The 72089-nt window shown below is 38.7% G+C and overlaps 1 protein-coding gene across 1 annotated transcript; it reads right to left on the bottom strand.

The window, feature by feature from the left end:
• Positions 1 to 28870: 28870 nt before the first annotated feature.
• ATERDJ2A (DnaJ / Sec63 Brl domains-containing protein) lies at positions 28871 to 57777 on the bottom strand. Its single transcript, XM_087694172.1, has 11 exons — positions 57532 to 57777; positions 56756 to 56950; positions 56585 to 56680; positions 36204 to 36324; positions 36014 to 36120; positions 35620 to 35840; positions 33724 to 33901; positions 31216 to 31335; positions 31047 to 31133; positions 30814 to 30933; positions 28871 to 30365 (listed from the first exon to the last, which is right to left on the bottom strand). Exons 2-11 carry the CDS (start codon positions 56939 to 56941, stop codon positions 29556 to 29558), a joined length of 2046 nt encoding a protein of 681 aa, XP_087550298.1. The 5' UTR covers positions 56942 to 56950; positions 57532 to 57777; the 3' UTR covers positions 28871 to 29555.
• Positions 57778 to 72089: the final 14312 nt, after the last annotated feature.

Raw genomic sequence — 72089 nt, 5'->3', positions numbered from 1 at the left:
AACGTAGTCATGTTCATGTACGAGAATATTATCACCCGTTTTGGCAATCCCCTCGAGTTGGTAAGTGACAAAGGTACTCATTTCCTTAACACAATCATGGAACAGTTGATGGAATTGTATAAGATCTACCATCTCAAGTCCACTCCTTACTATCCCAAAGCCAACGGCCAAGTTGAAGTCACCAACTGCATCCTCTGCTCGATCGTGATAAGAACGATTGCCACACATTGTCGCGACTGAGACGATTGACTTACAAAGGCCCTCTGGGTGTACAGAACATCCCATAAGGCAACTACCCCTTTCCAGCTAGTGTATGGTATAGAAGTCATCTTCCCTGTTGAACTGGAATTGCCCTCTTTGTGAGTGGCAGTTAAAGAACAGTTGGGAGATGATGAGTCACTACAACACCGCCTCTTGCACTTGGAATGTTTAGACGAGATTCCGGCAGATGGCCCTATAGTGCATGGAAACCACTCAAGCCCGACGTAAGGCTTACCATGAGAGCTTCATCAAGCACAAGGAGTTCAAAGAAGGTGACCTTGTCTTGGTTTATGCTTCCCGATTTGGCAACTTTTCAGGCCAGCTTCAACAACGCTGGATGGGTCCTTACAAGATACTTGTTGTCAACCCAAATAACTCTATCCAAGTGCAAGCTGTTGATGCTTCTCAAGACCCCTTTCTGATCAATGGCTATCGTCTGAAGAAGTACTTTCCTCTCTGGGAATCTTGAAAATCACAGTCGACCCACCCTTTCCCTTTTGGGCATTGCACTATCCTTCTCTTTGTGCTCCTAATAGCCCTGATGATCTTCCTCATGAGGTGGTCTCGTTCTGCTAGCCCCTCACAAATACCTCTCAACCCTATCTTGTTCTCTTCTCGTCTGATCCAGCAACGGTGGCGAGGTTGGTCCTGACACATGGTACTTCTACCATTCTCTTTATTAACAAAAAAATAGAAAAAGAAAAAATAAATAAAACAAAACAAACAAATTGTTATGGGAGAAAAGGAAGAAATTTCCTGTCATAGCAAGCCTCATTCCAAGAAAAGGTGGAAACACCCTTGGGTGGGAAGCTGACTGTGGAAAAGGTGATAATATCCCGCAGTTCAGGATAGTTGATTCATCAGCATAACCTTTCCAGAAGCAATTTGAAGCCACCTCCCTTGGTGCGTTGTCTGTGCAATATCAATCAGTCTTCCCTCCTTAACAAACAACCTTTCATACAAATCGATGAAGCACCAAACTTGTTGGCTGCCTCCCTAGGTACGCCTCGTCTTCAACATCTTGATAACAACAGACAAAGCGATCTTCATCACCAACCCCCTGAGTGATGCAAGCTTTCATCCTAACAAGATGGGGATGTGAGTGTGGGCTACCCTCTGTATCTATTAAAAGAGTGTGAGACAGCGGATGGGGTGAGTGACCAGTCTTTCCCTTCAAAACAAATGAGAGGCGAGATGTGTGAATGGAGTGTTGCATGCACAGGTTGGGCCTCTCAATGCACAACACACGATTTAGTCATGTGCACTGCACCATAAGTCTCCCTGGACTTCCTTCTTGCATTGTATGCCAGCATAGGGCGAGATGCACTGTTGCACCATCAAATGCGCATAAGGCATACAACCTCTGCACAAGTGAATGTGAGGATTACATCAATGGTTTTCAAGAATGGGCTTCCCTTTGTATCTTTCAATAGAGTGTGAGACAGAGGGTGGGCTAAGTGTGGCTGGTGTTTCTTCTCAATCAATTTCGAGAGGTGAGATTGAGGGACATTATGACAATTGGAGTCAAGTACGTTTTCGTTTCCCTATGGACACACAGGACGGGTCTCTGCCATCAAAACAGGACATGTCACCTATTCTGTGCACTGCATTACAAGGCCCCCTGGCCTTCCTCCTTGCATCTATACCAGATAGGTGGAACGTAGGAATGCACCATCAATTGTGCACACTGGCATACTCCCTCCAAATCAGTTTTCCCTTGTTCATTTCTAAACCGGGCATGAGTTATGGGATTTCATGCTTATTCATTGAGCAATGTGCGTCATGGGGTGAGCGACTATTCTATCATCCTCTTGAGTGCCCGTGAGCTGAGAGTTCTATTCTTTGTCATCGGCACTTGAATCTACAGACTTTATCGACAACACTACCTCCCTGGGTGTTGTTGCATGGTCCCTGCCGTGCTGGACGTGTTTTGTGGCACACCTTGGTCCCTCTTGCTGCCCAACAATGGCTTCAATCTTTCTGCATCAACACCGTCGGTTCCCTTCAACCATCTATGAAATGGGCCAAGTGTTCCTAGCCCTACTTTTCTATTTGCAAGTGTATGTTATGTCTTAAGTGTGGGGACACGTGCCTATGCATTTGATATGCATACCCCTTTCCTATGTCATTACCCAATTATGTGTGTCTACCCCATACTAATTCTGCCCTGATGGGGTCCTTTTCTCACCCACCCACCCTCGTATCCCCTGTTGTCGAGGCTGTTTCCCTTGTGGTTGCTTTTATTGTGCCATTTTTTCCCTTTTCTATGTGACCATCCCCTACGTTTACCAAATTCCTCCAACCTTATAGCCCTATTGATCCCTTCGAATCCCCCCACTTTTTCTTTTTACATCCCCTTGTTCTAGTTTACCATTTTTGCATTATTAATTTTTGAAGATTTTCTTGCCCAATTGGATGTATTTCCATGCGAACGTGCCCTTATCACTTTGAAACAGTGATCTAACGTACCATTCCTCTGTTGCACCTTTCCCTGGGCATTTTTCCTTTTAGCCACCTGTCATTTTGACATATGGTTTCTCCATCATTAATTTTTGTGGGGTTTTGTGCCTTTTTCGTGTACATTTTTGTCATTTTTCCATGTGAACCTACCCTATTCTCCTCAAAATTCAATTCTGACTGGCTTGCCTTATTCAGCCACCTTTTTTGCACAATTCTCCTTTTTCCTCCACCCTATTTTGACCTCTTAATTTTTTTGTTATTAATTTTATTGGTGTTATCGAGCTCCATTTTATTGTTTTCTTCATTGAACGCCTCCTAACCCCATCCAAACTGTGATTTGATGTGACAACCCTGAAGATTCTATGTGTCCTGCCATTTTTTCTTTTTTTCGCCTTCCCTTTTGGTGCACAGATCATTTCGTATTAATTTTTAAATTCCGTTTCGAATATGCTTTTTGTTTTTTTCCCCCTGTGAACGAGTCTTATCTTCGTCAGAACTATGTTTTGACATGATAGGCTTGTCCGGTATAACTTTTCTCGCCATTTTCCTTTTTCCTGTGTTTCATTTTGGCGAATGGATTCTTTGCTATTAATTGTAATATGGGTTTTCACGCCTATTTTTTACCTTTTTTCCATGAGAATGCCTTGATTTGATCCCAGACACCTTTTTGTACTTTTTTGCAGTCTCCTCCTCACCTTTTGGCCTCGTTTTTCTTTTTACGACATTGCATTCTAATGTGCGGTTCGAGCATTATTAATTTTTATTTGTTTTGCCATGTTCCCGTGAGATGCACATAGAAACACGCTAGTCACACAATCCATTGAAAGGAGTATGTATGTATGTTGAACACGTCGCAAGACTGACTTGGTTTCAAAACACAGGTGCATGTTTGTTGCATATCATGAAGCTTTCGGTCGCATATGTGTAGGGGTCATGCCAAATTTTTTCTAGGATGTGGATTGTTTAGGGTGGTCAGTCAGTTAGTCACGTCTGTGTGTATTTATTCTTATCGATTTCTTTTTTATAGATATTCTATTTTTTTGTAGGCATTCATTGTGATTGTCTGTGTGCGTGGTGTGTGTGTGTATTCCATCTGAATGGCGCCTCAAGCTCCTCCTCCTGTTTAGTATGTCCCATTGATCAGTAGGGATTCTTCTTCCCTATTGACTTTTGAGCCTATTGCGAAAGCTAGTCTTGCATCTTTTGTGGCTGCTCCGCTCCCTCTGATTCCAGACGATCCAACCCTTTGTGATGAGCTTCTCACGTCATACAGTAAGAAATCGGGCTTGATTTGTGGTACTTCCATGGTCCTAACGCCTAAAGGGTTAGGGAAGGCTTTGTCTCTTTCCTACAAAGGAGAACCCTTCGTCACAGCCAGAGAGTTATTCTCAAATGAAGAGATCCTCAAGCTGTTACAAAGGCAGACTAAAGAGGTCCTCGATGCCAAGAAGGTGATTAACACTTTAGGAGTGTCTTCCTCAATGATCACTGATCCTCTCTAGAAGCTAGTCTGCCAATTTCTCTAGAACATGTTCATGACTACCAAGACACCATCTCACTATTTGTCCAAGGAGCTCTTCACAGCCTCCAATATGGTTTTAAAAGGGGTTTCCATTGATTGGAGTACTTACCTTCTTACAAAGATGGACTAGCATTTTGTCAAGATGACTAGAGGAAATGTTACCAATGTAGCCTATGGTTCATCTTTATATGCTTTCTTGACATATTTAGGTCTTAAGAAGGGTGTTTTACCTCTTCCGCCATCTGATCCAGTCACTCCTCCTCCACCTTCAAAAGATTCAGAACCATTGACATAGAGGATATTGACTCCCCTCCTCCATTGGTCATTCAGCGGAAGTGCTTGAAGCATGTAGCAGATAAATTTCCACCAGTCATTCCTTTAGTGTCAGCTCCTGCTACCTTTAGAAGTGGCCTCCCTACCTACCTCACATGCAACAACTTATTCAGGGCACATCGAGAGGGTTCTTTGGATATATCAGTTCCTTTGCTAAACAACTTAATGACAGGGGATGCCATTCCTTTCCTTTGTAATGACATCCAAAGTTCTATTGAACTCTCAGTGATAGCTTGTGTTCAACAGTTATATGCTTCTTTTTATGAAGAATTGATGCAATCCAAATACTAGATGCATAAGGCAACCACACAGTTAGCCTCTACTAAAGACACTATTTCCGATCTGTTTAAGCAGATGGAGCAACACACACAAAAGATTGAGACCCAGAGAGAAGAAATATCTTCTTTGAAAACTCCATTAGCAGAAGTTTAGTGAGAGGTCACTAGAGTTTCAGAAGAGAAAGAGAAAATGTCCAAAGAAGCTCAAGAGTTTAAGACTCTTCTGGATATGAAACTGTCAGCTTTGCAAACTGCTCACAATACAGTTGAATCCCAAGCTTCCCTCATTAAACAGTTGAAGGACCAATTGGCACAGTCAAGGTCTATCCCTCCAAGTCCCAATGTCCCTATGATTCCTTCTATATCTCAACAGGACTTGGCAATTCTCCCGAGACATACCACATTATGTCTGTTGTTTCAAGATAAAGTGGAAAGATTGCAGTCCAGGATGGATTTATTATGGTCTACATTTGAGCAATTTCAGGAGTATATTCCGCCCGACCATTCCTTTTTTCCCCACTATCAACTAGCAAAAGTTGGCCTTCTATATTAAACTCTCGATGATGGATCTCCCTCTTCCATAGGATGGTTGGAGTGGAGCTTGGTCTTCTGATTTGCTGACAGAAGTTGTATGTATGGTCTTTAAAGATTCTATGACGATGGATACCATGTTGCTATTTTATATGTATCTACGAGGTGATCTGTTAATTTCAGATGATGTAGATCTGGCTTGGTATGTAGGGGATGCGGTTTTACAAGCTGCTTTATATGTCAACCATTTGGAGTTGAGGATAGATGAAATGTTTCAGTGCTATTCTTCTAAAGTGGCTACTTTCCCTCACACTTTATGGCATTCAATGATTGATTCTGTAGTCCTAAATCAATGACAAAATACAACCTCTACTCATGTGCAGAATACTAACCAATTGAGGGTGGATCTTTTAGCTTATCTTTCCAAGAACCATCCATTTGATTCATCCTTCTTTGATGCCTACCATCGACGATCTATTTTAGATCCCTCTATTCCTACCTTATTGTATTATCAACAAACGGCCCATTGCTATGATGCTTATTTTTCCCTTTATCAATCCAACTTAGCAGCCATCTTACCTCTCCTTTTCCAATCTCAAGGTTTTCCTCAAATTCCAATATTTACCTATTGTTCTTTCATTGAAGATCGATTTTTTTTCCCTTCTTCGCCTTGTCCTTCCCCATCTATCCATATATCTTCTGCTTTTCCTGCTTATCACTTAACACCTTTCCTAACTGATTCGCCTAAATTTTCAACTAATCCTTCTTTAGCTTATTCCTCATTTTATGATTTTGTCTACCCATCTCTTCATCCTCTTTTTCTCGTTCCTCTTCCATCTCCTACCACTTCTATTTCTCAACCCCCTCAGTTGGTTAGTAGGTATGAAGGATTTGATCAAGCAGATTCCAAGAAGAAGAGGATGGAGCTCAACTAATTCTCTTACGGGACCATAGATTAATTGGCCATTAATTCCAGGGGACTGGACAACTGCTAGTCAAGCGTACCAAAATTATCTCCATTTTTCCCAACAATATTCATAATCTCTAGATCCTTCAATGAGATTGACAGCCCATTTTTCTTGATACCTAACATATATGCATAGGCATTCCCATAATGATCAAAAGGCCATTGCCAAGCTTTGTATGAATGTCAATGTGAACATTGATTCTCAACAGTTGGATATCCTATATTTTCATGCCCTTTCTTTACCTAGCAGATACCTTGTTTTGCTAGAACGGATGTGTTGCCTTCAATTCTTTTAGAATCCTCCAAAATCTTTTGTAGATGAGTCTTTATCCATGGATCTCTTTCGTAATCATCAAGCTTTCAAGAGGGATCATCTTCACTGATACCCCTAAATGTATCTTCCATGCTTCTTAATGATATATTTTTTGGAGGTGCCATTCAGATGGTTGTTTTGTGTTTGTGATGTATTAATTTTTATGTGATGAGTTCATGTTGGTTGAATAATTTGTTCGAGAACTCTCTTTTCAAATATTGACACTGATGGTGATGGTGGATAGCAAGCCTATGATGCAAAACTGAAGAACCTCTTATATCCTTTACGAATTTGTTATGACTTTCTATTGTTTATAAGATGTGTTACTGAATAACGATGTTTTCCTTTAGTAGTATTCTTTCTTAGATACAGGTGATAAGTTGGGGTCGTGCTTAGGTGATTATTGAAGATACTAAAGAAGATCGAATTGAGCTCTTTCTTGAACTTACATTCTTCTTTTCCTTAGGTCGCGAGGACACTTCCTTTCTAACTGTGGGGATATGTTGAGAGTGGAAAAAGGCTAAATTTTTGACTGATTTTTGTTGTTTTGAGGTCTAAATGGTTGATTTTTGATGGATTTTAAGTGATGATTGGTTGTTTTTGGAAGTTTTTTGAAAGTGTTTTGGATTATATTTATTATTTTTTGGAAGCTCATGATAATTCTTAGTAGAAATATGAAGCTCTGTGATGTTCTGATAGGTTCTATTGAGGTTCTAATTGGTTCTGATACCTTCTCTTTAGCTTCTTTTTTGTTCTAATTTTCTTCTATATGAAGCATGGATCGATGATTGATGAAGGTTGAGATCTTTTGAAATCTTATTGAATAGTTTTTTATAGTTTGTAATGATTTTAGTATGAGTAATGACAATCTATTGTTCTCTGATGACCTTCTATAACCCTCTGTAGACCTTCTGTAGAGTCTCTGTCTCTGCTCTATTCCTGTTCTGTTGTGTTCTGTAGATCTTCTGTAAGTGTTTTGTAGAATGTATGTGTGACTTTGGGAAAGTTTTCTAATTTTTGGAAAGGATGAATCTAAGGTCAAAAGAGCTAAAACAAATGGAAGAAGCAGCTTGCTGAAGACTCAAGAGAAGACTGAAGTGACAGTGACAGTAGTGAGCTATGAAGAGACACTGTAGTGGCTCTAGTGCTCTTTCATATCTCCCATACCTCTTGGGAGGTTCATTCAAGACCTAAGAAGTATTATTAAGTGCCATTATTGAGTATTGTAGTAAGGAGATAATGTACTATTGATAGAGAAAGAGAGAGAGAGTCACAGATAGGTAATTCTATAAAAAACAATGTGTCTATCTATGAGAGATTGAGAGAGAAATCTATGAAGACATTGAAGATGAATACTATGTGATTGATTTCCATTCAAAAGTGGTGTATTTCTTTGTGTTCTTGTTTTTAATGGTGGATTCTATGAGGATGTTGAATATTATGGTTATTTCTATCAAATCCATGGGAGATATCTACTATGATGCTGCATGAAGATTTGTTATTTTCCTTGTTTTGATCATCAAAAGAATGAAACAAAAGCTTGTTGGTGTTACAATATAGATTTTCTTGGAGCAGAATCCATTTTCCTTGGTGTTCCTCTTGGGGCTCCACAATGCAATCTTCACAGATACATAGAGAAGGTTGGTTGCAACTGCAGTGGGTGCACAAAGCTCCTGAGAACTTTTGACGAAAGAAAGAATAGTGGCAGAGTAACCGTCAAGCAAGAAAGCTCACCTAAAAGGATAGAAATTATGCTTAGCCGTGAAATAATGAAGAAGGCTTTAGGGTTGGCTAGCACACAGGGAAAGAGACCGAAGAGGAATGCTTATGGCATGCTAAAAACACAATATTACTGAGCTTGGAAATCTCCCAATTCTCATTTTTTAAATACTAAAAAGCTGGCACCCGGATAACATGCCCATAAGTTTCTCAAAACCATATGACGGGACCTATCATTGGAAAGTGCTTGAAAAATGGAATCTATTCAACTATAGACTGCTTGATTTGGAGTTATAGTGTTCAAGTTATGACATATCCAAATATTTGACCACATGTCCCAAACTTATGGGAAATTTCCATATTCCCCAATATGGTGTTTAAAGATGTTGAAGATAAAAATACACACCAATGATGGGATTAGTCTAGCAGACATCCCTGGCCCTATGTCTAGTTGCAAGTAAAGATGGTGCAAGCCCTATTCTCTAGTTATCGATACAACACCCTCATGGCTTGGATCCCAGTGTTGATGCTTGAAAGTATTGCAACATGGGCCCTAGATGAAACAAATCTGAATGCCTACATTCACAAAATAATTGAATCGTTAGCCAAGGCATTGTCATCAAGCCAAAGACCTACAAGAGGTGAGTCACCGACCACCACGACCAAATCATACTGAAAAATGCCCACATTGAAAGCATCCATGATAGGGTTTGGAGGGGTGTTGATGGCCATTATCCAAGAAGTTGCGGGAGAGATGGAAAGGATAGAAGAAGTAGGGGAGACTCTAGAGAGATATTCTATTTAAGAACAGCACCTCTCCCTGATTGCAAAAAGCATGTCAATGTCTCCAAATGTGAGAAAAATGGAAGACAAAGAAGTGCGCAAGCCAGAGAAAGAGAAGACAAAGAAAGTTGCAAGAAAGAAAGGAGCTCAACTCCAAGCATAGCAACAACAAAAGGATTCAAGTGAGAGGACCGTTAGTGAGCGAGGCAAGGAGGGTTTGACCCCATCAAGCTAAGGGGAGTAAGGGAAAATCATGCTGAAAATCTCATCCAAGAAGAAGAAACCCACAATAGGAGAGGACAAAGCAACCATGCAGAAGATATCCAAGGCTCTAGAGGAAGAATGGAAGAAGAAATAGGAAGAGGAGTAGGAATGCCAATGAAAGGCAAAAGAAGAGTCCCAAATGATGGAGGAAGAACAAAGAAAAAAGAAAAAAGAGGAAGAGGAAAGACTAAGGAGAGAACAGGACAAGTAGATGGCTCTCGCCATCAACCTATCGGCCGAGAAACCCTCTTGCGCCGAAGAGTTTGCCAAGCCAAGAAATGGAATCTTTGATGGAAACCAATGAAATAGGCACTTCATCTATAATGAACCCTTCATAGTTGTTGACCGACAAAGTGGAGATAGCTTAAGAAAGTAGTCACTGTAATAAGTAAGTCGATTTCATACAAACAGTTTTCTCACAAATAAGATTTAGAAAGCACCACGTTGTACTTCATAGATCAAGAGGGTCACATAATAGACCTAGGCATCCTTACTCAATAAAAATGCCAAAATTTGGTTGGATTATGGAATTGGACTCCTAAGGAAATACAAAATTAGCTAAGATTTTCATATATAACCCATTGTGTTTTCTGGATGGACCTCAAGCAAGAAAACAGGAAGGTTACTTTGCTAAGTTATTTTTGAAGAAAATTTAATGAAATGGAAAAAACCTAATTTATTAAGCGACAACCTAGAAGACGCACTTGGAACTAGCTCTACAGTGGCAAAAGTAGCTTGAGGACCCATAATGGAAGGCAAAGGGAAAGCTCCATCAGACCTACTCCTGCCCACCATGGTTCCCACTGCTACCACCACCCAAGAAACCACGAATGCAATAGTGAGACAAAGCGACGTCATGGCTTGGGTACAGTACCTGGTCAACATAGTGTAGCAACTTGGTCCAGCACCAAGTGTGGATGAGCCCCAGTGCTGCTAGGGACGAAGAGGCCTACCACTTTGGATGACAAAATCAAGAAAAGACCCAAAGAAAGCTAGGGTAGAGGCCCCAACTATGTCCATAGCCTCGGCCACAATACGAGGATTATGTCCAAGAACTCCTGGGCCAATTGGAAATAGTGAAAGAAGAGAGAAGGGTAGTAGTGGCAAACCTCAAAACAGAAAGGGAAACATTATCAGGTTACCAACTCAAAAAAAGCACCAAATAGCCACCCCACATCTCAAGTTTGTCAAACCATTCTTCTAATTCAATAGGGGATGGATTTTCACCCTTGAAATTAGAAATTGTTTTTTTATCCTTGTATTCCCGCTCATATTGATGAGATTGGCCATTATTGTGTTGCTATCCATAAAAGTTTAGACCAAAAGAATTTTGTCTTTGAACATCATTATTCCATGTTCCATGAATATATGGTTGTTGCTGTCCATGAATATTTGCAAACCCATTTGGCTTATTAAATTGTCCTTGCGGCAAAGAGAAAGAGTTGCCAACAACATGAGGTTGTCCATAGACTTGATATCCATACATTGGAGAGTGTATACTTGTTGTGGCATTCATTGGTGGTTGTTGTCCACTCATTTCATGAGGCCCAAATTGATTTGAATGAGAGCCTTGTTTAGAGGGATGATTATATACATGATTATTATTGACATGATGTTGTTGTCCATAAGCCAAAATTAGGTCTATCTACTGCAGCCACGTCAATCCTAGCTAGTCATTGTTTGGAATGACTACAGCCACGTCATTCTAAACATTGTCTAGCTTTTGCTACCGCATTAAGGTTATATTAGAAGCAAAATGTAGTAATAAATGTATCGTTCTAAACATTGTCTAGCTTTTGATGCCGCATGTATTAGAAGCAAAATGTAATAGGTAAGTTAGGCAAGGCAAATCATCTTACATTTTGAATACTGAGTTAATCGATCAAAAGATAAGGACCGGGACCCCAATAGGCCAAAGCCACTGCTTTTGAAAAGACTTCTTATTGTTGTTATAGTCTTATCGTGATATGTTCTTTTTGGAAGCGCTTGAAGTGCTAACCGACAATGGAGTTTTTCAGCTTAACATGAAAAAAAAATTGTCATTTTAATTGATGACTCTGCTTACTGATTGCATGGAATGCAAATTGAAAAATGGGGAATATCACTTTCATTAAGAGAATTCAGCCTCATAGTGGTGATTTACGGTCATCAATGTGATGTGATCGCAGTGTTATGCGAAAACAATCCGAATTGTCCAACCACATCTCTCGGTAATTTCCAATACATATGGCAGAAAAAGGCACTTTTCACACATCGAGGTCAAAATGGCATCGGATGTTTCACATCTTATTAGAGTGCCAGAGATTTCTTAACTTACTTAAAAAACAAAAAAAGACAACTATACTAAACCAAAGGGGTACTGGGGCCATGGTGAGTTCAATTGATGGGTTTAGAGTGATTTTTTTTTTCCAACAAAGATTCCTATGGCGCAACCCGTTTGGATTGGCCAAAAGAATAGTTTCTTATTAATCGATTGTTATTATACAAGAATCCTTGTATCGCTCATGCAAATCTTCCATCTAGCGAAAACCAAAGGATTCATTGCTTTTCCTTTTTTATCGAACTTTTATAAACACAACCCTATTTGCACCTATCAATTACGAACTTGCTATTGTTATGAAAGACAACCTCTAGGCTCAGTCACAGCAACGAGTAGCGAACCTTTGTTCCCATGGCTACAGTACTAGGAGTACTGAGCCAGCCTATTCAAAATAGTACTTCTGTCTAGCAGAAACTATTAGCGACATCCCTAGAACGGTATTCGTATTGTGAACCAATGACCACTTTCTCAGTCGAAGGAAATGCATAATAAATAGTCAAATACTACACTCTTTAGCTACTATAGTCCAGAAACAAAGTAAGGGAAAGCCTCCTACGTCAAGAGCTACACTACTATGAATCAAAGACTATGTCTGCCCGCCATTTTCGACCAGGTGGGTTCAATAGCTTTATACAAATTAGTTGTTTTTGACCCATCCAATCCCTTATGCCAAATTGAAGTAAGAAAATTTGAATGAAGTGAATGAATCTTCCAATTTAATTAGTATGAAAGACATTTGAAAATAACCAATTCACGTGTGGAATGAGCAGCATCCACCTGTTAGGTAGGGGAAGGGCCCTCTCAAGCACTTAATTCTGTTCGAGTTGAGGCAAAAGTTGAATCAAAAGTGGTTTCCAGCCAACCTGGTACGAAACCAACTATCTGAGACTAGAGAGCTATCAACAAATAAAGAAGAAAATCCTAAGGTGCATGATCCTCCTAACCTAAAGTGAAAGGTAAGAAGTAAGGATAAAGTGCTTTTGCATATGACATTATTACTTATGCCTTTAAAAGCGCAAAGATTACCTATGTTGATATCAATCCTTTAAAAGGCTCTTTGGGAGCAACCTGGAAACCTGTACTATTTTTGCTACCTCTAGCAGCTTGTTGCAACTAACTTCATATTCAGGAGGAAGCAAGATAATTATGCCAAGAATGTGGTAAAAATGTAGAGTTTTCTAGCTAGAAAAAAACGAATAAGAGGACTAACCATATGGTGAAAAAGCTAATAAAAGGGGACTAACCGTACTAGAAAAAGCTAATAAAAAAGGGATTAATTGGGTAGGATAAAATGCCTTTGCATATGACATTATTACTTATGCCTCTAAAAGCGCCATTGCTATCAATCCTTTAGGCTGCAAACTATGTACATGTTGCCAGGCAGCTCCCAAACCAAAGAGCCTCCAGCAACCTATTGCAACTAACTTCATATTTAGGATATGAAACAAGAAAATTATGCCAGATAGTAAGGAATTACAAGTTTTCTGCACTAGAAAAAGCTAATAAATGGACTAAAAGACCAAGGGATAAACAAAAGGTTCAATACTAAAACAAAAGATGGAGCTGAATCAAAAGCAGTTTTCAGCCTCTACCTAGTACGAAACCTAAACTATCTGAAACGGCAAAAGCTATCAACAGATAAAAAAGAAGAGCTTAACCTGATGGAAAGCAAGGATAAAGTGCCATTGCATATGACATTATTGCAACAGCCAAACCAAAAGAGATTCAAAGTATTAACTATCAGTAGGTGCTCTCCTTATTAAGCTATTGGTGTGGGTGCAAGGATCTCCTTGGCAATGTTTAAAGCGCCAGAACAACAGAAGGTGCATTTCAGCACCTGAAATTGAGACTTTTGATTCAAAAGGAGATGAAAAAAAGGTTCAACACTCTTTTGATTGCACTATTGATGAACAAGTTCAACATAATCCTCCTTTTGCTAAATCAAAAGATATTGAGGCAGAAGCTGAATCAAAAGTAGGGCCTAACGAATGCTTAAAAGCAACCTCTCTTTAATGAACAAACAGTTATAAACATCATAAACAAGTGAACCTCGTGTCGCAAGTTGCTAGAATGCTTAAGTACTTTTGCTATGATGTCATCTCTGTTGACACGAGTATATTTGATGCAGCCTTGCCAATCTGAGAAAAGAAACTCTACCAAACGATTCCGAGAACCCAGCTATTCGTTTCTATTGCTTTTTGAAATGCCTCAGAACCTTGGTAATTTGGATTTTAAGATGCAGTCATACCCATGATGTAAGGAATAATTGACGTACATCATGACATTTCGGTCTTTTTAACCATTATTATGATTTTTGTATTATGGATGTTGGTTCGCACTTTGTGGTATTTCCATGTTAAGAGAAATCATATTCCTTGGAGAATAATGCATGGAACTACTATAGAGATCATTTGGACCATTCTTTCCGATTTCATTTCGATGTTTATTGCCATACTATTTTTTGCCTTATTTTATGCAATGGACTAAATAATAGATCCAGCCATTACCATTAAAGCTATTGGTTATTAACGGTATCGGAGTGCATCTTTTTAAAAAGATGATAGAACTACAACAAAGGCTAAGCCAAACTAATTGAATAGTCCACAAAACATCTGGCTTACCGGAACAGATGCAATGCTTAAAGTGTTTGGCGTCAAAAGACTCAAGGAACTAGAGTATGCCAGAAACAAACCAAAAAAAACACCATATTGGGAAATATGGAAATTTCCCATAAGTTTGGGACATGTGGTCAAATCTTTGGATTTGTCATAACTTGAACACTATAACTCCAAATCGAGTGCTCTATAGCTCAATAGATTCCATTTTTCAAGCGCTTTCCAATGATAGGTCACATCATATGGTTTTGAGAAACTTATGGGCATGTTATCCAGGTGCCACCTTTCTAGTATTCAAAAAATGGGAATTGGGAGATTCCCAAACTCTCTAATATTGTGTTAAAAAAGAAATGTTACCTTTATTTAGCCTTATAAGATTGAAAATACTCTTTTAGTCTATAGCCAATAAAAAGCCTATGGCTCCTTTCCCAAAGCCATTAAGGGCATATATTCTTGTTTTCGATATAGGCAATATGTGGTAGCTTAAATTATAATATAAATAATAAATGCATTAATACCACAGCTAATGGCATATAGTTTTGAGCATAATGGGTCCAACCTTGTCATCTCTGAAATAGGAAATTTTTGATATATTGACAATAACTATTTGAATTGTTACTAAAGCATAGAAAAAGAAGCTAAGGGTCAACTATGATAACTGTGTCTACCTTGGAAATGGAGATCTCACAATAGGTTTAGGCAAACACAATCACTTCACTAAAGGAGACCAGCGCTTATATTTTACTAGGGTTTTAAAGGCTCACGGCAAGCTAGAAACAGTAAAATCTCATAGCTATAGGTTGCAAAAAAGTGGCCATAGGTTGCTAGACATGTAAATATTGTTTTCGATAAAACATATTGTTGTATGGTTGCTTAAGAAAAAAAAGGTTGCTTCTTTTTGTCAAAAATAAGGCCATGGTTTCATTGGAGGGGAAACAGATTGATGGAAATTTCTGGCCAATAGGCAAAGTTGATATACTAAATTAAGTCGTAACATCTCATCTCTGGCAAGGTGAAATGAGAACCCATCAATTACTAGCTTATTTTTCAAGTATCAATAGGCGTAGAGAATTGTTTGTGGGGAGACTCGCAAGTACATTTTGGAGGGTGGCAAATGAGCATGATGAATGGCTGGCTACCAACCCAACCTTATGAGTATTTGGACTATAACAATTCTGATGAATAGTTATAAACTTTTGACTGTTATATGCTTTCAGAGGATGATTTGTAATTGTGTTGATTATGTTTATCAGAAGTGGACAATTGAGTGGTTGTATCAGCTAAAACTCATTCATGTATGATTATAACTTTAGCTTATGTATTTTATAGTTGGGATGTACCTTTTCTAGGTGTTAAATGTGATATCGTATCTAGTTGTTCGAATAAGACTTTCATTTTTATATAATGAGAGGGAGTTTATTATGGCTAGTGCAGCGAGATCTGTGGAACCAATTATGCGTTCATGCTTATCGTCACGGAAGTGGTTTCTAAGGATGATTATCTAAAATGGATATTTGTCAATAAGCGTGCAGTTGCCTATTACTTGCGCAGGTGTCATCTTTTAAATAATCAAATTGAACATGTCACTGAAATAATAAAAGCAACTCATATGAGGCTTTGGATTTTCTTTTATTAAATGAAGAAACCATGTAAATTACATCTATTAGGCTACGTTAATGTCTAATAATCTAACATTATGTACCAATCTATCCCTTATCACTCCAATTATGTATGTGTGATTATGGTAAATCGATTTTTTAATTATCTCATCAAAAAAATGGTTACATGTTGACTTGCTAAACTGACAACACATAAAAATGAGGGCTTGATAAGCCCTCCCTATTAAAACTGGCTATAAATATCAAAAACCGCAACCGCAATCAAAGAAACCGTCAAAACATCGAGGACAGTGTTTCTTCAACAAGAAAAGAATGAGTTTAGGAATTGACAGTTTAGATGGTATGAGAATTGGTTTAAACTTTAAAACATATATCATGATATATGGAATAAAGATTAAGACAGTACAATGAATAGTATGAGAAACAAGATGTTAGTCATCTGGTAGTTTTATTCAAAAAGATCGATGCAAGAAGGGTTCAACTCCATTTTCTCCAGATGCAAGACTCAAACTTAAATAATAATTTTACGTACTATCGTTGGCTTTCACGCATACTAAGAAAATTTCTCGGTGCTATTGGAATAATCTTTTTTCTACGAGATTGGATGGATCTGTGATAGATTTTATTTGATGGTTAAATCGTCATATAAGCTAGCACACCTCTTGATGGAATTGCTTTGCCTTGGTTCATCACCTTGCTAGATTGTCTAGCCTGGTATGTTAAGGCAAGATGGACGATTCAATTAGATCACCTAGCGCCAATGTTGGGCATGCTAAAGGACATGTTTTTATCCTCATTCATTTCACTTCCTCTCCTCTCCCAGGGCAATAAAACACATGTCTACGAACCATGTTGTCGAGGGTTCGAATCTCTTTTCTTTCAAATTACGTTATTTGGTAAACGTGCCCTTCAGGATAACCATAAAGTGAATAAAGATAAAAGAGGCCAAAATGAACGGCAAACAAAGGTAAAAGATCTTAAAGTCACAACGCATCGATTTCAATTCCTTTTCCCTTTGAAAATAAAACATTTTTATTTCAAAATGATTTTTTTGGGTATTGGATAAATAGAAAGATATATGAAGTAAATTAATATGAAACTAGCTTATTGGATATACGTTGGCCCTGTAAACCCATATTAGTACTTTAAGAGTAGCCAGTTCCTTTAAAAATGTACATGCTTCCCTTAAAAACATTTCAATGTAATGTGTTTTATGGCATTTTCGACAATGTTTAGTTATTGCATGTTATAACTTGAAATATTAAGTTTTTGCCTTTAAAAATAGGATATGGCTCGTCAATACTTTGCCATTCTATGGCTCGTCAGTACCTTGTGTTTTATAACTTTAACCACATTATTCCTTAGGCTAAATTTATTTAGTTTCAAATAGGATATGACATGTCAACACTTCGTCATTAATGTGTTTTATGGCATTTTCACTGATACCTTATTTTCTAAAAAATGTAAGTTCTTTCATTCTATGGCCTTTAGTTTTTGCATTTTATGGCTTTAAATATTAAGTTCTTGCCTAAAGAAATAGGATATGACTTGCGAACACTTTGTCGGCACATGTGAAGTAATTGTTTCAAGGACTTTGATGGCAAAACAATTTATTAGTGTATCCATTACCAATACTTATATGAAACAAATCTATACAAACCTTTCAAAGCAATGCTAGTTTATTTTTTATATATTCTATTCAATTGGTAATGACTGTTTCTTTATGCAAGAAAATGAATGTTGGCTAACGACACTATAAGAAAACCGCTTGCCAAATATCTTTAGCGTATCAATGACAAAACGACACTTAACTAAATAGGATTCAATAATTTATTATATCTTTTGTATCAACCTAAAATCGATTTCTAACAATAAAACATTTTATCATCAACAAGGCCAAAGGCTCACTAAGTAAGGACCAGTTTAATCGTTGATTCTTATAGCAGTGAAGAACTTATTGTTTGAAAAGCGTCATAAAATCCAAAAACATTAGCCATAGAACACAAGAATGACAAGGTGTTTGGAAAGCACCATATCCTAGAACGCAAAAACAACAAGGTGCTTAAAAAGCTAATTATGCTTGCTTTTATCATGCTCGCATCCATTATGCTATTTATTTTATTAACTGTTGAATTGATTTGGTATAAAGTGTGTTTTATCATCCAATTCTCTCAACAAGGTCAATATTGCATTGCTTTAATGTTTACAAAAATATTCTCATAGACTTAAGTAAATTACTATTTTTTAAACATTCTTTAATAATTTGAATATGGATTAGATCTTCTTACTTGTTTGAGATGATAAAATAGAATATCTAATACGGATATAGTTACTAAAGGTACAATAATATATAATAATCAATTCTGTGTTGAATGCTCGTGATATGCTAAATGAGGCCAATTTGGTTCTAAATGGTGTCCTCTACTCAATGCTTAGATTATTTAATAAACTGACAACAATTTCACATATATTGAGAATAGCCAGTAAACAAATAAACACATGCCCAAAAAACATACAAAAGTAAAAAAAGCAAATGCCTTAGCACACTTATTTACTTTTAAATCTTAGAACTATTTAAACATTAGCAACTAACGAATCCTCAACCAAGATTTTGATCATAAAATATAAGGCCAGGTGCCTGCCTATAAGTCCCTTTTGTCTAATGGTTAGGACATCGTCTTTTCATGTCAAAAACACGAGTTCGATTCTCGTAGGGGATACGAAAGGCAAAACATTTTACATGGTTTCATATATGAATTTTTGCCTTTCCTAATATTGGTGGTCTGAACTTGCCAAAATCTACTGTCAATTGCAAATCAATGATTCCAATTAACTCAACAGTCAAGGTGCAAAGAGAGCTAGTGAAAATAGCTTAATGGTAAAGTATAGCCTTGCCAAGGCTGGGGTTGAGGGTTCGAATCCCTTTTTTCACTATAGAAGCCACAAGTGACACATTTGCTTTTGAGGCTTATCAGTTTGTTATTTAAAAGGTCACCTTTACATTTCTGTCTCTCCCCTGCAAACTCGTGTTAGGTTATTCTAGTAAGCTTAAGCTATTACGAATCATTCTTCTTGATCACAAAGATCTCCTTTATTATCCCACAATGCAATGTTATTATTGATGTTTTGTTTTATTGCAAACTTAAAGTAGATTACATTACATGATAACTTAAAACTATTAAGCAATGCAATGCTAAGATTTCGCTAATATTCATTTTATTGCTACTTTAAAAATTACAATAATTTCAATGTATTATGGAAAGCAACAAAAAATGGAGATGACATTAAGTCAGCATGCTTTTGTAGCTCTTTGTAATTTAGACTATAGCCTGCATCAAGACAAAAGATCGTAACCTGGCATGCTGCAATTTGAAATTTTTGCCCTAATTGGAATCAATAATCGCAATCAATTTTGGTCGACCATATGGCCAATCAAAAAGGTCAAGCGGAGCCCGTAATTGTCAAAGCTTTGCTAGAGGTTTGCCAAGCCATTTAGTTACTTGCTAGAAAGGATTCCTATAGTTTAGTTTCCACATAAACCCTTATGTTAGCTGTTGTGTTCAATAAAGCGTAACATAATGATTGTCTTTACACAAGCAAAAAAAGATAATTGAGCTTTAAAAAAAGGAATCTATTAACCAGTGTTATCCAAAATAGATGTGATGAGAAAAAAAAGAAATCAATTAGGCCCCCATCCCAGCTAATATGACCTATTTGTTTGTCTTTTGTGTTGCATGTAATTTACAAAAACCTATGTTGGTTGATTATTGATGGCTCATAATCTTGCCAAAAAATTGATGGATGTCTGAGCGGTTTAAAGAGTCGATCTTGAAAACCGAAGTATTCTTTTGAATACAAGGGGGTTCGAATCCCTCTTCATCCATAAGTATGGTTAGGATTTAGCATTTTTATGTAGTATGTTTTTCATCCCTCTAACTTGATTGGGAAAGCTAGCTTTTTAAGAGCCAAGCCAAATCACTTTGCCACCATTCGACACTACATCCCTTGAAACCACAACTCAAGAGCAATCAAGTAACGATAACAAGCTGCTTGGCAATCAAATTGGTGAAAGGAACATTTTGAGAGGTCCATCAGCATGTGGATCACCATAAACCCAATCCCGGCAACCTGAATACCTTTAGCCATTTGATTACACTACTTTCTGTGACTAAGTGTATACGTAAAAAAACCAATATAAGCGGAGACATACGACCAGAACAGGGACGCCCTCGCGACTCTTTATCTCTAGCAATATTGTAGCACATGTGTCACCTAGAGAAAACGGGGCATGCTGATTTGACGTCATCTCATCTTTCTCTGGCTTATCACCTTTGTAAAAGTCTGTTTTGCCAGGTTCTAAAAATGGCAATGGCAATAGCAACATGGAACTCAACCCAACACCTATAGGCACGAGTTGTCGGCAACATCTATTCAAATCAAAAAGGTATTTTTTCTTGGCCTATCATTAATTGGCTTTTTTCAAAGATAAGCAACGTCTTCAATACAATAAGGTAAGCTTAGCCATCGAAATCAGCTATAAAGGTAGGTAAGCTTAGCCTTTTTGCTTTCAATGGTATTTTGCACTTTTTAAATGGTAAGTTTTAAAGTAAATCATACTTAGAAATTGTCAACCTGTGAGGTGATGAAAATGCAATAACTAAATGGCAAGCTGTTTAGAAATCACTATATCCTACATGAGAATGCAAAGTCTAAACTTTTCAGAATGCAATAATTAGAAATATAATGTTAAGACGTAAGGTATTGGAAAAAACATAATGTTGGAACACAAAAACTTACTTACAATAAGATGCTTATAAAACGTAATATTGAAATGTTTTGAAGGGCCAATCCTTTTGTCATGTCCCTCATTCATTATGCTATTTTTATTGATTTTTTATAGACTTTCTTGCTTGCTTTGCTTTACTTTGTTTTGCTATGCTTTGCAAAGCAAAGCTTTGAGGAGGTTTAGCGTATTGACTAAAAGAAGAGGGGCTTAAGACACTTGACTGAAGGGAAGAGGGAAAGGCAAAGTGCAACAATTTGAATGGCGTTCTACCCCTTATGCGATTGGAAAATTCGAAACATTGGGTCCCTAAAAAGAAAAGTTACCACTTACATAGCCAGTCATCATTCCTTCAGTCCCTATCACCCATTACTCTTTGTAATTGCGGGCGCTAGCCCCACTTACTTGGTCGCATCATATGAATATGGATTGAATAATCCATCACGCGTAAACTCCAAAGTAGATAAGATTGCTTCTTATCCCCCTTTCCACATCGCGCTTCATCACCTAAAGTGCTAGATGAAGTGTTGGTCTAATTTTAGGGGCATGATCATCTCATCTAGGAAGCTATGGATCCCCTCGTCGATAGGATATGTGGGCAACTATGTCAATAACGAACCTTACAAACGAAAAAGTCATCTTTGTTGTGTGATTTTATGGGAATATGGATTGCGGATCGTGGGTCCATCTTTTTTGTCACACCAATGTGGATTACTGAGTGATTCATAATCTAACCTCTCACTTGCAATCTGGTCATTCCATAAGGTGGCAGAATCGATGGAGTGACATAGATTAGGTATTCAAGCTAACTTCTTGACACGCCATTTGCTTGCATCCATTGGTTTGTGATCCGAGGACTGTCCATGTATCAAAGCGGCTCGTTATCCTAATTTATTTTATCTAACATGATCTGGTTCCCGTACTGACCCAAGATATACTTTTCAATATTCATGCATTGACTATTGGGAAGGATTTCTAAAACCTAAGACCGAAAGTCCTTTTGCTTGCAAGTCACAAGTTTTTAGGGCTAAACAACTGAAACGAATTGATTATCACAAGAAACTGTGGCTTCGATGGAATACGGACCCAAGCCCAAAGAATCATGAAGTTTGTTTCGTTTTCTAACATTAAGTGGCTATTTGGATAGCCACTTCCAGCTCCACTGAAAACTAGGAAAGAGAGACAACCATTTAATAACTCATAGGGGTAGAACTCACAGACATGGCACCTCTTAGCAGCGCCAAGAGTAGGCAAGTAGCGGAATCAATTGAACTGCTTCGTCTCAGCAGGCTACCTCGAAACGCTTTACTAGCTAGAGATTGATTTATTTATTTTTGTTAAGTAAGTCAAGAAACCTCTATCTCATATTGGCAAGAATCAAGACAGAGAGATCGGATTCAATGCTAAAAGATACAAAATGAATTAACAATCTTTAGAGATAATGTAATAATAATTGGCAATGATTTCTTAGGTAGCTCAGTTGGTTAGAGAAAAGGACTGAAAATCCTTGGGTCAGTGGTTCAAATCCACTTCTAAACCTAGTGAATTATTAGATTGAAATCTCTGGACAATTATATACTAAATGCAATTAAACCCGCAACTTATGAGTCTTAGTTAAAGCTACAGAGTTCTCTATTTGTTTGATCCTAACATTAATCTTATTTTGATATTATTTGCAAACGATGCCAAAAGTAATCATTTCATTTTATTGCCTAAGTTTCGGACCTTACACTAGGTAGGTCCTTAACCCTTTCACCCCGAATAGAGGCCTTTTATGATGAAATGTTTCGGCTACAAGTCAATGGACATGCAGGAAGAATTGCTCAATATGCATTAGCTCTTGAACATTTATGGCATTGAAGAAGAGAGAAACGCAAATCAAAGAAAAAATGACATTGTTTAAAGCTAGAAAAACAAAATAACCATCCTGGAAAGAAGAATTACCGACTATTATACTAAATTGTCAGTGGATGAGACTGGTTGAGACAGTCAGGGATGGAATTGCACGGGTTTATGGATTGAACAAAACTTAAGCAATGGAAACAGTAGAATTTTCCAGCAGTGTCAAAGGAATGGCTTCAAACTGGGTTCAAATCCTATAAACGAATCATAGTTGTGCTTTGTTTGCTGTTTGGATTCACCTTACCTGCTTATGCTTTTATAGCACAACATTTTACCACCCACTTTATGCCCATCACGAATATATTGCTGGGTCTATCATGGTAGGGGCCATATTCTTCATGACAGATTATGATTCGGAACAAAACAAAGACAATGTATTGTGAAAAATGTTGGAGCATAAAGAAGCAATAATATCCCATTTAAGTTGGGCTAGCTTATTTGTAGGTTTCCACACACTAGGTCTTTACGTAAATAACGATGTCATGCTAGACTTTGGAACTCCAGAAAAATAGATTCTTATTGAGCCCGTTTTTGCACAATGGATACAATCTGCTCACGGCAAAGTCTCATATGGTTTTGACGTACTTCTATCCTTGACCGATAGCCCAGCATTAAAAGCTGGTCATAGCTTATGGTTACGCATAACTTTTTTCATGCATTTGCATTATTGAAAAAGAAATATGGTTACGAATCTTTCTTAACTTTACAAAATACTTTAACCACCTTTTAAGCATCCTAACAGTTTAAAGCAATGACTGAGCCTAGGGGTTGTCTTTCATAACAATTGCAAGTTCGTAACTGATAGGTGCAAATAGGGTTGTGTTTATACAAGTTCGACAAAAAAGGAAAAGCAATGAATCCTTTGGTTTCCAATAGATGGAAGATCTGCATGAGCGATACAAGAATTCTTATATAATAACAATCGATTAATAAGAACCTATTCTTTTGGCCAATCCAAATGGATTCCGCCATAGCAATCTTTGTTGTAAAAAAAAATTGCTCTAAACCCATCAATTGAATTCACCATGGCCCCAATACCTCTTTGCCTTAGTATAGTTGCCTTCTTTTGTTTTTTAAGTAAGTTAAGAAATCTCTAACAATCTAATAAGACATGAAACACCCAATGCAATTTTGACCTCGATGTGTGACAATCGCCTTTTTCTATCATATGTCCTGGAAATTATCGGGAGACGGACTGTTTTCACATAACGTTGCAATCACATCACATTGATGACCGTAAATCACCGTTATGAGGTTGAATTCTCTTAATGAAAGTGATGAGGTTTTTAACTTTGATATCCCATGTTTTTCAATTTGCATTCCATGTAATCGACAAGTAGATTCATCATTTAAAATGACAAAAATATTTTCACGTTAAGCTGAAAAACTCCATTGTTGGCCAACACTTCAAGCACTGCCAAAAAGAACATATCACACTGCCAAAAAGAACATATCACAGTAAGACTATAACTACAATAAGAAGTCCTTTCAAAAGCAGTGGCTTTGGCCTGTTGGGGTCTCGGTCCTTATCTTCTGACCAACTAACTCAGTATCCAGAATGTAAGATGATTCGCCTTGCCTAACTTTCCTATTACATTTTGCTTCTAATACATGCGGTAGCAAAAGCTAGACAATGTTTAGAACGATAAGTTTATTACTACATTTTTATTCTAATATAATGGTAATGCAGCAGCAAAAGCTAGACAATGTTTAGAATGACGTGGCTGCAGTCATTCCAAACAATGACTAGCTAGGATTGACGTGGCTGAGCAAACATACCTAATTTTGGCTAACATATGGATTACGTCTTTAAAAATAAGTTCATTGCTACATTTTGCTTCTAATATAACATTAATGGGGATATCTTTATGGCATTCGTGATCTAACTTAAAAATTACATTGGGAATGGGAAAACATATAGTCTAATCTTGATCAAAAGATAGAGTGGCTTGGAAAGGCCAACCAAGATCGGATATAGCTGGTTTTCCGTGAAATCTATTGCAGTAGAGCGTATAATGTTTATGGTTTGCGATAGAGCACTCAATGGGCTAGGGTGGCCTCAAGCCTAATCAACCTCAAGGAAACTCTGAATACATGCCATAGGTTTGTATAAACAAACTTTGGGTGCTAAGATCCGGTAAAGCAGGGAATTAAGTAAACTTTATGTAAAAAAGGTGGGTGCCTAGTTTACAATTGTTTGAAAGCTTATATAAAGTAGAATTTTTTCTATAAGTCATTTAAATCGGTTATTGTCATCTACTATAAGATTTTTTGCATAATAGGAAATGATAGTTTCTTGAAAAGAAATAACAAAATTTAGTCAAATTGAAGGTTCTAGCAATACTTTCTAACATTAGGTTTAATTGAATAATCAATAAGATGGTTCTACATGGTAGAGTAATTGGCAAACTTGTCGTGCTCATGATCTAAAGACTATTGGTTCAAATCCAACCCCCACACTCTATTAATAAAGAAATAGCTATATAAATTAAGTATCTAATCTAAGATAAGGAACTTACATTAACCAAAAGGTCTTGATAAATGATAATTGAAACATTAAAGAACCTTTAATTAATGGTTACTATACAGTGTTGTAGATGCAACCAATTTGCCAATAAAAACTAAATAAAAATGGCCGAATTTCATACAAAAAAACTACAAACAATAAGGTTAATGAAGGCGTTGATAAAAACTCAATAAAAGAGACTTCACCAGTGGAATTTGATATTTCAGATATTGAGCATGATGATATGTTATCATAACCTATTTTGAAGTGCTTAAACTAAATGGGAATTGTTTGTAAAAGCCATGATCGAATGCTCATGCTATCATAAAAAATAAGATAATATAGGACATCTTGTTTGTTTGTCTGTCAAAGGTCCACCAGGCAAGCAAAGCCCATACCGATCTAGGAGACATGATAATTGCTTTTGGCCTTATCGATTGGCTTATTGCAGGCAAGCTAAAGGTAAAACATAATGTGTTATTTGGAAGAGCACATGAGCTAAGCTAACTTAACTCGTTTAGAAATAAAAATGGAAAAAAGTGTTTTTTGGCAATAACAATACTATAAATAATCTGATGTCAACTAGACAAGATGCATTTGCTTAAGTTAATGCCCAATTTAATTAATAGCAAATCCGTTAGCTAATCAGACCATGCATTATTTTATATATTCAAAGTTATGAACAAAAAGAGGAAGAGATAATGTACTTGGATAGATTCTTTAAGTTTGAAATCTATCAAGATTTCAAAGCAAGATATTCACAATGATCTTACTTTTATGCCGGGTGACAGAGTGGTTATGTAGAGGACTACAAATCTTTGTATGTCAATTCAATTCGGTCCCGACTTCCAATAATATGATGCTGAAAAGCAACATCAAATAAATTTTTCCCTTTAGCCATTAACTTTTTCAATTTTAATGCTGCCTTATATGAATATGAAGAAGAAAATAAAACAACATTAAACATTTCTTAATAAAGTTAATATATAGTTAGGGCAGTTTACTGAAAGGAGGTATTTCATGCCAAAACAAATGATTACCCATAAAGGAATAAATTGAATCTAAACTCCTAAAGTTGCTTTCTTTAATGCTTTTGTTGTTATCATGTAAACATAGTAAATATGAGCAATATCCTTAGCTAAAGCTCTATATTTCATGGCAATTTTGATTTTTGTATTAGCGATAATGATGTGTATTTAATTTGTTTTGGAGCAAGAAAACTTAATTATTTGACTCATAAACCAATGTCTTAAGCCACTTAGCCGTATCTTTAGTAAGTATGGGTTTTTTTCTTTTTATCTCAAAGTACCTACGATTTAGATTTCCTGTCCATCCTTTTTTCTGCACAATCAAAGAAATTTATAGGTATTTTTCATTTTATCCGTACAAATTACTTTTCATTTTCTTTATTGGATTCTTATTTGTGTCTTAAGTAGTTTCATTTATTTCCCTTTTTAAGCACAATATCATTACTAATGATTCTATTCGCGAACATGTAATTTTTGAATGGAAAATCAAGTCCTTGTGAATAGACAAGGCTAGATGCAACGGTTTCGCAAAAAAGTTAATGGAGCACATTATGATCCATTAGCCTAATTAAGTCAACTCGGCTCCCGAAGGGCGTGAAAACCGTAATGCCAACCAAATAAATTTCCTATCTGGGCATGCCAACCCAAGCCTATAGCACTTCGAAATGAAGGCCCGTTTGGAGACATTAGTTTGCTAAATCAACATACAATAGGATTGTATCATAAATGAAAATCCCATTTCTTTCTCTACTTCCATTTACCTAAGAAACACCGAGATGATGATAGGCATAGGATGATCCATTGAAAATCAACACTAACTTAATGTTAGTTTCCTTATGGCCATCTCTTATCTTGCTTGTCAAAAAGTTACTTGCGAATAACGGGAATCGAACCCATATCCTCTGCTTGGAAGGCAGATAATCTATCATTAATCTATATTCGCTTAAGTTTCATTCCCAGATATTCTAAATAAATTGTTTCTATAATACAAATTAACCAAAGTGGCCTTCCATGCGTGCACAAATACCTTGTTTTGCTCAAGCGTCTAGTAAAATGCAAGTAATGGATTATGTATGTTTAATTCGTTTCATATACGATGATTCATGGAACGCCATCGATGAAAACTTTTTGTTCATCTCTCTCTAATGAGTAAGCAAAAATTCCTTTGCGAGTTGCTTAAGAACCGTTAAGGTTGCAAAAAAAGTACTCACACCATTAGAGTTAAGATTAAGGTTAGATCCCGACATGTATATCAGCCCGATCTTTGGGATTCATATCCATTGTAAGCCGAGCCTTAAAACCTAGATTTATGAGAAATAGTATTTTCTTTGTTTTTGCTATCAGAAAGTCTTTGGGCATTGTTAAGATTATAGGCATTTTTCAAATCATATCAAAAAGACCTTTGGCCGACTAAAGGAATGGAAGCAAAAAGAAATGAAATTGTTAAAAGTAAAGTCTCATATGGTTTTAACATACTTAATCCTTGACAGATTGCCCAACATTAAAAGCTAGTCAGAGCTTATGGTTATCCAATTGGTTAGATGCTATTAATAATAGTAACTCATTATTTTTCAGTATTGGACCCAAAGGTTCACCACACTATTGCTTTGGGTTTACACATGTTGATTCTAGTCAAAGGTGCTTTAGATGTGCGTGGTTCCAAACTCATGCCAGTTAAAAAGGAATTTGGTTATAGTTTTCCTTGTGACATAATGGCAAATAAAAGAAAGATAAGAGATGGACTACATAAAACTTTAAAACCTTCCACTACCATTTCCCTTACCTTCATAGTGGTGGAAGGCGCCTCATAAACTGTCATGCTACATAGAAACAACACAATGGAAAGACACAAGATATATCGATTAAAAATCCTTTGTATTCATGATAGAAAGATGCAACATTTAGAAATTGCTACCAAAAACACATGTATAGGTAGTATTAGTAACTCAAACTCTACTCAAGGTTATGCTTCTTCATTTGATTTCCTAGGCATAGTGGTGAACCCTCACATGTGTGGCATCATAAGGATGTAGTCTTGAGATGTACCTCAATGATGTATCTTTCTATTATCAATACAAAGGATTTCTTATCGATATATCTTATGTGCCTTTCCAGTATGTCAATTTATGCCTCATGACATTATTATAACTTAAGTCTCGTGAAGGTCTATTACACACCCCTCTCTCTCTCTCTCTCTCTCTCTCTCTCTCTCTCTCTCTCTCAAAATGGTTGCAATCATCCCTTCCTTATCAACACCAAAATAATTTTTCCCTTCATGGTGTTAAGGAAATGCACACAACATACCTCCTAATATGCTACAATTAATCACGGAGGACATCTTTTCAAGACTACTTCCAAGGTTTGTTGCTATCCAATGTCTTAAAAAGCTCTAAGACTTGTTACAATAGTGGGGACAACAAACTCAAACTTACTAAGACCCTCCTATGTCTACTCCAAGATACACACGTCGCTTCACATGATCCTACCTAGTTGTGCATACGCGAATCTACTTCCACAACCACACACATTTAGATTTACCCTACAGAAACCGATGAACTCTGAATTTTCTTGCTAGATTAAGCTCTATAGAACAGAAGATGTAGTCGATTAAAATGTAACACCTCATTGAGATACCCAAACTACACAAGATCAATCAGATGTGCACACAACTTCCCATAATGTGTTCTTTTGTTATCATCATAAAACATACGAGGCCAATCAGAAGCACATGGGACTTCCCATATCATGTTCCCTTTCCATATCGTGTTCCCTTTTTCCTATCATCATATCTAGAATTCTCAAAACAAAACGGAAGCGCAAAGATCTAGACAGTGTATCACAATTTGGGAAACACAATTTTCTCACAATCATTATGATGATGGAAAGATAGATCTCGGATCAAGCATATAGATTGGAGGACCTTTGTGTGTGTGTTCCATTGAAAAGCAACAAAGAATGATCCAGCTGCAGAGCCCTTGTATATATGCGGAGTACAAAACTATTAACTCCATGAATGAGAAAGTATTCCTCACCAGTTTGAAACGTCTCCACTTTTGAACTTTGATTTGCTCAAAGATGAGGACCAGAAGGAAAAGCAAGAAAGGAAGCTCTTCATCTGACCAGCAAGGCAAAAGGGGATGTCTGATTCTAACCCTGCTTGGGCTAACTTAACAAATCATGTCATAAAACAAAATTGTATGTGAAACCCAGTAAGTCACATAGGTTTTCACAGATTCGCTTCGCATCACAGTCGGTACACCTGATTTGTGCAGGAGCAGCTATGTGAGGATTCAAGGTAAAACATATGAATAGCTGCAGCCCTCACAAGCTCTACAAGGTGCTAATGTTTCCCTAATCATCATCTGAACCATCATCATCTGAGCTTGGCTTTAGCTCAGCTGGGCTTTGCTTTGTATCCTCCTTTTTGGAGTCCTCATCTTCATCACTGTACTCACTTTCATAATCTTCATCATACGCTGTGTCCTCCTCTTCCTCCTCTTCTAGCCCATCCTCAGCTGGGCCTTCTTCATATACCACATTTCGTGTACCAGCACGACTTCTCTTGCCAACTTTCAGCTTAATGCTCACTTTTTTATCACAGCCAATCCAAGTGTCTGACAAACAGAACGCTGTGAGATTGTAGCTCCCCTCAGCAGGTGCTTGGAACTTCACAAGTACCAACCTTGAACCAGACCTAACTTTATTCACAGCCTCTTTCACAGCTCTGCTGACCTCATTCTCACTTGCTCCTGTCCCCTCCATGGACTCTTGCACCAGCTTTGATGCAGCTGAAGCAGATGCAGCCTCATCCAGAAAGGATACCCGTTGAGACACCCATACAAAATTTTTGCTTGTGTCCGCTAACAACAGCCAGTATATCTCATCTTTATGATAAGGGAAATATGGTGCATGAGGGTGCACCACTATTAGCCCATTTCCACGCTTCAGAGACACCCATGCCTTCATGGTCAAAATGTCTCCTTCTTGAATACCTTCTTCACCTTCTGTTTCACATGTTACATCCAATGATATCACAGGCATCATGTCAAGAACTGTCTCAATGTCTAATGCCTCCTGTTCAGTAAACTCTCCTTTTGAGATGAGAAGCTCTTTGCGATCCTCCACACTGAGGTCCCTAAATTCTTGCAGGGTCCTTACTTTCTGCAGAAACAGAACAAGCCTCAGAGAGATAATCCAGCATTCTTAAATTTCCCTAATTAGAGTTAACCCATGCAAGTAGAAGGGCCCAAGCATATAAGCTATTTAGCAGAGAGAATATGTAAACACCTAAAAGCGTATGGCACACATCATCCTATCAGACCAACATCATGCTTTCAAGCATAAAGGCACATGACTATCTTTCAACTAATACCCACCAGGTAAACTCAAAGTCAAAAGCAATCATCAAAGAAGCAATGTACTGAACTTTCTTACTGAGAACAAACTTTCTTTTGTTGATTTACTGGAAAGTTAGGAGAGAAATCTGTGCATTTATAGCTTCTAAAAGCCGTTCTCCATCTTGTCGCTTTGTCCATGCACATGTGTAGTTCACTTTCCTTCAGGAATAGACAATATTAGCATGGCACCATAACTAGGTTGCGAAGCCTACCTTCCGTCCTATCTTCTTCACAGTGTGTTCACTGAAGTGAGGAAGCTGTAAAAATCCAGCTATTCCTTCTCCCCCACTGCTTGCTTTGTCTGAAACTTTACGAGCACTCAAAGGCACAGCCTGCACCAGTTCATTTCACATGAAGATAGATAGAAATACTATGTGCACACACTTTGGAAGGCAAGGACTGTGCTTACACTTAAAAACACGAAAACAGAAACTGATTAGCTAACCTGAATGATATTCTGAGAAAGTTCTATAACCCCAAGGGCTGGGCAGAGCCATCCGAATCCTTCGGCGTTCCTCGGAGCCACTGCCATCTGCAGATATAGTCGTCTTCTGAAATATCTATATGAAAGAGCATGGCAATGACAAAATAAAAGGAATTTCTGATGAATGTACCTTCATTAACTCTTCAAGAAGACGAGGAGCAAGACGCAGTACACGTGCAAAATCAGCCTGAAGACCAAGAGGTACACTGGCAGCCTCCCTGCTCAATTGAGACAGTAGCAGCAGCTCTGTCTGCATGTGAACACACATGAGTGATGCTATTGATAATTATCAGAAATTTGCAACAGAGCTCCAGACTTGAAAATTCAAGCCTCTAAGGTTTCCACATCTATTGATGCAATCAATAAAGCATGTTCCAAACTGCATGTCTTAAAGCCACACATGCAAGAAAAGGAATGCCAAATGCAGTTACTTAATTGAAGGCCAAGTGATACACGTGCAAGACAGCCATGTTTGAATGAAAGCATCAGGAGTCGAATTTTGATTTTAGATTGCACAGAGAAAGTTTCATCGACCAACAACTGCCACCTGTAGGCTGTGATGCCTACTGCAACCTGCTAAAGCCCATCTCTCCTGTGCCACTGACCTGTGCCACATCATCCATGCATATGCAGCCCAACTCTCTCAACCTTCAAATGTTAAGATTGCCTTAATCTTTAATTCATGAGTATTAACCCTTTGATTACAAGAATGCTTCAGAGGCCCATATTGTAACAAAGGCACTTCACACATTTGGGCCCAAGACACCACATTAATCATATAAACTCTAAGGCTTTTTTAAATCCAAGCCTCTTATTGTCAAATGGAGCCTCCATCAACACACTGAAAGTCAACCGGGTCCTTTACCTTCGTCATTGGATGTAAAATGACCCACCAAGTGTCCTATGCTTAGTACTGCCGTCACAAATGAGCAACATCGCCATCAAGGGGAAATTTTTATCCGGTTAAAATTTTAATCACTTGAAATATTTATTTTAAAAATAAATGAATAAAGTGTAATTGGAACTAGACTCTAGGCATGCACACAAATGTGCTAAGACCTTTCCATCGCATACATTAACTAACAATGTGGGGTACTCTATCCAAGTTTCAAATCCAAAATAATTTCTACTTCTTTTTACTATTTTCTTTCTTTAGGATCCCCCAAAGAATTATACCTTTCGAGGGTGTTCTTATGGCCTCTGAATTGAGTCCAAAAGCCATACTTGAGTTTTGAGCCTTTACTCGTGTGCATTGTGCCTCTAAGCCTCTGAGCTTCTTGGCTTTGGATCAGCCCTTGAGCCATGCATATCCACATCTTGGCCTTTGATCAGCCGTTGAGCCATGCGTACACACCTCTGAATCAACCCCAACTTTAAGTCCCGAAGCTTGTCAGTGGAACATGCCATGTTCCAATTCTAGTTAGAAAATATCTTTCCATTTTGTATCTCCTAGAGAATCTTTCATACTAGATTAGGCACTGCCTCTATTGCAATAAGACATTCCCACTTTCCTTATCTTTTGCGTCACAATTTCAATAACCCATAAACCAAAGGAGGTTGAGTGTGAGCATATCTTAGTGCGTGTATATAAGTATGTCATGTAAACACCTTCCATAGCACATCTTAGTGTGTATGTATATAGGTGTGTCACATGAACACCTTCCATAACACCTAGAATTTGATGAGGCTTTGCACTTTCATATCACATATTATCAATCTATCAATTCAACCTTGTGTACTTGCAACACACACACACATAGATCAATTCAGCTTTGTGTACTTGCAACACATACACATTTCTCGATGTGGCAGTGGTGGTGTGTAGTATGTGTGTGTTTTCCATCCACTATCACCAAAATAAGAAATGGGCTTAATGATTTAATTTAAAAATGAACTCTAATTTTGGTACCCCTGGCTCTTAGTATGGTGAACATTGCACCAACAGTGAAGGATTTGACATCAAGGTATGCAATGGACAAGTGTATAGGCTATGTGGTACAAGGATGGGCAAAAGAAACAAGGTGCTATGTGAAACTTTCATTAATTGAAAGTTTGCACCTTAGGTTTAATGATCATTTGAAAATTTCACCCAATAAGCAACTCACTTAAGTTATAAAGTAAGCTTTGAGCTTAAGCTTCTCTTCTTTGCTGCAAAAACTATAGTTTTTAGCCATGAAACATGAGTTGACAACGCAAATGGAGTCAGGACAGCAGTGGGCAGCTTTGTATCTCCATCTATAGCAAAGTGTGCTATTGCTTTTGACATACTTCTCAGAAAAATAGGTTATTACAGCACTAGGGGCATAGATTCTCTTTTCTCCTCTAGGAAAATATCTTAAATTTGTGTGTAAAGAGATCCTGATAAGATGATTGATGCACAACATATGCACTTATGGATGGTAGGGCAAAGCATATTTCCTTAAAAGGCAGGTCTTCCCGAGAACCTAAAAAGATCTCTCATGGTTTCAATAAACCACCAGTGCCCCTCTTACAAGCTGGTACCTCCCAAACAGAGCACTCATCTAGAAGACTTAAATTACTTAAGACCTATGTAAAAGACACAAGCAGGTTAAAGCTTCCATTTTCTCACAGACCATAATACTTATTTCACGAAAATTTTGAGAAGACTGATTAAAACCTTGACTTGCGATGGGTGACCCTTCCAAAACTTTGCTTGCTCTTGTTTTAAATTCTTCGGATTAAGATTCAATTCACTCCGAACTATCATGAAAAGTTTTTGCAATGGTTCTTCATCACTTCGCCGAACAGGGATCTCGGCAAACTCTGCAGCTTTAATGAACACATCCATCACCTTGCTGCATCAAGAAAGGCAGCATTTATGCATAAGATCATGTCATGATTCAAAAATGTTCACATACTGGTCTCTTCATATTGATTAACAACTATGGTTTTATGGTCCTCAAATGGGCCCAACATAAAACAGCCATTCATGTGCAGATCATCCAGAGTCTCATTGCTTAAAATCTCTGAATAAAAGGATCTCAATGAAAAGCCTTACTTCACATGAATGAAATAAAGTACAATCAAACATGGTAACAAACAAGAACTTGATGCAAGCACAAGCATCAAACAAATTACTTGCCCTTGATACATAAATCAGAATTAAGCACTGCTGCAGTAACAATGGTAATCAAGAACAACTTACAACCCTCCCCCCCTCCCCCACAACAAAAAAGAAGGAAAAAAAAAGATACTAGAATTTCGTTCATCTTCACAGGCATGGCTTATAAATAAGCACATTGATAGGGTGTGCCTACACCTTGCATACAGCCCTCGGCATACAGCCCTCGGATACAAGTGGACACTATTTGACCATTTACTGAATGAGGAGTCGCAGCCATGTCCTAAGCACAGACTCCACAGTAAACATTTTGCATCATATACCATAAGCCTGGTACATCTATTTGTGTGCTGACTCCTTGTCAAACCAGACATTAATTCCTCGAGCTTGACTACCACTTTGATGCCTATGGTTTTGATCTTACCTCCACTTAATCAGGCACTAGTTTGTAAGATTTCTTAATACCTTGAAGCACCACTCTAATTTATGAGGAATGTACTTCCTGGTCCCTCTTTGTCACTTGATCAAGTTTCAATAGGAAAACTATTTCTCAAATATTAACATGAAAATTTGAGTGTAAGGCAAGTACCTAGAGACAATCTTAATAGATAAGCATTAACAGCTCCTATCAATCCAGAAAGCATCAAATAGCTTGGAGGCAAATTATTATGCTTCTCAATTCACATGGTTGAAAAAACTTTATGATTCTCAATCAATCAAAAAATGCAGAATGTGAACACCTCAGACAGCTAGCTGTGTAGCACATGTACAAACTTTTTCCTAGGGAGTACTTCTTACTTGGCTTTCCTGGGAAATTGAAGCATACTTGCATAGTGTGCAAACTATCTCAAGCTTGCCATTCTTTAGTGAACATAGTCCAAAGCCCTATACGAACCAGGTAGGCTCATGCATAGTATTGCTGCTACATACATATCATCAGACATCCTTTCTCACTAAAAATTACATTTTCGGAACAACAGCTTCAGGCCCATCCTCAAATTTAGTGTTGTAAATCTCCAAAAGAGGACATGTGGCAACTCTACTCAGAAATATTGAACCCAAAATTTGCTCTCTGTTGAATGGGTTTTAGCCAACATAATATATCCAAGCCCTTACCTAAACAATCAACCCTCCAAAATTTTGTGTGAATAAGTTGCCAAACCATATCATGCGTTGTGCATCCGGTAGGAACTATACACTACCCTCTCAGCAACACTTCATAACCAGATTTCTAGACGATAGGTTACAGCTTGTATTTCACTTTTCCATGGATGGAACACTAAATTTTACCATTGTAATCACTCCATTTACCTCATGGGGAAACTGGTCTTTTGAAAACACTAAGACATCTTGCTCCCCTCCCCGCCCCCCCTTCCCCCAATGAGTATCTTCCAAGATAAAAAAGTTAATTCTTAAATCTATGAAAAGTAAAGAACCTTTGTACAAACCCACCTTGAAGCTAGAGAAGGTTTAAGAAGATAGTAGTAGTTCACCAAGGTTTGGTGCATAACATAGTTCCCAGTATATTTAGAGGAGCGTGAGAGATAGATAACTGCAGCCAAGAGGGGTAACAGAATACCCAAACCAACCAAGCCCAGCAGGAGAGCACCAGAGGCAGCCCCTCCTTTTATATTAAGTAAGAACTGAGGAAGTGCAATGCCCATTTGCATTCCCTGCAAACATCAACAAACTTGCCTGAGACAAAAATTTTCAGCAGCAAGCCAGATAACTTTACAATGTTGGCAGTGCTTTATACAACATACACCCCACAAATGTATTTCATAACTTGACATTTGTGTTTGCAAACACATGATCTGTAAGTATTTGATGTGAACTGTTGGATTACCTGTCTTCCATCAGGATGGCCATACTTGGCATAGTTCTCCCGGGCGATAGGATCAGTAAGGGCTTGGTAGGCTTTGGATATGAATTCCACAAAATACCTATTGGCATCTGCAAAATCAGATCCACAATGAGAGGCCAAGTGAGAAAATTTGAGGTACCAAACATCACATCCCATCAACAATTGGACCTACCAGGGTCTGGATTCTTATCAGGATGATATTGCACGGACAGTCTTCTATATGCTTTCTTTATTTCTGCATCAGAGGCATCTGGATCAAGGCCCAGTATCGAGAAGGGTTCAAAGGGTTGGGTCTGCTCTTTTCCAGCATTAAAAAAGAAAGAGACTGTAAGTTACAAGGACACCACATAAGGAAAATGGCTGCTTTCAACTTTACATCAAAATACAAGATGAGCCTTCACGCAATTAAAACGGTATAAGAACTACCTTTTGAAGAATATGCTCTAATTTCAGAATCAATACAACGGTGAACCAAAAGAATGGACACATATTGAAAAAATCCATTAAAAAAATAGAATACTTTATATGATTTTATAGAACCCACGTAAGATCAACCAGGACATAAAACCTCAGGAAGAGCAGTTTGCAGTCCACAAAGGACAGATACAAACATTCATCTCAACTGTTGCATAATAAGGATTAATTTGTACACTGTTTAACACAGATCTGCAGAACTTTGTGGCAAAGGTCTTTTAGCTTAGCTCCGTTTCTCTAATCTGTGCATCATTACACACAGGTCTGCAGAACTTTGTGGCAAAAGCCTTTTAGCTTGACCCCATCTATCAGAGAACGATTTCAGATCCAACCCTGTTGACTACTTTGCTAACCGATCCCACAAAAAATGTTCACAAAGATCACCTCAAGTACCACTGCTGCAAGAAAACACCAGCAATCTGCACACAGTATAGAGAGTGGCAGTAAAGAGGCTGAAAAGAGCTGACTACAAGTACACTGCTGACCGGTCTACCTGCTAAATACAATGGCTGCTAAATACAATGGGTGCTGCAATTATTTAGGTACATAACTTCTGAGACTGAAAAACTGAATGAATGAAAAAAGACTCTTAGGGGCTTTCTATGATGTGGGTTTGCACCACCTGAATGGCCTTCTATATTATAACTGAAGCTCATGACCTACACTGTACACTAAAGAAATGCTCCTACATCCATTGGAGTTCCATTAAAAAAGAAATGCTCCTACATCCGTCTGGAGTTCCACCGACATTTACTGACGTGTCTCCTTCACTAGAGCCTTTCTGACCATCTGTGTATTGAATATAGATCTTGACTCTTGATGGGTCTAGCCAAAGGACAACAAAACCTAATCTAAGCAGATAGAAAGGGCCCATTGTTTTTAGAACTTTGAACATGTTTAGTGATGCAGTCTGAGCATGTTACATGCAATAACTGGACATGAGTATCTCATACTTGCTGTTTGCACTGGAGAGAGAGAAAGAGAGATTATATTAGCATCTTTAAATACATCTTATATTTTCCTGCGAGTCATTCTGGTGTGAACACACCGTATCTACAGGCACTTTTTACCCTCTTGCATAGGAGGGGTTTTTTCCTGTGTAAACACACTTCAATATGTACGTCTATATAGCCTTAGGGTTGTAACTTGTACATTCATTCTTGTGATTCATTTTCAGTGAAGGTACTCTTCCACACTTTTTGTGTGTATATGGTCACTCTCACCCTACTCCACTTCTTGTCTATTGAGCTGCCCATTGATCCGATGAAGCTTGGCACCATTGATGCATCGGTTCCATCGCCCACTTTGACACAAGGATATTCTCAAGGCATTGCTACCCATAGCCGCCATCACCTCAAATGCAACATTTTCTACTGCACCCTCTCTCTCTGTGCACGCTGCACACAGCCCCTCTCACTGCCCAGGCCATGCACAGCCCCTCCACAAGCCCGCATGCAGCCTTGCACGCAATCCCGCCCAGTCCCACAAGCAGCCACTCTCAGCCCTTGCCCACCCTTTTCTGCAAATCTAGGAAAAACTCAGTAACCCTTATTTTTGAATTTGGGGGTTTTCAAAAATGTGTGCAATTTCCAGTCTATCTTGCCTGTCTCTACCATTTTCAGCAATCCAGAAAATCTCAAAAGCCCTAGTTTTCAAATTTGGGGTTTTCAAAATTTATGCAATTTTCAATCTGTCTTACCCATCCAATCCTAAAATCCAAATAAATTTTTAATTTCGCACAGCCGTTACCTAGAAATTTAGAGGTTTTCAACCAATCTGCTCAATTTCTGAAACTTCTTCAAATTTCCATCAGAAAATTTGGGGCTTTTGCTGGATTCACCTTCCATTGTGTGAATCATCATCAAATTCATGCAAGTTCAGCAATCTCTCCAACACTCAAATGCAAAATTTGGGGATTTTCATCCAAATTGCCTGATTCAACTCCAACTTCGACAAATTTCAGCTTGCTCCCCCAACATTTCTACATGTGAAAACCCAAACAGCATCTAGATCGACATTTCCATTGGTTATAAGCTCTTTTTCATCTCGTTTTATTTTTCAGCCATTTTTTTCGCACATAGGTGTTGGGACAGCAGCTCCCTTGTCAGGTCTTGGACAAATTTGAGCAATTACCTCAGCTGCATTAGTATCTTTAGCGAGTTCAAAGATGGCAAATAGTTAGCATGAGTTGTTTAGGATGCTTTCTACTTATGAAAAGTTGGATGGTACCAACTATTCCACTTGGTCATACATGATGAAGCATGTATTGGTTGCGAAAGTCTTTGGAGAACTGTCATGGGTTCAGAGGTACAGCCAACAAGCCCTAATGCACCCACGGATGCTAGTGCTTCTACTTCAAGTGGTTCCATTGCCACTTCTAGCTCTTCAAGAGTTGCTACTATTGCTCCTCCTACTACCAATCAAGTACATTGGGATATCTATGATACTCAAGCACACTCTTTGATTGCTCTTATGAAGAAGAGACTCATTATTCCCCACATCCACTCATGTCGAACTACAAAGAATGCTTGGGATAAGCTTGCATCTCTTTATCAAATCAAGAATGAGGCACTCAATGCCTATTTGAGGAAATTGTAAAATTCTAAGGAGATGCGTGAAGGGGACAGCATAGATGCCTATCTTACACAAATTGCAAATTGGCATGAGCAATGATAGGTTACATGGCCCTGACTATCTAACTTGGAGTGCAGTTATGAAAGCTTGGCCTGTGCAAAAGTGATTGTAGTATATTGTTTGTGGGGCAATTCCACATCCTTAGTGTCCTTTACCGATTCCAAAAGATTTCGATGAGGACAATCATGAGGAAGTTGTGCTTACATGGGATATGGATTATACACATGCCTATTATGCTCTTCTTCAATGTATTCCTTAAGAAGTTCTACTGGCAATTACCTCTTGCATGACATCTCTAGAAGTATGGTCGAAGCTTTAAATGTTTACGAGGCACCTTTCACTACGCATGCAATGACAGTGTATGGACAGCTCCAACAAATGAAGTTTGAGCCTAAGGACACTATTCAATCATTTTTGCTCTGTATTACATAGGTATAGGACCAGCTTCGACGCGTGCAGTTTGCTCTTCCAGAGGCACATTTTGTGGGGACGATGCTCTACAAGCTCCCCCCCAAAAGTTTGATGGAGTGATCAATGCTTTGAGGGCGCAAACATCCTCAACACCTATGAGCTTTACCCATATGTCTTTCATGCTACTTGAGCATGAGGTATCTCTGTGTCTATAGGGCAGACTTTTGTCTCATTATACATAGTCTAGTGAGGCTCTTGTAGCTTCCAAGAGAGGTGATTGGAAGAAGAAATCAAAGGCCAAGTGTTATCACTATGGTAAGAAGGGACACTTCTGGAAGGATCGTAAGGAGTTAGCGGCTTCGAGAAAGAAGGAGAAGAAGAAGAAGTGGGATCCGAACTCTTCTACTGAATCATCCTCTTCCTCAAACTCCAATTCAAATCCTCTGGCCCAAGTGAAGCCGCAAGAGGGATCCGCTTCTTCAGATCAAGGGGAGGGTATGGTTGCTCCTTCCTTTGCTGCTTTCTAGTATAGATTATGCGATCATCCCTCGCGACTCTCTAGTGCCAAAGAGGCAATGTGAGAGGCTGGTGAGGTGGGGCCGGTGAGCCTCATCTATAAAGGTATACAAGTGCACAGGATCCAAAGAGAGAGATCCCTGAAACATCGACTGAAGTCCGACAAATTCAAATCCCAGAGCTAGGATTGACATCCAAGTCTGTGATGGGTTGATATTTGACAAAGAGTAAGATTGGCTCCTAGTCTAGTGCTCACATGAGGGGCCACTTTGGTGGTCTTGCCAAAGGCGGAGAATCCATGGTCACATATGTTCAGAGGCATTTTTGACAGGATGGTCTTATATACTACTGCGAGACATTGTTAACAGACATTAAGAGCAGCTATAATTATTCTCTATTTTCAAGAGCTAGTACGATCGACATTGACATTAGATTCTCTCCAAGGCACCTTGGTAATATCTTGCACACCTAGTACTTGGGTATAAATGGTTCTACTGTAGTGGACATTGTTGTATGTACTATGTTGTTGGAACATTATCATTGTATATTGTATTGTATCAAATCACCCATGATTTGAGAGAGGGTGTTAGCAAATATGTCAACTCATGTGTGAGTCTATGCATGCCAACCGCCAGTATTTAATGCTGGCCGACCAGCTATCATTTATGGCACATTTATGTCCTATATATTCTATACTCCTCAGTTGTGCATCCATCACCTAGAGATCCTATTGGAGAGAGAAGCTAATGCCAGTGACTCATAGTTGCACGCGAGTGTCTCATGTCTTGGTATATGGATTCCATTTCCTGAGCATTCTTTCAGATTCTCTTTTTTTGCATTATTCTTCTCTTCTCTCTATCTTGTATTCAGCAGTCTATTCCAGCATACATATATGCTTCCATTGTTGCATCCACTTCTAACACCAAGACGAGACATTGGACTACCATGGAGTCTACAAACCATATGAGATTTCACAAGCCAAGTACAACCTCATCCTTATGCATTGGTATCAACAACTACTTGAAGGTGAACCTATTTTATCCCCTTCATATTCAGTACATAGATATATTGATTTCATAGGAAGGATGAATACTCCACTTGGGGCTCACCATCCTATTGGAGAAACCAACACGGACTATATGTCTATTTTCTCTTATTCTCCATCTACTCTCATGTCAAGTATTCCCACTTTTACTTTTTCATCAGTCCTACTATTATGCTAAAAATGCATTACCTTTTTTAAAACGACCCCAATACATGGTTAATGAATTAGACCTCTTTATTAAAAAGAAATGTGTTCCTAAAAAGTGTCAATGTCCCATCACCACAAACCCTATCTAGGAGGACCCAAACTTTCTATAAATAGGCATGCTACCCTCCATCCAACCTCAATCTCGTTTTTGCAGCTTGCATGTGCCTTCTCATTGCTAACCGCACCCCATTCATGAAGGATATCTAGAACCAACCTTCCTTCTCAAAGAAGGTAGTAAAACCTAATCAAACATCTAATTACAGCAATTAATTAATAAACATAAACTGAAATGCGCACTTTACCATAAGATTCTAGAACATTGGACACCCATTTGACCCCAAAACTAGCGCCCCTTGCAATATTTCTTTAATATATATTGCTATTGGATGGAGTACAACTACAATTTCACAATCTCCTCTCCTAATCCAAAAGCCCCTTGCTGTCACAACCGATCAACAAGCAATTCACACAAATTGCTCCTCGATCTTCACCTAGGACTTGTACAATTTGGACCACAAACTAGCCAAATGCTGCTGCCCCAAATCAAATGGGATGGCTAGCATCTGAAATCCCCCATGAATCCTTGAATTTCAGCTGTTGATTTCAGTTGATGATGTCTCTAATTGTTGGCACAGGTCCCAAGGTGGCTGGTAAACCCTAATTTCTACATAGAATTAGGGTTTACAGCAAAATTCTTGCTGCTGTCCACCAAATCTAACTAAGAACTCTTTCAATTGGCTAAGAAATTTTGAGATATTCAAAGAATGGACTAGAGAATGTGAGAGAATGCTAAGAAGAGAGAGAAATCTGAGTTTCTATATAGAAAAACCCTCAAAACTACCTATTACCTTGAATGGTCTATCATAAATGTTGTTGCTTGCAATCAAGGGCCACAAAACATGTCGTCGCCTGCACTAAATGCTACCACCTACTACCCCTAATGCCATAAATGCTATCGCTAGGACCTAGGTTCTTGAGGGTTCCCATCAGCAACAACTGTCGCCTATAGAGCAAATGGCCTCTGGAATCGACTGGTGCTTCCATACTTACTACCAAGGATCAACTTGGATACACCCTCCTCTACTTCTTTAGATTTAGGGGGAGAGAGACTCCCTCAAGGCTCCAACTTTCCCTTCCAATTTGAGAGGGGGCAACTTTCTTCTCTTGTTGGTAACAGGGTGTTGATTACAATTTTTAATTCAAATATTATTATAATGTATCTTTATCCACATCATTAAGATGACCATGATTATAAAAGAACGCTTGGGCAAGTGAGCAATTCCCTTGCGATGGCACTATCCAAGTGACACCATTGCATAGCACTTTTCATGAGCATGATTATACCTACATTGTCTCTTGCATAACTCCAATGCATTGGCACTCTACTCTTCTAAACATGCATCTATGTGCATTTATTGTTTTTGAGTCTCTGGAGTGGTTGACTTTGGATCCAACATATTCGCGGCATTGCACATGGCCATCTTCAAGGGAGACTCCCTTGCTTAGCTTGTCTAGCTTGCTTTCCGCACTTCTTTTTGCCTCTCCACATACCCACCATAGATGCTTCCCACGCAGCCTCTTTCCTTCATCATCAATGCCTAGTAGTGGTTAGGATAGGTTGGTTTGTTTTGTAAAGGTCTTAGGACTGACCATCCCTTTCTTTCCTTGGAGCACTATTACTCAATCAAATGAAAACTTCTAGAAAATACCCACTTAAGGATAAATCTTTTGAAAAACAAAACAGCAGCCATCAAAATAAAGTCCATTGGATTTCCATCCGCCTTGGCAGGACTTAGTAGGCCATTGGGCAGAGGACGAGCACCCTTTTTCCAATGCGATGTCCTCTCTACTCCCTTAGTAAGATTACCATCTCCTTTGTAGTCTTAGTAGGTCACTAGGCAGCCAACATGCATCTTTTCCTCGATGTCCTAGCTGCTTTGGGGCAAGAGGCCTTAAAAAAAGAAAAGAAAAAGGGCTTGGGCTTGTTTCCAGTCCCTTTCTAGTTCTAGTTTTGGTCTTAGTTGGTACTTGGGTATCATAGATTTGATTCTACACTTTTTCCTTGTCGAGCATTGAGTTCGCAAGATTCACTGCCTATTCCTCAAGTTAATTGGCCAACTATTCTAGGGTTCTCAAACACTCCAATCAATGCCTTTCATAAGTATCTCCAGTTTGCAAGAATTTATTTTGAATCTATAGATCCTTATGTTTGACTATCACCATGTCTTTCATGATATCTGACCTTTATGCATAAACACTTCCATGCTAATCGGAAAAATATGCCCAAGATTTGTTTGAATGTCAATGTGGATATCAATCTTGAACAGTTGGATATCTCGTATTTTCATTCATATGCTTCTTGTTATGTGGTCTTGTTGGAAAGGATGTGTTGTTTACCATTTCTACAAAACCCTCCTCCGTCTGATTCTCTAGATTAGTTAAAAAACCATCAAGATTTTAAAAGGCAACACTCACTTCATAGTGTTCATTGTCTCTAAGTTATCCTAACCCTAACTATGTTATGTTCAGTTTGTGCTTTGTTATATTATTGTATTTGTGTTTTTGCATTAGGGTATTTCTTTACAAAGCCAACTTCTTTTCCATGTTTTATTTTGAAACGGGGTGTGGGGAAGACAAGAAGAATGCAGTGGTTATTGCTTGGGCTAGGAGCCATGCATGCTAGCACCTAAATAGAACATGTTATTGTTTGGAGAAGTCATGTTGCTACCTAGATATTGCATACAGTTGCCCCGTGTTGGGCCTTGGCACATTGTGATTTGGGATTGCATAGCAATAGATAGGTGTATTCAAAGAAGCCAAGGCCCAGACAACATAATCACTCTATTCCTCTCTTCTCCACTAGCCATGGCTACTACAAATAAAAATTCCAATCCTTGTCAAGAGCAAGAATTGGGCAATTTAGAATGGAGATTAAAAAAGGTTCCTAGAAGAGCTTCTAGGGCTGAACATAGCTGAGTTCTAAGGCTGAAATTTTGGAAATGAGGCTATAGATCCAATAGCTCGTGGTCTAATCTCTTGGAAGGTACAAAAGTGCCTTGATAACCTCAATTTCAAAAGCTTTGTGACTGAATTGTATCTTCATTACAAAATAACTAAAAGGAGCTAGCCAATGTATGCTTACATCTCTGAGTAAGAGCTGTTGGGATGTAAAGGTCCTTTATTCACCTCCGTGTACTGCACACGTGTACTATTATGTTGTACATGTGAATGCGCCCTTACATGCCCTAAGTATAAATATATTTTATTCTTTGTGTACCAACACATTGTTGGTACACCCAAAATCAGCTCGTACTCTTTGTCACTTTCACTCTCACTCCCTTGCACACTTCCCCTACTACAAATCTTCATGCTTCCGCTAGCCATGCGCTCAACAACTGGTATCAGAGCTCGATGGTACAAGCCGGCAGTCATTGCAGACAGTGCAGTTGTCATTGAGACCCATGGATCAAACGAGCTGCTGAGGTGAAGACAATAGCCGCAAGCTATAGTCGCAACAGAGCATGTGACAAGCAGTACTACACAACAGATGTAGTCTATAATCGCAAGCCAACAGGCCAGGCGACATGCAACCAGCCAGTGGCAGGTCAACGTATGGACCAACGACAAGAAACGGAAGCACGCGAAAGCTCAGCAGCGCTCACGATGACCAGCGCGCAGGTGACAGGGGTGCGTGTGACAGACTGACGGGACAGGCAAGCGACAGAAGGCATGCGCGACAGGCCAACAGGACGGGCAGGTCAACGCCCCCCCCCTTTTTGATAAATCAAAAATTTTTCAATCCTTCTTATTTCCTACTCTTTCGGGTGTTCGCGCATGTAAGCACAAAACACAAATCTGTGCAAATTTGCTCCTGGAAATTTGGGGCTTTTCCCAAATTTGATGTTGTTTATGCTTAACAGTGACATTTGTGTCAGAAATTGTAGACATTGTGCATGTTGACCTCAGTTAAATTGGGGATTTTGCCAAATTTGTTGGAATTTTACTTATCCGAGTAAAATTTATTAACATTGGACCTGGAAAAATTGGGGCTTTTCATATATTGATGAGATTTTGCTCAGCTAGGTCAAATTAGCTGACATTTACGCACTGTTGCAAATTTGGGATTTTGTGCAGATTTTGGTAAATTTCTGTAGTATTTGCCCATGTGGTGACTGGTTTATGTAAAAACAGCAAAGGTTTATTGCTGATTGGGCAAGAACAGCAGTGTATTTGCTGGTTTGGCTTGTGCTCTTGCAGTTCAGTACATTTACACTTGCGTTTATGATAAAAATGGCTGCAATTTCTTCTAGTTAGGGTTTTGACCTTTGGAAAGACCAAGGCATATTGATCTTAAAGGATTGTGAGGATGCTTTGCAAGAAGATAAAGCCACACAAATGTCTAATGCAGATTGGGCCAAAGTCAACAAAAAGGCTATGGCTTATAAAGATGGGTGTCACTGATGGCATTTTGACACACATTAAGGGCTTAGATACTGGTCATGCAATATGGGAGAAGTTGAAAACTACCTATGAGATCACCACACCTGTTAATCAAGTGCATTTAATGCGCATGTTGGTGAATATACGACTGGATGAGTCCAAGCCTACAGCTGAGCACTTGAGTGCATTACTGGTATTTTAAATTAGCTCAAGGATGCTAATTTGGATTTTGATGATAAGTTGAGGGCAATCTTTCTAATCATGACACTGCCTGATTCCTGGGAGACTTAGGCAATTTCTCTCAGTAGTAAACCCAATCTCTCATATGATGGTGTGAGGGGTTCAATTTTGAATGAAGAAATCAAGCATAAGTCTAGTGGAAAAGGCAGCAACTCAGCTTACAATGTTAGAGGCAGGGTTGAAAAGAAAAATGCAAATCCTTGACAGAGAAGCAAAAGCAAGAGCAAAGGAAAGGAAAAGAGTGATGTTACTTGCTATCAGTGTGGTCGGAAGGGCCACAAGAAGCCTGATTGCAGGTACTACAAGAAGGAACAAGAGAGAGAAGAATGCAAGAGACAAAAAGAAGAAAGAGGATAAGATAGATGCATCTAAGGCAGCCAAAGGCAAGGAAAAGGCCAATGTGGCCTCCAATGTAATCATAGAGGAGCTCTTAGATGCAGAGGCTGATATACTATGTACAGTATATTATGATGCCCTTGTATATCACATGCAGGATATGCAAATTACCAAGGCTGATGTGATTGATGCACTTTTGTCAATTGATGATGGTGTCACTCAAACTTGGATTGTAGACTCTAGTGCCTCTTTCCATGTAAGTCCTTGCTTGGAGTGTTTTGCTATGTTCAATGCACAAGCAGTTATAGAAAAGTATATCTTGGAGATAACCATGCTTGTAGCATTGATTCTGTTGGAACAACTTGACTTGCATGGTTACACTACACTCTTTGGTGGTGGTTTGTGGAAATTGAAAAAGGGTTCCATGCTGATTGCAAAAGGAACCAAGAAGGGCACTTTGTATTGTCTGCAATGTAAAGCTTTAAATGGCAAGTTTCTTGCAATTGCTGAAATTGGTTGTCATTTGGAGTTGTGACACAGGAGATTAGGCCATATGAGCCTGAAAGGACTTGATGTCCTTACCTCTTTGAAGAGGGTTGATGGTAAAGGCTCTAGACTTGATTTTTGTAATGACTGTCAATTTGGAAAGCAAATGAAATTTTCCTTTTACTCTAGTGTTTCCTATAAGTCCAATGTCTTGGACTTAATGCATTCTGATGTACGTGGTATGCTTGTGAAATCATTGGGTGGTGCTGCATACTTTGTCTCTTTTATTGATGATTGTTCCAGGAAGATTTGGGTTTATCTGTTGAAAAAGAAAAGTGAAGTGTTTACTGTTTTTGAAACTTTTCATGCATTTGTAACCACTCAAACAGGTACAAAGCTGAAATTCTTGAGAACTGATAATGGAGGTGAGTTCACATCTACTGAGTTTAAGTATTTTTGTGACTTGCATGGAATTAAGAGGGAGCTTACAGCTACTTATAGCCCTTCTTCAAATGGTGTGGCTGAAAGATACAATAGGACTTTATGTGAGAGTGCGGTGCATGCAATCCATTGCTAATCTCCCTCATGAATTTTGGGGAGAGGCACTTAGAACCGCGGTTCACATTTGCAACCGCTCTTCAAACAGGTCCTTAAATAATGGCATCCCTGAGGAGGTTTGATCTGGCAAATCATGTTGGGTGTAAAGTCCCTTCGTCTCCGTGTAAATAGTCTTACAGGTGTGAACAAACCCTTATTGTACCCTAACATATAAATACATTCTTTATTCTGTGTACCGTCACAATCTAGTACACCTATCTCTATGTTCACTCTCTCTAGCTCTGCAGCTCGCGTCTTGATCTCGCACTCCATTGCGCACTCTCTCCCCTTCAAACTAGTATCAGAGCTTAAGGCTTCACGCACTTCCCGAGACCACCAAAAGAAGACGAGTAGTTGGTAGCTCACAAGCGACAGTCCGGACCAGGCGGCAAGTCCAGCATGACCAACGTAGACCACCGGGCAACAGCATGTGTGATGGCAATGGACTTTGTGTCCAACGTGACGGCGGTGGACTTCATGTCCAGTGCGATGACTGGCAGCTATTGCGCAACAGGTAACATCCAACAGGGGAACCAACGTGGCAACGTGCAAGTGATGGCTGAAGGGAGTCACTTCTTTTTTTAAAGTCAAAAATCTGTTTTTTCTTCAAAATCCTCTTTGAATTTTCCCTTGCCTTGACGGGGGTTCGCGCGCAAGCATAGTGCGCAGATTTGTGCAGATTTAGGCCCAAAAAATTGGGGCTTTTCAAATTGAGTGTTGTTTATGCATAATTGAGGCATCTGCGTCAAAAATTGCAGACATTGTGCGCGTTTGAATTGGAGATTTCACCAAATTTACTGAAATTTTGCTCATTTGAGTGAAATTTCTCAACATTGGACCCATAAAATTTGGAGCTTTTGCTGTATTGGTGAAATTTTGTTCAGCTGAGTTAGATTAGCTAACATTTGTGCACACTTGGACATGGAAATTTTGGGGCTTTTGCAAAATTTTGTGAAATTTTGCTAAATTTGCCCGTTTTATGCTCTCAGGAACATGTATTAATGCAATTGGGGCAAATCTGATGGTGAAATTTTGGGGCTTTTGCTGAAATGTGTGGATTTTGGAAAAGTTGATGCGTTAAATACAAATTGGGAATATTGCTAAAGCAATCTTGTTGCCATAAGCAGAGTGATTTGAGCATTTTTATCTCCCGCTTGTGTGATTTTGGAGAAATTGCAGAGATTTCTTGGTGTTTTGTGTATCACAAGTTTATACAGGCATATATGTATGCAGTACACATGCTGGACAGCTCTCATTGAGTTGATGTATTGTTGATTATTCATGTTGCAGCAGTCTTAGTGATCATTTGTAGATCTGGGATTGTTGCAAATGAATTTTTTGGTGATATTGCTGAAGTGGGAGTTACCTGGTAGTGATGTATGCATTTAATGTATGCTGAAAGTGCATACTGCTAAAAGTCATTCATTCTACTGCTGTACATGTACTTGGACTGAATCTTACTATTATTTGCTGAAAATTTTGGGCTGAAATCACCTGAATATTCAGCTCATTTTTGCTGTCATAAATTGCAGCATTGAATTTCTGGTGTATTACTGAAAAATGGCTGCAAATGCTTCTAGCAGCAATGACACTAAATCCCTCTATGAAATCAAGAGGTTTAATGGCACTGGCTTTGACATGTGGAAGGATAGGATGCAAGGCATTTTGTTTCTCAAGGACTGTGAAGATGCTCTCTTGGAGACTAAGCCTGCAGCTATGAAAGATGTGGATTGGGCTAGACTTAACAAGAAAGCCATTGCATACATTAAGATGGCAATATCTAATGATGTACTTACAAACATCAAGTGTCTTAATACAAGTTAGGATATATGGAAAAAGCTTTAAGGACACTTATGAAAATACAACTCCTTTGAATCAAGCGCATCTTATGCGTAAACTTGTGAACATGGAGTTGGATGAGTCTAAGCCAGCATCTGAGCATTTGAGTGCCTTCACAAGGGTTTTGAGTCAATTGCAGGACTCTGGTTTGGCAGCTTTCGATGATAAATTGAAAGCTATTTTCTTATTGATGACTTTGCCTGACAGTTAGGAATCTTTGGTTGTGTCACTTAGCAACAACCCCACTTTGACTTTGGATGGTGTTAGAGGTTCAATCCTTAATGAAGAAATCAGAAAAAAGTCTAGTGGTGAAAGCAGTGGCTCAGCTTACCATGTAAAAGGCAGGTCTGAAAAGAGAGGTAATGCAGCTAGTAAAGGGAAAAGTAGAAGCAAAAGCAAGGGCAAACAACAAGATGTCACATGCTATCAGTGTGGGCGTAAAGGGCATAAATTGCCTAATTGTCGGTACTTCAAGAAAGAGCAAGAAAGAAAGAAACAGCAAGGTAAGAAAAAGAAGGATGATAAGAAAGATGATGACAACTCTTCCTCAAAACAAGTTGCAAAGGCAAATGTTGCATCTAGTGTGGTCATTGAACAGCTTTCTAGCACTGAAGAGATACTTGTTGTAGCCTCATGTAATGATGCAGATATTATGGCAGCAGCAGCAGGTGATATGCACATCACCAAAAAGGAAGTAATTGATGCATTACTTTCAGCTCATGATGGGATGTCACAATCATGGATAGTGAACAGCGGTGACTCTTTTCATGTTACCCCCTCTTTGGAATCATTATCTGAATACACTGCAAGTTGCCTAGGCAAGGTTTACTTGGGTAATAACTATGCATGTGAGATAGAGGGTGTTGGCACCATTCACTTGGCTCTTGAAAATGGCCAAGAGTTGATTTTGCAGGATGTCAAATTTGTACCTGGCATAAAGAAAAGTCTACTATAAGTTGGGTGGCTTGATGCTAAAGGGTATTTTACTACCTTTGGTGGTATATCTTGGAAGGTCCATGAGGACTCTATGCTGATTGTTAAAGGCAACAAACGGGGGACTTTATATTACTTGCATTGTAAAGCGTTACCTGGTAAGTTCTTGGCTGTGGGTGGCTAAAGTCCATTCACAAATGGAGCTTTGGCACAAAAGACTTGGTCATATGAGCCAAAAAGGCCTTCAAGTTATCTCCTCTTTAGGGAGATTTGATGTAAAAGGCTCTGGCCTCGAATTTTGTAATGATTGCTTATATGGAAAACAAGTGAAGTCTCCTTATTACTCCGGTGTCATTAAGAAGTCTAATGCTCTTGACTTAGTACACTCTGATGTGTGCACTATGCCTATTAATTCATATGGGAGTGCACACTACTTTGTTACTTTCATTGATGATTTCAGTAGAAAGTCATGGGTGTATGTACTTAAGAGCAAAAAGGAAGTGTTGGATGCTTTTAAAAAGTTTCATGCTTTTGTTACCACACAAAAAGGGCCTAAGTTGAAAGCCATAAGAACAGACAATGGGAGTGAGTATATCTCAAATGAATTTAACAAGTTTTGTGAGATGCATGGCATTAAGAGAGAGTTGGCAACCCCTTATAATCCTCCATCAAATGGCGTGGCTAAAAGATTTAATCGCATACTTTGTGAGAGGGTCATATGCATGTTGTCCACAGCTAATCTCCCGCAACAGTTTTGGGAAGAGGCTCTTAAAACTGCAGTTTATGTATGCAATCACTCTCCCAATCGTGCATTGGAAAATGGCATTCCTGAAGAGGTTTGGTCTGGCAAACCTACTTCATATGACCATTTACATGTCTTCGGTTGTGATGCCTTTGTGCATGTACTTGTAGAACATAGGACCAAACTAGACATGAAATCCATCAAGGGCATCTTCATGGTATATGGAGATGAGGGAGAGATGGGTTATAGAGTTTGGCTTCCTCGGGGTAGGAAGATAGTACGCAGCCGAGATGTAATATTTAGTAACGTAAAGTTACTGAAAAATGCTACACATGGTGATCTTAACAAAAAGAATGTCAAATTTCAGCATGAACAGCCAGCCATTCAGCAGCCATTAGCTGAAAGTACTGTCTCTTTTGATACTGAAAATGAGTAGCAACCTATTGTGCTACAGCCAGAAGATCATGGACAGCAAATAGATGCATAGGATGAAATAGGGCAGCAAGAAGAACATGCTGAAAACAGATTACAGAAGCAAGAAAATCCTGAAAATCAGCCACCTGGTGATGGTGTGCACATTCCTCAAGATGTAGGCCCACTGCCTAATAATACGGATCATTGGGTAAAAAGGCCTACACGTGTCAGAAGGCAGCCACAGAGGTTTCAACCATCTTTGGATTGCATTTTGTTGACTGATGAGAATGAGCCTCTAATATTTAAAGAGGCACAGTCGTGAAAACAAGAGAAAGTGGGAGCTTGCTATGCAAGAAGAGATAAAGTCTCTATATGCAAATAACACATGGGAACTTATACCTTTGCCCAAGGATAGGAAAGCTATTCCTAATAAATGGGTTTACAAAGTGAAATGTATGGATGGGAAGCCCAAGTACAAGGTTGCTAAGGGCTATACACAGAAGGAAGGCAGATTTCCAAGATGTCTTTTCACCAGTTGTGAAGATGATTACGCTCTGTGTTTTGTTTGCTCTCACTGCATCCTTGGATTTAGAGTTGGATCAGATGGATGTGAAGACTACTTTTCTTCATGGTAACTTGGATGAATAGCTATACATGAAGTAGCCAGAAAGATTTGCTATTCCAGGAAAAGAGCATTTGGTATTAAGCTTAAACGCAGCTTATATGGGCTGAAACAAGCCCCTAGACAATGGTACAAAAAATTTGATACCTTTATGCTTAGTCATGGATTTAAACGCAGTCATGTAGTTCACTGCTTATACACTAAAAAGGCTGATGATAGAAGCCTTATTGTGCTGGTTTTATATGTGGATGACATGCTAATTGCAAGATAGTATAAGAGTACTTTGAATGCTCTTAAAAGACAGCTAAATTCAGCCTTCTCCATGAAAGATTTGGGAGCAGCTGAACACATTTTGGGCATGCGCATTAAAAGAGAGACAGAGGGCAGCGATTGTTGTTTCTCTAACAGGACAAGTACATCAGCAAAGTACTTGACAGGTTTAATATGGCTGATGCTAAGCCTCTTAATGTGCCTTTACCGCCACATACAAAGCTTAGCAAAGCTAATTGCCCTAAGGATGATGCAGCTGCTAGTGCCATGAAGGGTATACCTTATGCATCAGCTTGTGGATCTTTGATGTATGCCATGGTTGCAACTCGCCCTGAGTCCTAACATTGCTCATGCAGTGGGAGTTGTTAGCAGATTCATGTCTAACCCTGGCAAGCCACATTGGAAAGCAGTGAAATGTATCTTCAAATACTTGAAAGATACACAAGCAAAGTGTATATGCTATGGAAAGGGTACACTAGAGTTGCAGGGATTTTGTGATTTGGGTATGGCAAGAGGTCTTGACACTAGGGAATCTACCAATGGGTATGTTTTTACTTTGGCTGGTGGGGCTATCTCTTGGTGTTCAAGATTACAAAAAATTGTGGCACTGAGTACTACAGAAGCTAAATATATTTCAGCCACCGAAGCTTCTAAAGAAGCTATTTGGCTTGGCCGTCTGGTCAAGCCTCAAGGATTTTGGTCTTTCTTCACGTACTCCAATACTTAGTTGTGATAGCCAAAGTGCAGTATGTCTGGCTAAGAATGCCATGTTCCATGCACGTACCAAACACATAGATGTTCGGTATCACTTTATTCAACAAGTATTGGATGATAGTCTTGTCACAATGACTAAGGTCAAAACCCAAGATAACCCTGCAAATGTTCTCACTAAGTGTCTTGCAAAGGCTCAGCATGAGCATCGCATTAGTTTAGTGGGAGTTGGTTAGCTTAAAGATACCACTTCGGGCCTTTAAGTGGGAGGTTGTTAGGTGTAAAGTCCCTTCGTCTTCTTTTATTCTTTGTGTACCGTCACGATCTGGTACACCTATCTCTGCGTTTGCTCTCTCTAACTCTATAGCTCTGCAGCTCGCGTCTCAATCTCACACTCCATTGCGTACTCTCTCCCCTTCAAATCAGCCTCATATGACCATTTACGGATATTTGGTTGTGATGCTTTTGTGCATGTTAGAGATGAGCTGAGGAGTAAACTTGACCCAAAATCCACCAAAGGCATTTTCATGGGCTATGGTCATGAGGGTCAATTTGGTTATAGAGTGTGGTTACTACAGTCCAAGAAAATTGTTCGCAGTCGTAATGTTGTGTTTAATGAGGCAAAGTTGCTGAAAAGTACTTTAGCCTCTAATGAAGACATGAAGAAGGTCAAATTTCAGAATTTGCAGCCATCTATTACTTCAAATGATGAGTCTCATGATGTTGTACCACAGGCTGAAACTGATGATCAACCAATTATTTTTGAGCCAAATGATGATGGACAGCAAATAGAAGCACAAGGAGGTCATGGACAGCGAGATAGACTTGCTGATTATGAAAATGCAGGTGCTAGAAATGAAAATGAAGGTGTTGTACAGCATGAACAGCATGCTGAAAATGGCTTACAACAGCCAATAAATGCTGAAAATAACATGCCTGCAGATGTAGACCCAATTCCTGAGAATGCAGATCATTGGGTATGCACGTCTACACATTTAAGAAGGCAGCCACATAGATATGACCCCTCTTTGCACTATGTGATGCTTACAAATGAGGGTGAGCCTCTTACATATAAAGAGGCCAAGTCATGCAAATTCAATAGTAAGTGGGAGCTAGCTATGCACGAAGAGATTAAATCTCTGTATGCTCATGATACTTGGGATCTTGTGTCCTTGCCCAAAGGAAGAAAGCCTCTTCTAAAACAAATGGGTTTACAAAGTAAAGACAGTTGATGGGAAACCCAAATACAAGGCAAGACTAGTTGCCAAAGGGTATGCACAGAAGGAAGGGATTGACTTCCAAGAGGTCTTCTCACCTATTGTGAAAATGACTACTCTACGTGTGCTTTTTGCTCTCGCTGATGCATTGGATTTAGAGCTATACCAAATGGATGTGAAAACGGCTTTTCTGCATGGTAACATTGATGAGGAGATATACATGAAACAACTGGAGGGCTTTGTAGTTCCTGGAAAAGAGCAGTTGGTATGTAAACTAAAACACAACTTGTATGGACTGAAGCAAGCACGACGGCAATGGTACAAAAAGTTTGACACTTTTATGCTCTCTCATGGCTTTACACGCAACCATGCAGATCATCGTTTGTACATGAAAAATGATACATATAGCAACCCATCATACTTGTTTTGTATGTGGATGATATGTTGCTAGCTGGGAAAAGAAAGACTAGCTTGGATGCTCTCAAAGATCAGCTGAAATCAGCTTTCTCCATGAAAGATTTGGGGAATGCATAGCATATATTGGGCATGAGGATTTGCAGGGATAGAACGTAGAAATTGTTGTTCGTATCTCAAGAGAAGTATATTGAAAAGGTATTGGACAGATTTAACATGCCTGAAGCTATGCCTCTTGGCGTGCCCTTACCTCCATATCTTAAGCTTAGTAAAGCCAACAGCCCAAAAGATGACATGGAAGCCAATGCTATGAAGGGAATCCCTTATGCATCAACTTGTGGCTCTCTTATTTGTGCTATGGTCACTACTCATCTGATCAGGTGCAGATGCCACATCATCGCTGCTAGGTTAGATGCCACGTGGCAGTCTACACGAGTACAGGTCAAACAATTCTGCATCAGTCGGCTGCATTTAATGCAACCAACCTGGTCATTATTTGGCACTTCTTTTCTGCTATATATAGCAACTCTCCAGCACATTGTTCCACACTTAGCCCTGAAATCTGCGGCGATTGCAGATTTCAGGGCTGAGGTCGGGCAAATTGCAGCATACTTTGAGGTGTACAGCAGGTGGCATCATCAAGGTGGAGATACGCAAACATACGCACTGCGCACATGTACATATCTGCATTCCTTTGTATTCAGCATACTTCATATAGCAGATCTTCTTGTTTTTCTGTCTCTTTCTCTCTCTCTCTTCTCTCTGTGTTCACTCTACTCTCTCAGTCTTGGTTCCATACTTCCGCATCGCTGCACTCTGACTTGAACACACCCTTAATTGTACCCTAACATATGAATACATTTTATTCTTTGTGTACTGTGTGACAAGCTGGTACACTCACCTTGGGATTCTATCACTCTAACACTCAACACTATTGTTGCTTCACTTCTGTCCTGCATTCCCATTGAGCACTCATCTTGCGCACTCATCCCAACAACATGGGCCGAAACTGAGAATGCTGAGGCTCCAATATTGATCAACATTGTGAATTGACCAAGGCAGGTAGGAGCCAACTGCTTTTCAAAATTTAAACTTGTCTATTCGCCAATCTGTCACGTAAGAATGTCTGGATCACAACGTCCTACTCACTGTGCAGCCTAGCCAGGTGTTTTGGTTAAATTCAATGGCACATGTTTGGACTCTCACAGTAGCATGGTAAATACTAAAACTAGTCCTGTTTATGTTGGTGGACTGTGTTTTGGCTGTAGGCTGCATGTGGGTTCAGTCAACATTAGCTGGTTAGGTGGTCACATTCAACTAGTTTGGCCAGCATCTGCAAAACAGTTGGAGCTGGTTCAGTCCCAGAGTTCAACCTTGGATTCAGGCTGAGCAGGGATAGTCTGCACCAAGGTACAGTCAGTTTCAAGCTGTACTTTACTTCCAAAGTTTAAAAGAAGTAAAAACACTCCTATTCAAGTTTGGAAAAAGGAGGGGGCTTGAGAAGAGGCCACCTCTTCCCTCTGCTTTACCCCAGTCAAGCATCCATATATGTTTCTGATGCAAGAACATCAAGGTGGAGAGGTTTTTGCAAATAAAATAGTTGGGCTGGTTCTCAGAACCTACAGCTTTTCAATTGGTAACCTGACTTTCTGGTTACAACTCCAGAAGGTAGAGTTGGATACATACATATTTACTTATAGTTCACATGGTTTTAGCCTTTATTCTTAACCAGAGGGCTATGAATCAGTAACACAACGAGTAGTTGAATAATTACTATGCCAAAAGCCTGTAATTACACAATCCACAAGTGCAGAAACAGCTTAGCCATACAAACAACACTGCTAATTAGTGCTGTAAGCAAAGCCAAAACATTACTATTTGTAAAGCACAACTTTTCAATTTTGTGAAAGTTTGAAGGCTCCGGGTTAAATATTCCCTCATCCTACACAACAGCAGTGGAAAAAAATTGATTCATCACGCCTCAATAAAACACTTGTAAAGTTACCTCTCTGGTTATCAGTTTGATATAATACACCAAGAATGCCATGATCACCCACATGAAAACAAGAGTCACATTGCTACAAGTTGAAAACTTTCCAACCTACATAGGATTAAAGGCAGTGTCAGAAACTGTGTTAATGCAATAGAATGAGATACAAAGTAAAATAGAAGCTACCTTCTTGACAAAAGTGGTTCTGTATTTTGCAGATCTACCACAAAGAGAGCAGACACAGTGGATGTTCTTCCCTTTGTGTTGTGCAGCTTTGGTTAGGCGGTAGATGGTCCATGGAATGACAAAGAGGCCCAGAACAGACAGAATGAATATGGGAAAAAGTGAGCTCATTTCCTCGGATGCTGCCATTTCTCACAACTGCAAAAATGGGACAAAAGAAATGCTCAGATCGTGCAGTGAAAGTTGCACAAAATTGACAATGCGCTGTGGAAAAGCTCATAATGTCTCCAAAATGAAAGACAAGCATCAATGGAAACACTATTTTTCAACAGAGGAGTTCGACACAACTTAGCTTAGATCGCATGGCGAAAGCACATAATTTGCCTTGCCAACGCAATCGCAGAGAAATCACATTAAGTCCTCGATATAAACACAGCAAATTAAAGAGAACACTCTCAAATCCCCTAATACAATCTTTGAACCGAGGATTCCAACAATGGTACGAGCTCAGAAAGACGACTCATACGAACTGTATGATTCAACAGACTCCATGACAACAGTCGCAGTGAAACATGATGACTGAAACCTAATACAATCTTTGAACCGAGGATTCCAACAATGGTACGAGCTCAGAAAGACGACTCATACGAACTGTATGATTCAACAGACTCCATGACAACAGTCGCATTGAAACATGATGACTGAAACGGTGATACAAACAACTCTGCACACAAAAACAGAGACAAAAGACAAGCCTAAGGGGAAAGAAAAGCATTTGCCTGAGCTCGAAAAGGCCAAAGCGATCAGCAGGATCTGCTTCTTCGATGTCTTCCGAATGATGAAGGGGATGGATTGCGGCCTCTGTCGGCAACACGAAGAATGAAACCGAACGAAAATGAGAAAAATCGCAGAATCGTTTTTGATGACTCTGATCTTTTCTGCTGTTTTTTCAGCATCTTTTTACTAGACGTATGCAGGTGTACGAAAGCGCGAGGGCGTTACGTTTCATGGGCTTGGCTATGATGTATGATCATTGATACACAAGAAATTAGGGTGGTTTGTGGCAATTTTTTTAAACAAAGAAATTAGGGTGGTCACACACCAAAATGGGCAAGGAAATGCACATGCACACGAGAAGTTTGAGACAAATTCCCGCTATAATTCTCACATTGTTGATTATGATAGCATCATCTTGCTTTTGCAAGAGGGAGAAACCACATACCTAGCTAAACCAAGGGCGATGGGCTTCTACAAGAAGGACGGATCGCATACTTAGCTACATGGAGTTTGGAGCTTGGGGGCAGCCCCCAACCTCACCTAGGTAGGTATGCAATGTCTCCCAAACACAAGCTCATGATATTGAACACTACAAGGAAAAACAAGAGAAAATAGGCCCTTGACTTCTTATTATGGACCTTACTATGATGATGCAAGGAATTAGAGTGGTTTTACTCCAAAATGGATAGGGAGATGCACACATGGGCACAATGTTTCGCAAGTGTGTAGTGCATGTTTGTCCATCCTCCTACAAACAAGGTAACAAACAACTCTTTGGATGTGAAATAGTAGGCATATAAGCTTTTAAACACCACCCATATGGCAATTGGCTAGCAACATATATTGTAATATTGTTTCATCTTTATCACATTAATATACCATATTTTTATTTTTTCCATACTAAAATAACAAAATACAATCTATGTATACAAACAAATTATATCATATTTTGCAAGGTTTGTTGTGATTGGATTAAAAATGTTATGGAGTAAAAACTTGCATGCCCAAGAATTTAAGCACAAAATTGGGCAAAAAGTACATTGATGCAAGCTTTTGGTCATCTCAAAAATATTTCTTACCGTTGGAGAGAGAGAGAGAGAAAAAAAACCACATTATGCATTCACATATTTTTGGTTTTAAACTTGAATAGAAAATAAAACAAGGGCACATTATCACACACAAGAGCATTGCCCTTCTATGTTTTTCTTATTAAAAAGAGTGCATGGGAGGAATTGAATTTGCTTACTTGCTTGCAAATTCTTATTCTACATATCAAGTACTTTTTAGCTCATTATGTACTATTATGGACATATGCATAAGTTGCAAGCCAAATGCTTGAAAGTATCGTCAACTTTACCAACACTTCTGTCGATCTCTAATATGTTGATAATGTCACAACACATTGCCCCTAAACCCTAGTAAACACATGACTTACATCTCAACTTAGCTCCATAAAGAAATGTAGGTTATGCTTTGAAATAAATCTTATACATTAAGAGGTCAATATAGTCATATGTATGCAAATTTGACTTTATGTTATGCAACATTAAGCCATGAAAGTGTGTTTATACGGGTGGGCCTAACGTTAAGTAAATTGTATGCATGCGCGCACACATGCATGTGTATGCATGTGTGTTTATATGGGTGGGCCTAACATTAAGTAAATTATATTATATGTATGCATACACACATGCACATAACTTTGTTTGTTGCCCCTGCGTCAAACTCATCATCAATAGTAACTACATCAACTCATCATCAATACATGCATCAAACTCCATGGTTATTTATCGACATAAAAGAGACAATGTGGTGGGTGAAGCACTCTCCCATGCTTTGATCCCTTCACTAACCCAAATCCACCTAGCACTTAAAACAATGCACCAAATATAAACCCAAGATCACAAGGTAGAGATTGTGAGAGAGTTCTTGTTGGGATAAAGGGCAGTGCCCAATGCAATGCCCGTGCTCGTCCTTAACGGTTGACAAGTACATGACTTGTATACATATCTAAAACATTATCGAGGTACTCTTCAATACCACCAAAAAGACTGTGTCTCTGTCTCTCATCTCTCTCAACCTGCATCAACAGCTTCACTCCATTGATCCGTGCATACAACAAAGTGGTATCAAAGCGCAAGATGGCTCAAGAGCTGGAGCTAGGCATTGTGAAGCATGAGCTTGGGAACAGGTAAAACAAGTTTGTGAGAAATGTCACAAGTCGTGGGCAGCCATAGCTCAACAACACAGTGGAGCTTCTCTTCCCTATGTAGCCTATCTAGGCTTGTTTGGACATTGTTTGGGCCTTCCTTGGGTACCATTGGTGCCCCCCTTGAGCCTCCTCACCTTCAACATCTCAAGTAGGTCTTCAAGATTGATGCCAAGGGGCATATTACATGGTGGATTTCATGCCACGGTGGATTCTGTTTTATTACCGGGGCTCATACACAAAGTGGATTCTTTGTGCGAGAAGTTGATGGGGACGCCTATCCTTTTCGGGTGTTTTGATAATTTAGTGTGTATATGGGTGATTCCATAGCGGGTGATTCCGTAAAATACATATTTAAATTAATAAATGTTTATGAGTTTAGAGTGCGCACTCGTGATAAATTAAGGTTAGGATTGATTTCTAACCAATTGATTTATTTATGTATCTGAAGAGTGCTAGGTATTCACTTTTGTCGGTTTAATTATATTATTTTACTAATGATTGTGAATGCTTCAGTTGATGTGTAGAGATAGCAGCGGTGGCAGTGGAAAGCATTGGAGGATAGCGTGTATTCGAGTTATCATCTATATTTTGATGGGCGCATACCTTAGGCATGGCGCCTATATTTTGTCGCACCTATTTATCAAGGCGTTTGATATTTATTTATTATTCTTGTATGCGCATGGGCGCACGATTTAGATATTTGTATTTGGACATTGTATTGGGTATGCCTGACTTCTTGGGTGCCCATTAGCTTTATTTCTATTTGGCACTAAAGCAAACTCAAAAGCCAAAAGCGTGCTATTTTGTAATTTGGGCTATTATTTGAGCTTGAAGATGATTAATACATAAAATACATGCTTTGTGGGGCGCTCACACAGGGGATGGGGGGAGATTGCACCCAATTGGTCTCTTGTTCATTTCATGCAAGCTTCTTACATTGATTTGTGTGTAAAAAGTAGAGTTCTTTTGTTCTTGGGGACCTTCTGACGCTCACTACGCACACTTACGACATCCGATCTGTGCACCAGTGGTATCAGAGCGAAGCTGAGATCGAGAGCTTCCAATCGCTACCCATCTTGCGCGAAGGCGGAGCTCTTGGAACGATTGAGCTCTATAGTGAGTTTCATCACGAACGGTCGATACAGGTGGATTCTTGCTGGCGGTCAAGAACCTTTATCTGCAACCTCTGATTGCGAAGGACCGGCCTGAGGAGGCGGAGGACCACTTCTACATCTCCCTCTCCAAGTCATTTTTTTTCCATAGACAAACTGATAAGATTCATATCTCAAAAAGTTTAAAAGCTTTAATTCAAAGGTTAGAAAGCTTATTATTAAGCTTAATAATAAAGCTTAAAGCCCCACGAAATTGATGATCAGTAACGCGGCATCTTCTTGATGGAATTGGTGGCATGAAAACGCCCCCCCTAAATCGTCGACAGTCAGCCAAATTCTTCTTAAGTCTAAGTCACTTAAGCTTTACAAAAGCTTAATCATCTAAGTTCTGCAAGTCCTTTTACTTCTACAAGTCCTGCAAGTTTCCAGAAGTCAAAACAGACTTATCTCAATTACTCCCATAAAGATTGTTCCTGCATAGAATCACAGAATTATGGAATTGCTCCCTGGAAGACTATATTCACACACGCAGACTTGCTGAACCAGTTTCAATACACGCAGAAGTTCATGCGCAGTTTATACGCAATTCTTATGAAGACTACGAACACCGCAACCGCAAAAGACAAAGACCGTAAAAGCCAAACAAAATATATAAGCCTTGTATACCCAACTTTGAGCTACTCTCATCCCCCTAATCGGATTTCGAGAGTGTGAGGTCTTTTGGATTTTACAAGATGATGGAACAAAACATGGACGATTTAATGGCTGAAGGCGATCTTCCCAAACCTACGATGGAACAAAAAATTGAATTTGATTATGATGCAGCTTGATGAAGAACGAAGAGCCCGACAAGCTTTGCAAGTTCAATTAGCCAATTTGCAACGACCTACCACTAACAAAGATGGACCGCAACCCGAAGATCTTATACGACGTACCATCGATGCGATGCTCGAAGCTCAATCCATCCGCAAAGAAACAAAGATAAGTAAAAGAAACTCCAAATTGCGTACTTTCAATGGATCTTGAGATGGAAAGACTGTACTTGCATTTATCAGTCAGTTTGATGATTACTTTCATGAAGAGACGTATGCTGAGAAAGACAAAATTAAATGTGTCACTAATCATTTAGTCGATCGAGCATCTCTATGGTGGACTGTGGTTCGTAAGAGCATTGATTGTTCCACTACTTGGGAGAGTTTCAAAAAGAAGTTTTTGCAGAATTTTCTTCCTCCTCAATTTCATGAAAAAGCCATAAAGCAATGGGATCTTCTTCAGCAAAGAGAACGTGGACCTATTTCCCAATACACTGAACGTTTTTGGAATGCCCTACTGCAACTCCGAATGCTCGAAGATGTGCCTGAAGCAACTCACAAACGCAAGTTTATGTCTGGCTTACTTGGACATTACTACGCTGAAGTCAATATGTTCAAGCCAACAACCCTTGAAGATGCAATTTCTTTGGCTCATGACACTGAAGACAAGATTCGAGGAAGAGACAAGTGTCCACAAAATTTTCAAGCTAATGGTAACTATGGTTCCAAGCAATTCAATTCAAATTTTAGAAGATTCAATCAAAGTCGTTTTCTTCCATTGTCATTCCGTAAGTCTTGGACACGACCACCTGCTTTACCATCAAATACCAATCCAAACCCTAAGCCATCCTCACAGCCAAATCCCAATATTCCTAGACTTCTTGCCATTGCCAACAATGTATCTAAAGCCAAACCAATAGTTTGTTGCAAATGCCATCAACCTGGACATCTAGCAACCAATTGCCAATCGAAGAAACCACCTGTACATATCAATTATCTTGGAGCAATGGAAGAAGAATAACGTCAGGAAATGCCTGACTTTACGGAAGATGATGATGACATTGCTACTACTTCGGATACTTTGCCAGGTATGCCAACTCCACATTCTTTGTTGACAATGAAATGTTTAGTGCATGGTAAAGAAAAGATTATTTTGCATGATGATGATAGCACACATGATTTTATTTCTGCAAAGTTAGTGAAAGAATTGAATTTACAAACTGTTTCTACACATTATCGCATTAAAGCAGCATTCCTAGGCACAAGATATAATGGAACACAAGAGGTGCATAACTTAGAAATTAAAATTGGTGAATACACTGAACGAAGAAATTTCCTAGTTGTACCTTTGCAGTCTAGTGATATTATCCTAGGTATGCCTTGGCGTCATCAGTATAATCCTGATATAGATTATTCTACGCATTCAATTAAAATTTATTTTCAAGGAAAACAAATCACATTGCATGGTATGCACGCTTCCAATAATTTTCCACTGCTTACTCATACTCAAGCTAAACGTGCATTACATAAAAGTAGCAAATCTTATTTAATTTGGGTGAATGAACTTCAAGCTAAAGAAAAACATATGCATCCTAGGCATAAACAATTTCTTGCTCAATTTAAAGATTGTTTTGCTGAAGATTTACCACTTGGACTACCACTGACATGACCTAAAGATCACAAAATAGATTTAATTCCTAGTACACAACCACCCTGTAAAGCACCATACAGGCATAACCAAATTGAACAGAAAGAAATTTAAAATCAAGTAGAAGAATTGCTTAACAGAGGATTAATTAGACCTAGTAGTTCTCCATTTGGCGCACCTGTTTTATTAGTAAAGAAGAATAATAATACTTATCATATGTGCATTGATTATCGTGCCCTGAATAACATTACAGTTAAGAATAGATATCCGATTCCTAGGGTAGATGATCTTATGGATAAATTACAAGGATCTACCATATTCAGTAAGATAGATCTTAAATTTGGTTATCATCAAGTAAGATTGGATAAATCTGATATACTCAAAACTACATTTAGAACACAATTTAGACACTATGAATTTATAGTGATGCCTTTTGGTTTAACTAATGCACCTGCTACATTTAGTCGAATGATGAATCACATATTTCTGAAATATCAGCATTGTGTTATAGTATTCTTTGATGATATACTGGTATTCAGTAAAAATGAGAATGACCATTATGAACATCTGTCTTTAGTTTTCAAGTTATTAAAAGATAATCAATTGTATGTTAATCCAGAAAAGAGTGAATTCTTTCAAATAGAAATTGAATATCTAGGTAATATTGTTTCATAAGAAGGTATTAAGGTTGACCCTAAAAAGATAGAAGCAATTTTAAATTGGCCCATACCCAAAAATGTGCATGAGTTACGTTTTTTTCTAGGTCTTGCTAGTTTTTATAGAAAGTTTGTGCGAAATTTTTCATTACTTGCTTTGCCTTTGACTAAACTTTTAAAGAAGGATATTGTTTATAACTGGACTGATAATCAACAAAAATCCTTTGATTTATTGAATTATGCATTAACCCATGCTCCCGTATTACAACTACCTGATTTCAATAGACCATTCTTTTTAGTAGTTACTGATGCTAGTGGATCTGGAATAGGAGCCGTACTTATGCAAGATAATCATCCCATAGCCTATTCTAGCTGTAAACCGAAACCATCCGAACTTAAGTATTCTACATATGATAAAGAATTGCTAGCTGTAGTACAAGCCTTACGTAAATGGAAACATTACTTAATGGGTTTTGAGTTTATGATTAAAACTAACCAACAAAGCTTTAGACATCTCCTTAGTCAACCCCAAATATCTGACCGACATATTAAATGGGCAGCTTTCATTCAAAGTTTTCATCCCCTTATACAATATCAACCAGGAAAAGAGAATGTAGTAGCCGATGCTTTAAATAGAAGATCGACAATTCATAATATCTTTGTGATATCATTTGATTCTCTTATCCCTATAAAAGATACTTATCATCAGGATATTACTTTTCAATCTGATTGGAATAAATTAGTTGCAAATAATTGGATTCCTATTGATTCACTGTCTTACAATAATGGATTCATGTTTTATGAAAAGAGATTATGTGTTACAGTTCCATTTAGATCTTTTGTTTTGAATGAAATTCATTGTCCTCCATATCAAGGTCATAGAGGTATTATATCTACTTTGCATACATTGACTGAAGATTTTTATTGGCCACATATGGACACTGATGTATCTAACTTTGTATCTGAATGTTTAGTTTGTCAACGAGTTAAAAGACACCATGGTAAACAATATGGTTTACTAATGCCTTTATCTATTCCATCACGACCATGGGAACAAATTTCTATGGATTTTATTACTGGTTTACCTAACACTAAAGCTAATCATGATATGATTTGGACTGTTGTAGACAGGTTTAGCAAACAAGCATATTTCATTCCATGCAAGAAAACGTTAACTGCATCTCAAGCAGCTCAATTGTTTTTGAAAACTGTGTTTACTAATCATGGTTTACCAAAAGTTATTAATTTTTATCGTGATTCTAGATTTTGTAATAATTTTTGGATTGCTTTGTTTGCTAACTTAGGAACAAAGATTGATTTTTTATCAACATTTCATCCTAAAACTAATGGTCAAACAGAAGCTACTAACATTACTATTTTAGATCTTTTACGTGCTTACACTATTTCAAAACCATACACATGGGATACATATCTACATTTACTTCAATTTGCATATAACAATACTCCACACACAGCTACAAAGAAAGCACCATTTGAAGTTATTTATGGTTATAGATTGCCTACACCTGTTGCATCATTATCAAATAAGATTCAGATTGCTGATGATATTGCTAACATGCACGCTATTATTTTTGATGAAGTTAAAGATATGATTGCCAAAGCCTAGCAATCATATACAAAACAAGCCAATAAGAAAAGACAGGCCATGAATTTCAAAGTTGATGATTATGTTTGGTTAAGAATAGAAAAACATAGATTACAAAGTATAGATAAACACCCAATTGTGAAATTAACACCTAGATTCTATGGACCATTCAAGATCATACACAAAATCAATGACAATGCATTTAAACTAGAACTACCACCACATTGGAAAATTCACAACACCTTTTATATTAGTTTATTACGACCCTTTAGTGGCCAATTACCTGTACACCCTGGCTATGAAAACCCACCTTTGTTAGATGATGACACTGAAATCCTTGAACCTGAAGCTATTATAAATATTGACTTTATGACCACTAGAACTAGCCGTAGATATTCTAGATATTTGGTCAAGTTTAAAAACCATCCTGTTGAAGAGGCCCAATGGATGCATGCTAGAGACTTAAATGCTTTCTCCACTCTGTTAGCTCCACATTGAGCTAATAGCAATTGAGGACAATTGCTATCCCACCCCGGGGGTATGATGCCAGGAGGCATATTACACAGTGGATTCCGTGCCACGGTGGATTCTGTGAGGTTTTACGCTGGATTCCATAAACTTTTATTATCGGGGCTCATACACAAAGTGGATTCTTTGTGCGAGAAGTTGATGGGGACGCCTATCCTTTTCGGGCATTTTGATAATTTAGTATGTACATGGGTGATTCCATAGCGGGTGATTCCGCAAAATACATATTTAAATTAATAAACATTTATGAGTTTAGAGTGTGCACTCGTGATAAATTAAGGTTAGGATTGATTTCTAACCAATTGATTTATTTATGTAGCTAAAGACTGCTAGGTATTCACTTTTGTCGGTTTAATTGTATTATTTTACTAACGATTGTGAATGCTTCAGTTGATGTGTAGAGATAATAGCGGTGGCAGTGGAAAGCATTGGAGGATAGCGTGTATTTGAGTTATCATCTATATTTTGATGCGCGCATACCTTAGGCATGGCGCCTATATTTTGTCGCGCTTATTTATAAAGGCGTTTAATATTTATTTATTATTCTTGTATGCACATGGGCGCACGATTTAGATATTTGTATTTGGACATTGTATTGGGTATGCCTGATTTCTTGGGTGCCTATTAGCTTTATTTCTATTTGGCACTAAAGCAAACTCAAAAGCCAAAAGCGTGCTATTTTGTAATTTGGGCTATTATTTGGGCTTGAAGATGATTAATACATAAAATACATGCTTTGTGGGGCGCTCACACAAGGCATGGGGGGAGATTGCACCCAATTGGTCTCTTGTTCATGTCGTGCAAGCTTCTTACATTGATTTGTGTACAAAAAGTAGAGTTCTTTTGTTCTTGGGGACCTTCTGACGCTCACTACGCACGCTTACGGCATCCGATCTATGCACCAAAGATAGCTCATGCTGATTTGTGCATTTTGTAGGCAGACATTGACAGGCAGCTCCTTAGGGGCTTTGCACTCCAATGGACATATTTTAGGCAGCTCTAACATATTTGGGGATGTAGTCCAAATGTGATGATGTGTTTAGGGTTTGTCGTATCTATATTTTATATGCGACAACTAATTGAGTGTTTTAATGTACAGTACAAAATATATAGTGCAGCGTAGTCGCGCTAACAGCATTTCCACGTGGAGCGTATTGACAAAATGTGCTCCACAACAAATTGTGGTATCATGGCAAGGTTTGAGCAAGAGAGTCGACAACGAGCAACGGATCCAAACATGATTATAGATGAGATTGAGTATTCAGTAGACCCAGCCAAGGTCAGAGATATGCTTGAATGGCCAATACCAGTATCCGTGAAAGAGATACGTAGCTTTCTGGGACATAGGCCTTGAGAATTGAGATTGGCCATTGCTATTGACATTGGGTTGATACATTTAGTCCAGAGCAGGGAATATACAGTTTTACAAGCTATATACACAAGGCAACACACATCTTTATGGGTTTGATGCTCACATGTCATGCTCATATAATAGCTATTGGATGCCAGTGGATGCTGGATGTCTTGAAGATCATGTGCCATTAGCATGAAGTCTTTTTTGGGCTGATCTTGGATCAGTTTGCACACTTACTTGTGGTAGGAATACACAATCCATAGCCTTAATTTTATAGGCAACACTCTGTCCTAAGATGACATTGGACATGTCTGTTGATGCATATACATGCTCATATGATGTCAAGACACTGTGGAATGATATGCATATGACTTAAAGTGCATTTGGGCTGATTTTGATTGGGATTTTACTCAATTTTGACATGGATTTATTGGTTGTAAGGAACATGGTTGAATGCCACTTTAAGGATTTATGCATTATATCTTACATCCAGACTTGATTTTGGGCATCCAGAATTATGTATTGATACTTGACTTTGATGTTATGCATGTGGAAATGACTTTGGTAAGATCTTATGCTTGTTTTGGAGGATTGAAATCTTGCTCTTAACTGTCACAAAACTGCAAGTCACAGGGACAAATCTGAGGGCTTTTCTTGAACTCTATGCTTTCTTATTGAGTTGGTTGACACTGTTTTGGTACTGGATTACCCGTATACACTTTGGACAGCGATTGGACATGTTTTATATGTCATATTTGGGCTGAAATGCATCAATTTTTGCAAACATTCTGATGTTGTAAATAGAAGGGGTTAAAACCAACTAATGTAGATTAAGATGACTAGGATGAGCTGAATGAGCTTGCTCACTTGACCATCAAGCTTTCACTTTCCGATGCTTTGTTGTTCAACATAGAAGGGCTTGATACTGCCTATGCCATTTGGATGTGACTAGAGGAATTGTATGCCCAGAAAAGTGTTGCAAGCAAAGTCTACTGACTGAAGAAACTCATGGATTTGTGCATGAAAGAAGCATTGCCATATCTACTCACCTCAGTGAGTTCAATTTCATTTTCAGCCAGCTTGTTGCCTTGAAGTTCAACATTAATAAATAGTTCAAAGCTACGCTCTTGCTATGCACTCTGCCAGAGAGCTGGGATACTTTTAGGACTGCTTCTATGAGCAATTATAATGCCATGTTATTATATTCGGATGTAGAGAGTGCTCTACTCATGGAAGAAATGAATCGGTAGAACAATGTGTCTAGCAAGTCTTCCAATGCTTTGCATACTAGAGGTAGATCACACCAGAAAGGGAAATCTAATAGCAAGGGACACAGTAAATCCTGTGGTAAGGATGTTGATCACTGTGGCAAGAAGGGTCACTTCATTCGTGATTATTATAGATGGAAGAAAGAGAAAGGGAAAGGCAAGAAGACAAATGACAGTAAAGAAGAGAAGAAAGAGAGTTAGCTTGCTAAGAAGAGCAATGTAAAGATCGAAGAGGTGAATATAATCAGCCATGAGTGCGACAGTGGGAATGATGTCCTCTTTGTCTCTTCTTGTTTTAGTGCACATGCCTTGATTGCAGATACAAATGATGAGATGCACACTTGGATTTTAGATTCAAGTGCCTCTTTTCATGTTACCCCTCATCGTGAGTGGTTTTTCAACTACATTGGGGGCAGACATCGAGTTATCCATCTTGGGGACAACTATGCATGTGACCTTGTAGGTATTGGTAGTGTGCAGCTGCAATTTCAGCATGGATCTGTCTTTACTCTTCAGCATGTCAGGCATGTACCTCAGCTCAAGAAGTGCTTGATTACTATTGGTCAGCTAGATGATGATGGTTTTCATACCACCTTTGGTGATGGGAAATGGAAGATCTGTAATAAGGGATCTAGGGTTATTGCCAGAGGTTGCAAGAGTGATACTTTGTATCCACTTCATGTATCTAGTGTGCATGACCATGTTATTGCCATGACCAAGCAACCAAGTGTTTCCTTGTGGCATGGCAAGTTGCGACACATGAGTTAAACAGGAATGAAAGTACTTTCTTGTTTGGTTTACTTGCCTTGTCTTTGTTATGTTGATTTTGAGCATTGTGCTCATTGTGTTTATGGTAAGCATGCATAGAAGTCTCATAAAAAGTCTCTTTCATTGAAATCTTTGCCTTTAGAGTTAGTGCATTCCAATGTCTGTCAGATGCTAGGGTTATCTCTAGGGGGAAAGAAGTACTTTGTCACATTTATCAATGATGCTACTTAGAATGTATGGGTTTACCCTATTCGTAAGCAAGGATGAAATGCTTGACAAGCTTCAAAAATGTTGGCATTGGTTGAGAACCATACTGATAAGACACTTAAGTGTCTTCACTCTGACAACAGTGGGGAGTATGTGTCCAAAGCCTTTCAGGCATTTTGTGATATTAAGGGGATAAAGAAGCAACTCACTGCTCCTCACAATCCACCCCAAAATGGAGTTGCAGAGCACATGAATCAAACCATCCATAACAAGGTCCGTACAATGTTGTCTCATGTTGCATTACCCCATGGATTTTGGGTAGAGGTTGTTATGACACCCGTTCATCTGATCAATAGGTAACTGAATAGGTCTTTGGGGGGAGAGTCCCTCAGGAAGAGTGGCTGGGCAAGCCACCTTCTTATACTCATTTGCGAGTGTTTGGCTGTGCGAGGCTTTTGTGCACATATGGAAAGAAGAATGCAGCAAACTAGAACCAAAGTCCTATAAATGCATATTCTTAGGATATGGTAACGAGGGTGAGATGGGGTATAAACTTTGGGATCCCGAGAAAAGAAAGATAGTATGTAGCAATGATGTTATCTTCCGTGAAAATCGCATGCATAAGCAGCTTGAGAAGACTAAGGAGGTCAAGAGAGTTGTTTTCAGGGAGGATGCACCTTTTAAACAGCCGTTTGTGCCCAATGGTGGACAACAGCGTATATCTACTGTAAATGACCCTGAAAATGCAAGGAATGGTGTTGGAAATGACTAGCAAGGTATTGCCCATGATGATCCACAATTGCAACAAGAAAATATGCAATTAGGTCATTCACAACAAGGGCTAGACAGTATGCTAAAAATGCAGGATTGCAAGTTCCACAGCTTACAAATGCCGAGCCCTTGCTCCGTAGGTCGACCACACCATTAAGGCCACTTGATAGGTTTGTTCCTGGTGCATAGTATGCTACAGATTATGTCATGGTTACTAACTGTGGTGAGCTATCATACTTCAAGGAAGCAATGACTAGACAGAATAGCAAGAAGTGGTTTAAGGCCATGTTGTCGGAGATGGAATCACTTGATAAGAATGGTACTTGGGACATGGTGCACCTGCCTAAAGGGTAGAAAACTCTTCCATGCAAGTGGGTTTACAAGATGAAGGTCACTTCTGGTTCTTCGCCAAAGTACAAAGCGTGGTTAGTTGCAAAGGGGTACAAGTAGGAACATGGAATTGACTTTGATGAGATCTTCTCTCCCGTAGTCAAGATAACTACCCTAAGAACCATTTTGGGCTTGGTTGCAGCTGAAGATATGGAGCTCATACAAATGGATGTAAAGTCTGCATTTTTACGTGGTGATCTACATGAGGACATATATATGTAGCAGCCCGAGGGTTTTGTTACTAAAGGCAAAGAGAAGATGGTTTATAAACTCAAACACAGTTTGTATAGGCTAGAACAAGCATTGCAGGAATGGTATCATAATTTTGATACTTTCATGCAGTCTCAGGGCTATCAGAGGAGTCAAGTTGATCACTGCTTGTACACCAAGAAGGCAGCAAATGGCAACCTGATTATCTTGGTTTTGTATGTTGATGACATGTTGATTGCTGGGGTAGGGATACTCATGCTTTGGATTCATTGAAGAAAAGTCTACATGGTAGCTTTGACATGAAGGATCTTGGTGATGCAAATCACATTCTTGGGATGCAAATACTTAGAGATAGGTCGAAGGGGTTACTCTATATGTCTTAGCAAGAGTATGTCTCCAAAATTTTGTAGTGTTTCAATATGGAGGGGGGGAAAGCAATTGGAGTTCCATTGCCTCCATATGTGAAACTTAGTGTAGAGGACAACCCTACATCTAATGATGAGAAGGATGAAATGGCCAAGATTCTATATGCTTCAGTTGTTGGTAGTTTGATGTTAACCATGGTTGCTACACGTCCTGACATTGCCTTTGCAATGGGAGTGTTAGTAGGTACATGGCAAACCCTGGCAATAAGCACTGGGAAGTAGTGAAAGGTATTATGAGATACCTTAAGGGCACAAGGGATTTGTGCATCTGCTTTAGTAAGCATAAGACATTTGTCATTGGCTTTACGGATGCAGACTATGCTAGACATGCGGCTGTAGGAAGTACACTTCAAGGTATGTGTTTACCTTCACATGGGGATCTATTTCTTGGTGGATATCTAGGCTGTAGAAGTGTGTTATTTTCTAATACAGAGGCAGAGTATGTGGCTGCCACTAAGGCATGCAAAGAGGCCTTATGGTTGTCACGTTTGATTGCTGAGCTTGGTATCACTGAGGTTCTTGTCCTCCATTGTGATAGTTAGAGTGCTATCATGTTAGCACAGAACCCTGTCTTTCATGAAAGACAAAACACA

Source organism: Lygodium microphyllum, chromosome 15 (assembly GCF_053477565.2).
Source record: "Lygodium microphyllum isolate KBCC chromosome 15, Lygodium_microphyllum_v1.1.10, whole genome shotgun sequence".
NCBI classification, from domain to species: Eukaryota; Viridiplantae; Streptophyta; class Polypodiopsida; order Schizaeales; family Lygodiaceae; genus Lygodium; species Lygodium microphyllum.
This window is presented reverse-complemented; position numbering and strand designations above follow the sequence as displayed.

What these genes read in the sequence shown, in the direction of transcription:
- ATERDJ2A (XM_087694172.1), bottom strand. Translation starts at nt 56,941, where the DNA reads ATGGCAGCATCCGAGGAAATGAGCTCACTTTTTCCCATATTCATTCTG. An exon ending in TCAAACTGATAACCAGAGAG is followed by an intron (nt 36,325 to 56,584) that starts GTAACTTTACAA and finishes GGAAAAGAGCAG; the next exon opens with ACCCAACCCTTTGAACCCTT. An exon ending in AAACCTTCTCTAGCTTCAAG is followed by an intron (nt 33,902 to 35,619) that starts GTGGGTTTGTAC and finishes TTCTTGATGCAG; the next exon opens with CAAGGTGATGGATGTGTTCA.